This window comes from Ranitomeya variabilis, chromosome 3 (assembly GCF_051348905.1).
Source record: "Ranitomeya variabilis isolate aRanVar5 chromosome 3, aRanVar5.hap1, whole genome shotgun sequence".
Taxonomy (NCBI): domain Eukaryota; kingdom Metazoa; phylum Chordata; class Amphibia; order Anura; family Dendrobatidae; genus Ranitomeya; species Ranitomeya variabilis.
In genome coordinates, this window is record NC_135234.1 from 368,723,794 (window position 1) to 368,795,882 (window position 72,089).

The window sequence follows — 72,089 nt, forward strand, 5'->3', positions numbered from 1 at the left end:
ATGGCAGCATTGTGGCCACTAGAAGTGTTTTTATCCTACCTGTTTTTCTCACATTCAATTTCCCACACCTAAAAATCCAATTAGAAAAAATATATATTTTTAAATTCTAGGGAAAAAAATAACCAAGTCCTACAACTTAAATTAAAATGATCCAATCAAACAGCAAAATTTAGGAAAATGGAGCTAAAAATTAAAAGATGACTGCTAATAAGATTTAAGTGCAACTATCCCTAATGTGCTATGGGTCACATTGGACACAGAGTCCCATCAGCAACATTGCATAGAGCAAGAGAAGCTGAGCAGATTGATATATATAGCTTTGTGGGAAAAGATTCAATATATTGGGTATATGGTTAGGACTCAGTCAAGAGGGCAGTCCTATTCAGTGCTTGAAAAACTTCCCTATATAATAGAGATATAATTGCTAAGTAGGACAACCCACTGGACTCCTAACATGGGAAAAGCAAGGATTTAATTTAACCCCCTTCATGACCTTGGGATTTTCCATTTTTGCATTTTTCATTTTTTGTTCCCCTTCTTCACAGAGCCATAACTTTTCAATTTTTCAGTTAATATATCCGTATGAGGGCTTGTGTTTTGCAGGATGAGCTGTACTTTGCAATGGCTTCATTGATTTTACCATATAGTGTACTGATACTGAAAAGCAGAATTAAAATTGCAAGCGCGGTAAAATTGAAAAAAAAGTGCAATTCCACAATTGATTTATGAGATTTTTTTTTTACCATATTACCATGTTTACCATGTTCACTAAAAGCTAAAACTGACCTTCCATTATGATTCTCAAGGTCATTATGAACTTGCAGATGCCAAACATCTATAGTTTTTTTTTATTTAAGTGATACCATTTTGAAGTAGATATGATGTTTTGAGCCCCTGTACATTTCATTGCAAAGTTGCTGCGACCGTAATTCTGGTATTTTTATTTTTTTTCTTGTTACTGCGTTTAATGATCGGATTAATTCTTTTCATATTTTGATAGATTGGGCATTTATGAATGTGGTGAAACATGTGTACTTTTTTTATTAATATTGTTACATTTTGAATGGGGCAAAAGGGAGTGATTTGAACTTTTACATTTTTTAAAACATTTTAAATATTTTTAAAAACATTTTTCATCTACATTTTACTTGGTTCAATAATCCCCTTAGGAGACTTGGAGCTGCAATCATCTGATCGCTTGTGCTACACATAGCAGGGCTTAGGCTCTGCTATGTGTAGCAGGAATCATCATCTCCTATGAATGCTGGCCACGGAGTGGCGCTCATAAAAAATCTGCAATAACAAGCATGGGGGCCTGCTGCTGACTCCTGGTTGCCAACCCATTGGCACCTCGTGATCAAAATAGCTGTCATGTGCCAGAAAAGAGTGTCATGTGCATCACTCTCAGGTCACAGGTAAAATCTGTATAATCTGCATTCGGTGAAGACAGATATTCCCATTACTGAGATAAGAGATGACAGTTTGTGTTTTTAAAATGCTATGGTGGGAGGAAGAATTAGAGGCAGATCTTCTATCTCCGTAATGGGAAAGTCTATTTTATCTGAGACAGAGTTTACCTGAAATTTGGAGAGCTAATAATTCATTCAGGAGGAAAAAGAAGAGGGTTTCTCTAATAAGACATATTACAAAGTTTTGTATCTTCATGTGTACTATAGATGTATGAAAAAAATTAAACTGATGGAAATATTTTAAGAGGAATTGTGTCTTAAGCATGTTAGCAGTTATTTGATAGTTTTTAGCATTTCTTTCCTGAATAAAGTTCAAAGGAAATGTGGAATTATAGCTCATAGTTTGGTTGGTGCTCCAGTCTTCCCTGAAAAAAAAAAAAATATATATAGTGCCTTAGATGACTATTCCTTGTTATTAGAGATGGGCGGATCTTTTGAAATTCAAATTTGTCGACTTTGACAAATGTTCCCCAAAAATTTGATTTGTAATGAATAAGTTCATGCAAATCTCAATAAGGGAAGCCCTGTAACCGCATGAAAAAAACACATGGATTAAAGGAGAAAAAGAGAACTTCGCTGACTACAAGAGAGACTCCACTGACCAAAACAGCGTACACTCTGTAAGAGATAGAAAGGACCCCGCTGACCATAAGAGCTTACACTCTACAGAAGAGAGAAGACCCCGCTGACCATAAGAGCTTACACTCTACAGGAGAGAGAGAGAACCCCACTGACCATAAGAGCTTACACTTTACAGAAAAAAGAGAGAGAGGACCCTGCTGACAATAGAAGCTTACACTCTACAGGAGAAAGGGGACCCTGCTGACCATAAAAGCTTACACTCTACAGAAGAGAGAGAGGACCCCACTGACCATAAGAGGTTACACTCTACAGGAGAGAGAGAGGACCCCGCTGACCATTAGAGCTTACATTCTACAGGAGATAGAAGACCCTGCTGACCATAAGAGCTTACATTCTACAGGAGAGAGGCAGAGGACCCCACTGACCATAAGAGCTTACACGCTACAGGAAAGAGACTCCGCTGACCATAAGAGCTTACACTCTACAGGAGAGAGACTCCGCTGACCATAAGAGCTTACACTCTACAGTAGAGAGGACTCTGCTGACAATAACAGCATATACACTGCAGATGAGAAATAGAGAGGACCCCTCTGACCATTATAGCTTGCACTCTTCAGGACACACAGAGAACCCTGCTGACCATAAGAACTTACAATCTACACTATAGAAAAGACATAGAGAGGACCCTGCTGGATATAAAAGCTTACTTTCTAAAGGAGAAAGAAAGTGTCCTGCTGACCATAAGAGCTTACACTCCACAGAAGACATACAGAGAGGATCCTGCTGGCTATAAGAGCTTACATTCTACAGAATCAAAACTTATCCAGTAACTTCGGAGAAGGAAAATGACTCTGTCATACAAACTGTGCTCCACTGGGAACTGCTGATCTGTGATGACCCAGGAACTGTCCATTATTATACAAGGTGCAGGGCATTATGGAGAAGCCTGCACAGCAACACAAAATGGCATTAGCGTACTGTGTGATGCTTTAGCAGAGTTGAAAATAACAGGCAAGTTTATCTTTTATAACCACAAATCTCAAAATGTTCAGATTTGCGTAAAACTGCAAATTTCAGGAAAATTGGCTCAAACTGTCATGTCGGACGCTATTCACACTAGTGAAGGAACAGATGATTGGCCTCGGGGAGACCAAAACATCCAACACCGCGGAGACACCATCACGTGTTTCTCAACGCAGTGATCCAGAACACTGCCCGCATCCCTTATGGGAAATATGCAAATGCATGTAGGATAGCTGCGGAGACACCATCACGTGTTTCTCAATGCAAGCAGTGAATAGCCAGACCTTTCCCCGGGAAGGAACAACCACGGGAAGGGCAGCATCCAATAAAGGAAAACATCCAATACAGGAAAACCACCTATGCCAAGCATGGTATCCATCCACAGACAGCTGTTTGGATGTCTTCCTTTATTGGATGCTGCCCTTCCTGTGGTTGTTCCTTCCCGGGGAAAGGTCTGGCTATTCACTGCTTGCGTTGAGAAACACGTGATGGTGTCTCCGCAGCTATCCTACATGCATTTGCATATTTCCCATAAGGGATGGGGGCAGTGTTCTGGATCACTGCATTGAGAAACACGTGATGGTGTCTCCGCGGTGTTGGATGTTTTGGTCTCCCCGAGGCCAATCATCTGTTCCTTCACAGCCTTTTACTAGGCACTGCTCCTAATAGCCAGATTCCTACTCCACACTGATGAGGGGCAAACACCCCGAAACAGCTGTCTGTGGATGGATACCATGCTTGGCATAGGTGGTTTTCCTGTATTGGATGTTTTCCTTTATTGGATGCTGCCCTTCCCGTGGTTGTTCCTTCCCGGGGAAAGGTCTGGCTATTCACTGCTTGCGTTGAGAAACACGTGATGGTGTCTCCGCAGCTATCCTACATGCTATTCACACTAGGGCGTCCGACAGACAGCAGTAATTCCGCATTCGTCCACTATGCACTCAGTGGCGCCGGCTAGATTTTATCTAGGTTGTCCGGGGTTAATCTAGCTGGTACTCAGATTGGAGGCTGGGTCACGCCCACTGCCTTTAAATAGTTCTGCTGAACTTTGGGCGTCGCCGATTATAGCTTGTGGCTTGTGCCTGGTGATCTCGGTCTGGAGTGGTGGTCTAGGAGAAGAAATATCGTATCTGGTGGTGTATTATCCTTTGTCATATTTCTCCTTCCTATATTTGTGTTTGTTTTGCCCTGTGCACATTATAGTATTTTCCTGTGTGTCTGCGGCATGGTGCGTTTTTTAGTTTTCCCAGTCTGTGCTTTCTGTGGAGGTTGGTGACACTGGGTGGCGAGTGGAGGTTTCAGCGTAGGACTGAAACAGGAGTCAGGGTCAGGTCTGGCGGCCCAGACAAGCACACCATCAGTGTAAATTCTGGGAGAGGGACAGACAGGGTTTTCCCTAGTCTGAGGGATATCGCAAGGGCCCGGGTAATCAGCTGTAGTCTACCCAGTACCCCCGTGACACAAACTTGGTCCACCGCGGATCGATCCACTGATCTCTAGTAATTATGAATGATGAAAATCACTATAAAGTGGCCACCTTAACAACTGTCAACATGTCACATGTGACTAATATCGCATATGTTGAATTACAATGATCTAGTCTTCATAGATAAACCAAGCAGGTTGAAGATGTGTCTAGAAAACAGCTGTAAAGATCCTAGATACCCACGTCTAGTGCCAGGAACGTGTTCTGTTTTTAACACATCTACATATATTTTCCAGCTGCAGCAAAACTAAATCAGATTTGCAATTAAGAAATAAAAAGCTACCTCGGCAAGATCAGAAGTCAAACTCTGTCTCGTTCTCAAGCTCACATCGAAATCTCGCTCGAAGTAGAAACATTTACAGTATGTAGCATTAAATCAAATGGCTAATGTGACTGTCAAGATTTCAGGCTCCTAAAATCAGCACTATAATTAGCAATCAGTAATCACTGTTATAGTGGAATAAGGCTTGTAATCTTCAAATTACCTGTTTGCACCAATTACATCTTACTGATGAAACATCCCAATCAAGTGCATGTGTGCCTAGTAAAAAAAATATATATATTCCTCATCAGTCAGCACTGCAAACGCTGAAACAGCAGTGCTCTCCAGTCTGCAGCTTCAAGTATAGAGGGTTTACTGTAGGTTCCCCTCAAATATAAATTCAGTGAATATGTTAAGCTATAGCCATAGAAACAGATATAAGATTTTCCTCTTTGCATTTCACAAAGTTACCCTACGTTTCCACAGATATATTGTCAATTGTCCAGTTTCTCTTGCATGTTGTCCAAAGACAAAAAAGGTCTATATATTGATACTTTCTAGAACCATTAGGGTGGTGTATACAAACCCAGTTTTCAAGTAATCGTATGAGGTCAAATACAGAAATTTCCTAAATGAAGCTCTTCCATCAGTTTTTATCTGCTTTAATATATAACAATCATCATATTATACAGCACTGTGTACTTACAATTGCTAATTTTGCCTTTCTACCCAGCTAATTCTTCTCTTTTCTCTGTTCTCTGCTCTATGTAGAAATAGGAAGTCTCTTGTCCCTGCATTTATCATTCTCCTCTGCAACTCCTGATCCAGCTGATCCACCTTTCCCCCCGTCAGGGACTTTTACAGGGTCTTTTAGTGTGTGACAGCAGCCAAACATAAAAAAAGGATATAAAGCTGGTATCACTGTAATCGCACCAACCCGAGGAATAAAGTTGTCTAATCTATAATACCGCACAAGGAACAGCTTAAAAAATAAATGAAACCAAGTATTCATCTGCTGTTGATTTGTTCATTTTGCCTCCCAAAAATCGCAGTAAGGCTCAGCTCACATTTATACTGCATTCTGAGCTGAGCACTTACATTAGGGTTTCCATGTAAATCTCTGAAATATGTGAACCCCTGTCGGAATATCCCCTATAATGAGACAAATGGAGTTACTGTGGAAGCCATAAGACCTGCGATCCGGCGGTGTCAGTCTTTTTAGGCGAACATATAAGCGTGGTCGACCACAGCTATATGCACTTTTGAAAAGAAGGACAACACTTAACAGAGGCCACATGGTTTCCATAGTAACTCTGATGCCTCATTACAGTGAATGGATTCCTTGGGGGTTTCATTTGTCACGTCACTCAGAGATTTAGACGGAAAGCCCAAAGTAACTGTTCAGTGTTGTGATCCCAAATGTTATGTAAAATGTTCCTACTAAAAGCTTCAACTCAATCCACAAAAAAAGCAAGTCCCCACTCAGGTCCATCATCTGTTTACAGAAATATAGAGGGCTTCCACTTTACTGGTAGCACAAAGGCTCTGGAAAAGTAAAATGACTCCTATTCCCTCAAGAGAAATTCAGCAAATTCTGAGCTCCCAAACCGAACCGCCCCCCTCGCGTCTGAGCCCCAGTGTGTCTAAAAAACATTTAGTGCCTACATGTTTGGCATTTCTGTAGTGAAGAGAACCTTCTTAATTGATACGGTACATGTCTCCAGAAGCATGAGCTGGGTATAATTTTTTCTTCACGGCCCAATGGTATAAAATTCTGTGGCACACTTGTGGTGTTAATATGATCACTGCACCCCTAGAAGAATTCATTGAGAGGTGTAGTTTGTTAAATTGGGTCAATTATTGAGGGTTCTGCTGTTCTGGCACCTCAGGGGATCTGCCGATGTGGCGTGGCACCCTCAAACCAGTGCAAGCAAAATCTGCACTGTAATATGGCGCTCTATCCCTTCTGAGGTTTGCACTGTTCCTCAAAAGTAGTTTTTGGCCACATATGGGGTATCATTGAACTCAGGAGAAATTGCGCAACAAATTTTGGGGTCCATTTGCTCCTGTTTTCTCTTTGTGAAAATGCAAAATTTGGGGCTAAAAAACATTTTTGTGGGAAAATTTGTATTTTTTATTTCCACAGCTCAACTTTATAAACTTCTGTGAAACACCTGGGGTTTCAAGGTGCTAACCATACATCTAAATAAGTTCCCTGAGGGGTCACTTGTGAGGGGTTTCCACTGTTTAGTCACATCAGAGCTCTCCAAGCGCTACATGCTCTTCGCTAATTATTACAGCATATTGTACATTCAAAGTCAAGTGGGGCACCTTCCCTTATGTTCCCTGCCGTGCGCCAAAACAGTGGTTTTACCCCCATATGGGGTATCGACATGCTCAGGAAAAATTGAACAACAAATTGTATGATGCAATTTCTTCTGTTCCACTTCTAAAAATGCAAAGTTTGGAGCTAAAATACATTTTTGTGGGGAAAATGTGATTTTTTTTTCATTTTCCCATTTCAGCATTATAAACTTCTAAAAATCACCTCGGGTTCAAGGTGCTCAATACACATCTGCATAAGTTCCCTGAGGGTTCTAGTTTCCAAAATAGTGTCATTTGTGAGGGGTTGCACTTGCCACTGCTTAGCCAGATCAGGGGCTCTCCAAACGCTTCATGGCGTCTGCTAATAATTCCAGCAAATTTTGCATTCAAAAAGTCAAATGATGTCACTTTTGTTTTTTTTTTTTTCAGTCTTTAGGCACATCAGGGGCTCTCCAAACACAACAGCAAGTTTTACATTCAAAAAGTCCTTCCTTTTCTATCACATATGGGATACCGGCAAGCTCAGGAGAAATTGCACAAAATGTTGTATGATTTATTTTCTCCTGTTACCCTTATGAAAGCAAAAAATGGGTTTAAAGGAAATATTTTGTGAAAAAAAGTTAAATGTGTATCTTTTCCTTCCACATTCCAATAATTCCTGTGAAGCACCTGAATGGTTTATAAACCCTATTGAATGAGTTTTTTTTTTAGATTGGTGTCATTTTTGGTTATTTTTGTCACATAGGCCCCTCAAAGTCCCTTCGAATGTAATGTGGTCCCTAAAAAATATGGTTTTGTAAATTTTGTTGTAAAAATGAGAAATCACAGGTCAAATTTTTAACCTTTATAACTTCCTAACAAAAAGCACTGTGCTTCAAATATCGTGCTGATGTAAAGTAGACATGTGGGAAATGTTATTTATTTAACTATTTTGTGTGACACGACTCTCTGATTTAAGGGCATAAAATTAAAAATTTGGAAATTGCTGAATTTTCGCAAAATTTCTAATTTTTTCACAAATAAATTTAAGTCTTATCAAAGACTTTTTTACCACTATCATGAAACACAATATGTCATGAAAAAACAGTCTCAGAATCAGTGGGATCCATTGAAGCATCCAGAGTTTTGACCTGGATGAATTGACAGTGGTCAGAATTGAAAAAAATTGGCCTGGTTAGGAAGGTGAAAACAGACTTTGGGTGAAGGGGTTAAATAAATTTAAAACATATATTCTATCATATCAGAAAAATAAAATATATACAAATTCCAGTAAAATATTAAAGGGAAACTATCAGCAGGTTTTTGCTACCTCATCTGAGAGCAGCCTGATGTAAGCAAAGAGACCATGAATCCAAAGATGTTATAATAAGTATACGTTATGTAATAAGTTACTGGATGCTTATGTTCTCAGTTTTTAGATTCAGCATGAAGCATAGCTGAGCAAGCTAATCCCGCCCACACTAAGCACTATATATACAGTAGCTATAAACAGTGAGCTGCTTATCATAGAACGGACCAGAGTCAAACCAGGAGTAAGGCCTAGTCAAACTATGATGCTGCTGAGTCCTAGCAATGATAAGCTTCTGGTGCTAAAACAATCATTTCAAGTAAACAAAAACTTGGAGCATGATTAGAGAGGCAAAATCTGTGTTTTAACCCATACAGGATGCTATCTTCAGATTACATAGCAAAAACCTGTGGACAGATTCACTTTGAGAAGTATAAGCAGATATTTAGGATAAGGGTATAGTAAAGATTAGATCATGTAATCAATAGAATAATTGATAAACCCCTAAAGGGGACGTTGTAATATCAAATATAATCAAGGAAGGAATAGATGTATTTGAATTAATTAGTGCATATGTTTGAATATATATTTAAACATGATAATGTAAAAAATGAGACATGATCTAATCTTTCCTATACCCCTGCCCCTAAATATCCGCTTAAAATTTTTCTGGTATTTGTATATATTTTCTTTTTTAATATGATGGAATATGTGTTTTAACCCCTTAGTGACAGAGACAATTTGGTACTTAATGACCGAGCCAATTTTTACAATTCTGACCACTGTCACTTTAAGAGGTTATAACTCTGGAACGCTTTATCGGATCCCGCTGATTCTGAGATTGTTTTTTCGCGACATATTGTACTTCAAGCTAGTGGTAACATTTCTTCGATATTACTTGCTATTATTTATGAAAAAAATGGAAATATGGCGAAAATTTTTAAAATTTTGCAATTTTCAAACTTTGTATTTTTATGCCCTTAAATAAGAGAGATATGTCACAAAAAATAGTTAATAAATAACATTTCCCACATGTCTACTTTACATCAGCACAATTTTGGAAACAAAATTTTTTTTTGTTAGGGAGTTATAAGGGTTAAAAGTTGACCAGCAATTTCTCATTTTTACAACACCATGTTTTTTTTAGGGACCACATCACCTTTGAAGTCATTTTGAGGGGTCTATATGATAGAAAATAACCAAGTGTGACACCATTCTAAAAACTGCACCCCTCAAGCTGCTCAAAACCACATTCAAGAAGTTTATTAACCCTTTATGTGCTTCACAGGAACTGAAACAATGTGGAAAAAAAAATGAACATTTAACTTTTTTTTGCAAACATTTTACTTCAGAACCATTTTTTTTAATTTTCACAAGTGTAAAAACAGAACTTTAACCACAAATTTTCTTGTGCAATTTCTCCTGAGTACGCCGATACCCCATATGTGGAGGTAAACCACTGTTTGGGCGCACCGCAAAGCTTGGAAGTGAAGGAGCACCGTTTGACTTTTTCAATGCAGAATTGGCTGGAATTGAGATCGGATGCCATGTCGCGTTTGGAGAGCCCCTGATGTGCCTAAACAGTGGAAACCCCCCACAAGTGACACCATTTTGGAAACTAGACCCCTTAAGGAACTTATCTAGATGTGTGGTGAGTACTTTGAACCCCAAAGTGCTTCACAGATGTTTATAACGTAGAGCCATGAAAATAAAAAATCAAATTTTTTCTACAAAAATGATCTTTTTGCCCCCAAATTTTTATTTTCACAAGTGTAACAGGAGAAATTAGACCACAAAAGTTGTTGTGCAGTTTCTCCTGAGTACGTCGATACCCCATATGTGGGGATAAACCACTGTTTGGGCGCACCGCAGAGGTTGGAAGAGAAGGAGTGTCGTTTTACTTTTTCAATGTAGAATTGGCTGGAATTGAGATCGGACGCCATGTCACGTTTGGAGAGCCCCTGATGTGCCTAAACAGTGGAAACCCCCCACAAGTGACACCATTTTTTAAACTAGACCCCTTAAGAAACTTATCTAGATGTGTGGTGAGCACTTTAAACCCCCAGGTGATTCACAGAAGTTTATAACGTAGAGCCGTGAAAATAAAAAAATCACATTTTTTCTACAAAAATGATCTTTTTGCCTCCGAATTTTTATTTTACCAAGGGTAAGAGGAGAAAATGGACCCCAGAAGTTGTTGTACAATTTGTCCTGAGTACGCCGACACCCCATATGTGGGGGTAAACCACTGTTTGGGCGCATGGCTGAGCTCGGAAGCAAAGGAGCGCCATTTGACTTTTCAATGCAAAATTGACTGGAATTGAGATCGGACGCCATGTCGTGTTTGAAGAGCCCCTGATGTGCCTAAACAGTAGAAACCCCCCACAAGTGACCCCATTTTTTAAACTAGACCCCCATGGAACTTATCTAGTTGTGTGGTGAGAACTTTGAATGCCCAAGTGCTTCACAGAAGTTTATAATGCAGAGTCATGAAAATAAAAAATATTTTTTTTTCCACAAAAAAGATTTTTTAGCCACCAAGTTTTTATTTTCACAAGGGTAACAAGAGAAATTGGACCCCAAAAGTAATTTTACAATTTGTTCTGAGTATGCTGGTACCCCATATGTGGGGGTAAACCCCTGTTTGTGCGCATGGCTGAGCTCGGAAGGGAAGGAGCGCCGTTTTGGAATGCAGACTTTGATAGAATTGTCTGCGGGCATTATGTTGCGTTTGAAGAGCCCCTGATGTGCCTAAACAGTAGAAACCCCCCACAAGTGACCCCATTTTTTAAACTAGACCCCCATGGAACTTATCTAGTTGTGTGGTGAGAACTTTGAATACCCAAGTGCTTCACAGAAGTTTATAATGCAGAGTAGTGAAAATAAAAAATATATTTTTTTCCCACAAAAAAGATTTTTTAGCCCCCAAATTTTTATTTTTACAAGGGTAGCAAGAGAAATTGGACCCCAAAAGTTGTTGTCCAATTTGTCCTGAGTATGTTGGTACCCCATATGCGGGAGTATACCACTGTTTGGGCGCACGGCAGAGCTCAGAAGGGAAGGAGCGCCATTTTGGAATGCAGACTTTGATAGAATTGTCTGTGGGTGTTATGTTGCGTTTGCAGAGCCCCTGACAGCGTCGGACTGGGGCACCGGGACACCGGAGAATCCTCCGGTGGGCCCCGCCCCCAGCCCTTGCCTCCCTCATTTGTGCCTGCCCTGCATGCTTATAGCTGCCAGCAGCCAGCAGTGCGCACTTTATTATTTAGCCGTCATTGGCTGGCAGACTGCACAGGTGATGGGAAGTGCAGGAGCAGCTCCTTCACATCACCTGCTGCCGCTGCCATTACGCTGCCAGGAAAGCTGTGTGTGCGTGCCCTGCCGTGCTGACCCTCACTTCAGCCAGCACAGTCAGAGAAACAGCTGACTGTGAGGCTGAGTCTGAGAGGAAACACACGCACACACAGCAGCTGACCCGCAGTCACCTGTTTCCTGACTGTGTGTGCTGCATCTCTCTGCTCCTCTTCAACAACGTCCTGGACAGCAGTGTAAACGCTGATTGGCTGCAATTCAGCCAATCAGTGTTAGCTTTCTTTGTGTGAGCTCACAGCACAGCTCAAGCAAGGAGCTGTGCTGTGATTGGTCAGCTGTCCTGCCCAAGCAGCACACAGCACGGCCATATATTGTGCAGAGGAGCATAGGGATGGCTGCAGTCAGTGTTTGCTGTAAGTATATAACTATATGATGCCTCCACTCTGATTAGATCTCCAGCCACAGAGGCAGGAAGGGGAGGGGGTCCCATGCATCCTAAAAGTGACACAAGGGAGGGGGCCCACAGTGATATTCTAATTTTCTTGTGGGTCCCCTCCCCTATTGTATCAACCACCTCTATTTTACTGTGGCTCCCCTTTCCCTCTCTCAGTAAGCCCACAGGAAAATAGAGGTGAAACAGTGGGCGAGGGGGCCCACAGGAAAATAGAGGCGACATAGTGGGGGTGGGGCCTACAAGAAAATAGAGGTGACACAGTGGGGGAGGGGGCCCACAGGAAAATAGAGGTGACACAGTGGGGGAGGGGGCCCACAGGAAAATAGAGGTGAAACAGTGGGCGAGGGGGCCCACAGGAAAATAGAGGCAACATAGTGGGGGAGGGGCCTACAAGAAAATAGAGGTGAAACAGTGGGGGAGGGGGCCCACAGGAAAATAGAGGTGAAACAGTGGGGGATGGGGCCCACAGGAAAATAGAGGTGAAACAGTGGGGGAGGGAGCCCACGGCATATTGGGTGACACAGTAGTGGAGGGGGCCCACAGGAAAATAAAGGTGAAACAGTGGGAGAGGGGACGCACAGCATATTAGGTGACACAGTAGGGGAGGGGGCCCACAGGAAAATAGAGGTGAAACAGTGGGGGAGGGAGCCCACGGCATATTGGGTGACACAGTAGGGGAGGGGGCCCACAGGAAAATAAAGGTGAAACAGTGGGAGAGGGGACGCACAGCATATTAGGTGACACAGTAGGGGAGGGGGCCCACAGGAAAATAGAGGTGAAATAGTGGGGGAGAGGCACATGGGAAAATAGAGGTGAAACAGTGGGGGAGGGGGCCCACAGGAAAATAGAGGTGACATAGTGGGGGAGGGGGCCCACAGGAAAATAGAGGTGAAACAGTGGGGGAGGGGCCCCACAGGAAAATAGAGGTGAAATAGTGGGGGAGGGGCCCCACAGGATATTGGGTAACACAGTGGTGAAGGGGTCCTCGGGTAATTAACACCTTTACGACATCTGCCTTACATGTATGGCTCGTGTTAAATCCCACCATCAATCTCTGACAGCAGCATATAACACATGCCAACATAAGTGCGCATCATTCTCTCACACATTGGCGCCCATGATGTGATCGTGGGTCGCTGATGGGTTGTAATGACAGCCAGGGGTCTTCTTCCTGTGGCCAGGCTTTAAAGGAGACTGTGATTTCTGCTATATGCAGTGATGCTGTGGCATCACTGTATACTGTATAACAGCACATGCGATCGGATGATCGCATTTTCAGGTCCTCTAAGGGGGCTAACTGTACCAGTGAAAGGTAACAAATATATTAAAAAAAATTCCTAAAAGTTCAAATCACCCCTTTTTATCCCATCTACTATATAATTGTCTAAGGGTCACTTCCATCTGTCTGTCACGGATATTCATTGGTCGCAGCCTCTGTCTCTCATGGAATCCAAGTCGCTGATTGGTCTCGCCAGCTGCCTGTCATGGCTGCCACGACCAATCAGCGACGGCCACAGTCCGATTAGTCCCTCCCTACTCCCCTGCAGTCAGTGCATGTCGCCCGCTACATAGTCCCCGCAGTCACCGCTCACACATGGTTAATGCCAGCGGTAACTTTACCAGATTATGCCACGGGTAACTCACTCCGTTACCGCCGCTTTTAATCCTGTGTGACCAAGTTTTTACTATTGATGCTGCCTATGCAGCGTCAATAGTAAAAAGATCTAATGTTAAAAATAATTTTAAAAAAAAAATTAAAAATCATTATATACTCACCTTCCGCCGCCTTTCCCGCTTCTCGCGATGCTCCGGTGACCGCTCCACGCAAGCGGCAGGTTCCGGTGGCAAGGATGGTATGCGAGAAGGACCTGCCATGACGTCACGGTCATGTTTCCGCGACGTCATCATAGGTCCTGCGAGAAGGACCTGCCATGACGTCACGGTCATGTGACTGCGACGTCATCACAGGTCCTGCGCTCATACCAACCCTGGGACCGGAACACCGCACCGCACACAGGGCCAGGACTTCAAAGGGCCTTCGGAAGGTGAGTATATGTTTATTTTTTATTTTAAGTCTGTATACTACGTGGCTCTGTGCTGTATACTACGTCACTGTGCAATATACTATGTGGCTGGGCAATATACTACGTGGCTGGGCAATATACTATGTAGCTGGGCAATATACTATGTTGCTGGGCAATATACTATGTTGCTAGGCAATATACTACGTGGCTGGGCAATATACTACGTGGCTGGGCAATATACTACGTGGCTGGGCAATATACTACGTGGCTGGGCAATATACTATGTGGCTGGGCAATATACTACGTGACTAGGCAATATACTACGTGGCTGGGCAATATACTACGTGGACATGCATATTCTAGAATACCCGATGCATTAAAATCGGGCCACCATTTAGTTGAAAAATATATTTAAAAAATAAAAAACAACACATATTTGGTATTGCTGGGTTCAGAAAAGTCCGATCTATCAAACTATAAAAACAATTAACCCGATCAGTAAACACCGTAAACGGAAACAACTCAAGAACGCCAAATGTCCTTTTTTTTTCTATCATACAGCTTCCCTGTGTGTAATAAAATACGCAGCAGTCGCCGTCTTCTGCCGCTGTGTCGTTGCTTCTGTCTTCTTCATTGCAGTGGAATATGGCCACCGGTAAGTATTTTACTACATATAGTGGACCTACATTACTGTTCTCGTGTTTAATGTAGTTTATAGAGGATCTGTCCCCTGTGGTGCAGTATATAGAGGATCTGTCGGCTCTCCTATGTGGTGTAGTATATAGAGGATCTGTCAGCTCTCCTGTGTGGTGTAGTATATAGAGGATCTGTCAGCTCTCCTGTGTGGTGTAGTATATAGAGGATCTGTCAGCTCTCCTGTGTGGTGTAGTATATACAGGATCTGTCAGCTCTCCTGTGTGGTGTAGTATATAGAGGATCTGTCAGCTCTCCTGTGTGGTGTAGTATATAGAGGATCTGTCCGCTCTCCTGTGTGGTGTAGTATATAGAGGCTCTGTCAGCTCTCCTGTGTGGTGTAGTATATAGAGGATCTGTCAGCTCTCCTGTGTGGTGTAGTATATAGAGGATCTGTCAGCTCTCCTGTGTGGTGTAGTATATACAGGATCTGTCAGCTCTCCTGTGTGGTGTAGTATATAGAGGATCTGTCAGCTCTCCTGTGTGGTGTAGTATATAGAGGATCTGTCAGCTCTCCTGTGTGGTGTAGTATATAGAGGATCTGTCAGCTCTCCTGTATGGTGTAGTATATAGAGGATCTGTCAGCTCTCCTGTGTGGTGTAGTATATAGAGGATCTGTCAGCTCTTCTGTGTGGTGTAGTATATAGAGGATCTGTCAGCTCTTCTGTGTGGTGTAGTATATAGAGGATCTGTCAGCTCTCCTGTGTGGTGTAGTATATAGAGGATCTCTCAGCTCTCCTGTGTGGTGTAGTATATAGAGGATCTGTCAGCTCTCCTGTGTGGTGTAGTATATAGAGGATCTCTCAGCTCTCCTGTGTGGTGTAGTATATAGAGGATCTGTCAGCTCTCCTGTGTGGTGTAGTATATAGAGGATCTGTCAGCTCTCCTGTGTGGTGTAGTATATAGAGGCTCTGTCAGCTCTCCTGTGTGGTGTAGTATATAGAGGATCTGTCAGCTCTCCTGTGTAGTGTAGTATATAGAGGATCTGTCAGCTCTCCTGTGTGGTGTAGTATATAGAGGATCTGTCAGCTCTCCTGTGTGGTGTAGTATATAGAGGCTCTGTCAGCTCTCCTGTGTGGTGTAGTATATAGAGGATCTGTCAGCTCTCCTGTATGGTGTAGTATATAGAGGATCTGTCAGCTCTCCTGTGTGGTGTAGTATATAGAGGATCTGTCAGCTTTTCTGTGTGGTGTAGTATATAGAGGATCTGTCAGCTCTTCTGTGTGGTGTGGTATATAGAGGATCTGTCGGCTCTCCCGTGTGGTGTAGTATATAGAGGATCTGTCAGCTCTCCTGTGTGGTGTAGTATATAGAGGATCTGTCAGCTCTCCTGTGTGATGTAGTATATAGAGGATCTGTCAGCTCTCCTGTGTGGTGTAGTATATAGAGGATCTGTCAGCTCTCCTATGTGGTGTAGTATATAGAGGATCTGTCAGCTCTCCTGTGTGGTGTAGTATATAGAGGATCTGTCAGCTCTCCTATGTGGTGTAGTATATAGAGGATCTGTCAGCTCTCCTGTATGGTGTAGTATATAGAGGATCTGTCAGCTCTCCTGTGTGGTGTAATATATAGAGGATCTGTCAGCTCTCCTATGTGGTGTAGTATATAGAGGATCTGTCAGCTCTCCTGTGTGGTGTAGTATATAGAGGATCTGTCAGCTCTCCTGTGTGGTGTAGTATATAGAGGATCTGTCAGCTGTCCTGTGTGGTGTAGTATATAGAGGATCTATCTGATCTCCTGTGTGGTGTAGTATATAGAGGATCTATCAGCTCTCCTGTGTGGTGTAGTATATAGAGGATCTGACAGCTCTCGTGTGTGGTGCAGTATATAGTGGATCTGTCAGCTGTCCTGTGTGGTGCAGTATATAGTGGATCTGTCAGCTGTCCTGTGTGGTGTAGTATATAGAGGATCTATCTGATCTCCTATGTGGTGTAGTATATAGAGGATCTATCTGATCTCCTATGTGGTGTAGTATATAGAGGATCTGTCAGCTCTCCTGTGTGGTGTAGTATATAGAGGATCTATCTGATCTCCTATGTGGTGTAGTATATAGAGGATCTGTCAGCTCTCTTGTGTTGTGTAGTATATAGAGGATCTGACAGCTCTCGTGTGTGGTGTGGTATATAGCAGGGGTTTCAAACTGCATTCCTCGAGGGCCGCAAACAGGTCATGTTTTCAGGATTTCCTTAGCATTCCACAAGGTGCTGGAATCATTATGTGCAGGTGATTAAATTATCACCTGTGCAATACAAGGAAATCCTGAAAACATGACCTGTTTGCGGCCCTTGAGGAATGCAGTTTGACACCTCTGGTATATAGAATCTATCCTGTGGTATTTTTAAACTGCATGGTGGGCCCCAAGAATGATTTTTCTCTGGTGGGCCCAAGGTACTCCAGTCCGACGCTGGCCCCTGATGTACCTAAACTGTAGAAACCCCCCACAAGTGACCAAATTTTGGAAACTACACCCCCTAAGGAACTTATCTAGATATGTGGTGAGAACTTTGAATGCTCAAGTGCTTCACAGAAGTTTATAATGCAGAGTAGTGAAAATAAAAAATAAAAAAATTTTTCCACAAAAAAGATTTTTTATCCCCCAGGTTTTTATTTTCACAAGGGTAACAAGAGAAATTGGATGCCAATATTTGTTCTCCAATTTATCCTGAGTATGCTGGTACCCCATATGTGGGGGTAAACCACTATTTGGGCGCACGGCAGAGCTCGGAAGAGAAGGAGTGCCATTTTGGAATGCAGACTTTGATAGAATTGTCTGTGGGTGTTATGTTGCGTTTGCAGAGCCCGTGATGTACCTAAACAGTAGAAACCCCCCACAAGTGTCCAAATTTTGGAAACGACACCCCCTAAGGAACTTATCTAGATATGTGGTGAGAACTTTGAATGCTCAAGTGCTTCACAGAAGTTTACAATGCAGAGTAGTGAAAATAAAAAATATTTTTTTTTTCCACAAAAAAGATTTTTAGCCTCCAAGTTTTTATTTTCACAAGGGTAACAGGAGAAATTGGACCCGAAAAGTTGTTGTCCAATTTATCCCGAGTACGCTGATGCCCCATGTGTGGGGGTAAACTACTGTTTGGGCGCACGGCAGAGCTCAGAAGGGAGGGAGCACCATTTGACTTTTTTAGCGCAAAATTGGCTGTCGTGTTTGGAGACCCCCTGATGTACCTAAACAGTGGAAACCCCCCAATTCTAACTCCAACCCTAACCCCAACACACCCCTAAACCTAAGCTCAACCCGATCCATAATCCTAATCACAACCCTAACGATAATCACAACCCTAACCCCAAAACAACCCTAATCTCAACCCTAACCATAACCCTTATCAAAACCCTAAATCCAACACACCCCTAATCCTAATCTCAACCCTAATCTCAAACCTAACCCTAATCCCAATACACCCATAACCCTAATCCCAACCCTAACCTTAACCCTAATCCCAGCCCTAACCCTAATCCCAACCCTGATCCCAAACGTAACCCTAATCCCAACCCTAATCCCAAACGTAACCCTAATACCAACCCTAATCCAAACCCTAACCCTAATCCCAACTCTAACCCTAACTTTAGCCCCAACCCTAACCCTAACTTTAGCCACAACCCTAACCCTAACTTTAGCCCCAACCCTAACCCTAACCTTAATTTTAGCCCCAACCCTAGCCCTAACCCTAACTTTAGCCCTAACCCTAACCCTAAATTTAGCCCCAACCCTAACCCTAAATTTATCCCTAACCCTAGCCCTAACTTTAGCCCCAACCCTAACCCTAGCCCTAAGGCTACTTTCACACTTGCGTCGTGTGGCATCCGTCGCAATCCGTCGTTTTGGACAAAAAACAGATCCTGCAAATGTGCCCACAGGATGCCTTTTTTGCCCATAGACTTGTATTGCCGATGGATGGCCACACGTCTCGTCCATCGTGCACTGGATCCGTTGTGTTTTGGCGGACCGTCATCACAAAAAAAGTTCAATGTAACCTTTTTTTTGTACGTCGCGTCCGCCATTTCCGCGCATTCGTGGCAATAACTCTGCCCCCTCCTCCCCAGGACATAGACTGGGCAGCAGATGCGTTGAAAAACTGCATCCGCTGCCCACGTTGTGCCCAATTTTCACAACGTGCATCGGTACGTTGGGCCGACGCATTGCGACCGCCCCGTACCGACGCAAGTGTGAAAGAAGCCTAAGGCTACTTTCACACTAGCGTCGTACTCGGCCCGTTGCAGTGTGTCGGGCCGACGTACCGACGCTAGCGTTGTAAGCGCCGCACAACGGGTGCAGCGGATGCTGTTTTTCAATGCATCCGCTGCCCCATTGTGAGGTGCGGGGAGGCGGGGGCGGAGTTCCGGCCGCGCATGCGCGGTCGGAAATGGCTGACACGTCGCACGAAAAAACGTTACATGTAGCGTTTTTTTGTGCCGACGGTCCGCCAAAGCACGACGCATCCGTCGCACGACGGATGCGACATGTGGCAATCCGTCGCAATGCGTCGCTAATAGTGTTGAGCATTCCGATACCGCAAGTATCGGGTATCGGCCAATACTTGCGGTATCGGAATTCCGATACCGAGTTCCGATACTTTTGTGGTATCGGGAATCGGTATCGGATCCATATTACTGTGTAAAATAAAGAATTAAAATAAAAAATATTGATATACTCACCTCTCCGGAGGCCCCTGGACATCACCGCTGGTAACCGGCAGCCTTCTGTGCTTAAAATGAGCGCGTTTAGGGCCTTCCATGACATCACGGCTTCTGATTGGTCGCGTGCCGCTCATGTGACCGCCACGCGACCAATCACAAGTCGCGACGTCATTCTCAGGCCCTAAACTCCTCATTCTAGGAATTTAGGACCTGAGAATGACGTCGCGGCTTGTGATTGGTCGCGTGGCGGTCACATGAGCGGCACGCGACCAATCAGAAGCCGTGACGTCATGGAAGGTGCTGAACGCGCTCATTTTAAGCAAAGCAGGCTGCCGGTTACCAGCGGTGATGTCCAGGGGCCTCCGGAGAGGTGAGTATATCAATATTTTTTATTTTAATTCTTTATTTTACACAGTAATATGGATCCCAGGGCCTGAAGGAGAGTTTCCTCTCCTTCAGACCCTGGGAACCATCAGGATACCTTCCGATACTTGGTGTCCCATTGACTTGTATTGGTATCGGTATCGGCGATATCCGATACTTTTCGGGTATCGGACGATACTATCCGATACCGATACTTTCAAGTATCGGACGGTATCGCTCAACACTAGTCGCTAATGCAAGTCAATGGAGATAAAACGCATCCTGCAAGCACTTTTGCAGGATGCGTTTTTTCTCCAAAATGACGCATTGCGACGGAAGCCAAAAAACGCTAGTGTGAAAGTAGCCTAATCCTAGCCCTAACCCTAACCCTAGCCCTAACCCTAAATTTAGCCCCAACCCTAACCCTAACCCTAATTTTAGCCCCAACTCGTCTCTCCTGCCGGCCGGCAGATGGCAGTAGATGGCGGGCGCACTGCGCATGCGCCCGCCATTTTCTTTCCCGAGGAAGAAGCCGGCGGGCAGGAGGAGACGCAGGAGGACCCAGGGACACCGGTAAGTATGATAGGGTCCCCGAATCCCCCTATTTCTCTGTCCTCTGATGTGCGATCACATCAGAGGACAGAGAATTACAGATCGCTTTTTTTTTTGCGGTCGCCGGTAAACAGTTAATTACTGGCGATCGCAAAACAGGGGTCGGTAAAAACCGACCTCGATCATGTTCTTTGGGGTCTCGGCTACCCCCGGCAGCCGAGACCCCAAAGATCTTCCGGGTGCCGGGCGGCGGGCGCACTGCGCATGCGCCCGCCATTTTTTCCCCGGAAAAAGATGACGGCGCCCATCGGGAGCCACGAGGAGCACCGGGGGAGATAGGTGAGTATTGGGGGGCTATCGGGGGCGATCGGGGACCCTATTTCTCTGTCCTCCGATGTGCGATCACATCGGAGGACAGAGAAATTAAATGGCAAATTGCGTTTTTTGTTGTTGTTGCGACCGCCGGTAAACGGTTAATTACCGGCGATCGCAACTCGGGGGTCGGTAAAAACCCCCCGAATCATGTTCTCTGGGGTCTCGGCTACCCTCGGCAACTGAGACCCCAGAGAAAATCCGACTCTGGGGGGCGCTATTCACTTTTTCCACAGGGCCGTTAATTAACGGCGCTGTGGTTTAAGTACCCTTAGCGGCCGCCGTTAAAAGGCGTATCGGCGGTCGTTAAGGGGTTAAACTTATTTAATAGATTACATTTATTGTATCTTTATCTAAGTGAGATACTCTTCTTTGTAGCATTAATGATTGATTTATTTGTACACACATACAATTCTTTTTGTACATGGGTAATCCCCAAAATAACAGTGCCAAAGATAATGTCTTGGCATTGCAGCTCTGATCCATTCACTTTGAAAGTGCTGAGATACAATACCAGATACAAACCCATCAACAGTTGTGCTGTTACTTTTGGAAGAAGCAGCAATGTTTTTAACCTTGGGCAGTAATTTCATTAAGGCCGGCGTCACACTGGCGAGTTTTACGGACGTAAGAGCGCAGAAAATACGTCCGTAAAACTCGCAAAATAAACGGCACAATTATTCTCAATGGGGCTGCTCCTATCAGCCGTATATTACGGTTCAGTATTATACGGCTTTCTACGGCCGTACAAAATCGCAGCATGTTGCGTTTGTCAGCGTATTGCGCAAAAAAAATCGCCAATGAAAGTCTATGGGGGCGAGAAAAATACGGATTCCACACGGACCAGCAGTGTGACTTGTGAGAAATACGCAGCGGTGTTAGTGAAAAGTCGGTAATTCAATTGCCGGCTTTTCATTTCTCCTGCCTAAACCCGACATGATATGAGACATAGTTTACATACAGTAAACCATCTCATATCCCCCTTTTTTTTTGCATATTCCACACTACTAACGTTAGTAGTGTGTATGTGCAAAATTTCAGCGCTGTAGCTGCTAAAATAAAGGGTTAAATGGCGGAAAAAATTGGCGTGGGCTCCCGCGCAATTTTCTCCGCCAGAGTGGTAAAGCCAGTGACTGACGGCAGATATTAATAGCCAGGACAGGGTCCATGGTTATTGGCCCCCCCCGTGGCTAAAAACATCTGCCCCCAGCCACCCCAGAAAAGGCACATCTGGAAGATGCGCCTATTCTGGCACTTGGCCACTCTCTTCCCATTCCCGTGTAGCGGTGGGATATGGGGTAATGAAGGGTTAATGCCACCTTGCTATTGTAAGGTGACATTAAGCCAGATTAATAATGGAGAGGCGTCAATTATGACACCTATCCATTATTAATCCAATTGTTTGAAAGGGTTAAAAAACACACACACACATGATTTAAAAGTATTTTAATGAAATAAACACAGCGGTTGTTTTAATATTTTATTGCTCTCTCAATTCATTTGCAGACCCTCGCTTGGCAAAACAATAAACCCACAATATACATACCTTCTGGTGACCCGTCACGTCCCACGAGGTAATCCATCTGAAGGGGTTAAAATAATTTACAAGCAGGAGCCCTGCAAATGCAGCTGTGCTCGTGCTTGTAATTCCCCGGCAAATGAAGGAAATGTAGGTCATTGACCTACATTTCCTTCAGTCGCGGTGATGCGCCCCCTGGTGGATGTCCTCATATGACCTGGAGCATGGGAAAAAGTTCCCAGGCTGCAGTTCATGAGAACATCCAGCAGGGGCGCATCACCGCGACTAAAGGAAATGTAGGTCAATGACCTGGGACCAAAAATTGACTATTTTCATCCATACAGTTTAACCTGCTTTGTGTGAAATTACAGTGGTTTGAAATAAAAAAAACAAAAAAAAAATGCTTGGCCTGGTACAGGTGACCACATTTTTTAGTTCCAAAAATCTACTATTGTCATTCATACAGTTAAACCTGCTTTGTGTGAAATTTTGATGGTTTGAAATTAAAAAAAAAAAACTGCTTGACCTGCTGCACGTGACCACTTTTTTTTGTTCAAAACATTGACTATTGTTATCCATACAGTTTAACTAGCATTGTGTGAAATTACAGTGGTTTGAAACTTAATAAAAGTGCTTGGTCTGCTACTATTGACCACAATTTTTTGTTCCAAAAACTAACTGTTTTCTTTCCACCAGCTTAATCTGCATTCTGTGGAATTACAGTGCTTTGAAATTATTAAAAAAAAAGCTTGGCCTGCTACAGGTGACCATATTTTTTTGTTCCAAAAATTGACTATTGTTATTCATACAGTTTCACCTGCTTTGAGTAAAATTACAGCTTTTTTAAATAAAAAAAAATTGCTTGGCCTTCTACAGGTATCCATATGTTTTTGTTACAAAAGTTGATGATTGTCATTCATACGTTTAACTTGTCTGTGTGAAATTACTGTGGTATGAAATGTTAAAAAAAAAATGCCTGGCCTGCTACAGGTGACCAACGTTTTTATTTTATGAAAAAATGTAGTTTGAATTAATAAAGGAACCTTGATTTTCGGACACCTAGCAAATAGAAAATGCATAAGGTGTGCGGTAAGGGACGTTAAAGTGTTGATTATGTTGCATGCAAATGGCAAGGATGTGCAGTAGGTGCGACTGTGCCTGTTACTGGAGCACAAGCAACATGCCTATCCACAACACATAACTTTCTGTCCCACTTTTCAGGGACTCATGAGGCATCACTTCTGAAGCCAGACCACTGCAAACAGGTGGCCGGTTGGAAAGCAGATGTTTCCAGCATGCTTGCTAGCACCATCCAGTCTTCCACACGGTCCAGTCTCCTCAGCCAGGAGTCTGGATCGCTTAATAATCACCCTGATCATCCTTCCTCCCACCATGTTGAGTCCCTGGAGACCAGTAATCCCACACTAGGACACTCCGAGGAGCAATTTATATAATCATTTCTTGATTGTGGCCTCTCACCATGCATGTTCTAAGAGGGACAGGAGGAAATGCTATTTAGTGATGCACAAAACTTAGAGCAGCAACAGTCACAAGAAGATAACTGTGGGGATTGGCAATTTTTGTCTAAGGAGGTAGATCATGATGAGGTACTTGTGAATTTATCCATCTTAAACTTAGGTGATCCCCAGTCTGGGACTTTTTCAAAGAGTTTCTGAGACCGAAAAATGGATATGTCCAACCTGTGCCATGACAAGATCAGCAGGGGGCTGACCACAAAAAGCCTAACCATCACCAGCATGGTCAGGCACATGTTGTCTAAGCAGCCAACTCAGTGGGTCAAACGCCTGAGTCCACAATTGATGTCAGCAGGTGACACTGTAAGAATAACAGGAATGTGGGATGCAGTGACGAGCAGGAGGCAGAGGAAGAGTTAGGCTACTTTCACACTAGCGTTAACTGCAAAACGTTAAAATGCGTCGTTTTGCAGAAAAAACGCATCCTGCAAAAGTGTTTGCAGGATGCGTTTTTTCCCCATAGACTTGTATTGGTGACGCATTGCGACGGATTGTCATACGTCGTGTCCATCGTACGACGTATGCGTCGAAATTTGGCAACACGTCGTCGGCAAAAAAAGTTGATTGTAACGTTTTTTGTCTCCGCCTAAAAAACGTGTCGCGACGCATCCTGCGGCATGCGTCATTAGCTACAATGGAAGCCTATGAGCGACGGATGCGTCGGGACACGTCGTACGACGCAATGCAGCGCTGCAATACGTTTTTTTACACTGAGCACGCTCAGAAGCTGGATTTTGTTGCCAATTGGCCAGACACCCCCAAATCTATATAAACCTGGCCTGGGCCTTCAACCCCACATATGCCAGCAAGACACAGAGAAGCAAGGAAGCCTGCCAGCAAGAGCCAGACTGCCACAAGACCCCAGCCTGCCACAGGAGCCTGCCACAAGACTCCAGCAAGCCTGCCACAAGACTCCAGCAAGCCTGCCACAAGACTCCAGCAAGCCTGCCACAAGACTCCAGCAAGCCTGCCACAAGACTCCAGCCACCATAGAGCCAGTGTGAGTATTGCAATTTTTGTGTGCATCTGTGTGCCTGTGCATTTGTGTGTGTATGAGGTACTGACTACAGCAAGAACTTAAAACCTGAAGAGAACCTGAGGCCTGCCATCGTCCTGCAACAGCCAGTGCCATGCTAGAGTCCAGATCCACCCTGATGCCAGCCACTGTGAAGACCTGCAGCTCCAGCCGAAGGATTGTCAGCCTTTGTTACATGTGTGTGTGTGTGTATGTGTGTGCGTATGCGTCTTCTGTTTGGGGCCACCTTTCTGCCTTTGCTGTACATATGTGTATTTGCATAAAGCTTATGTGCTTGTGTGTGTGTTCGTGTGTGTGTGTGTGTGTGTGTGTGTGTATTTTTGTATGGCTGTGTGCTTTTGTATGTATGTCTTCATGTGCCTGCACCTTATTATGCCTTCGCCAATCTTATGCCTGTTCATGTGGGAGGGTATGTGTCCACGTTCAGGATTGCATCAGGATTTGGTCAGGATTTTTCATCAGTATCTGTAAGCCAAAACCAGGAGTGGGTGATAAATGCAGAAGTGGAGCATATGTTTCTATTATACTTTTCCTCTAATTGTTACACTCCTGGTTTTGGATTACAAATACTGATGGAAAATCCTTATCAAATCCTGATGCAATCCTGAACGTGGACACATACCAGGCATGTTTGTGTGCATCTTGTTGATTGCATGTGCATTTGTCCATGCCTAATTGGTTAATTGCCTTTTTCTGATGTATTTACTAAAAGTATAGTGGTCTGTGCAGCATGTGGTTTAAATGTGTGTATTTTTTTTAATCTTATTTATTTATTTATTTTTTAAAATCGGATGTATTTTTGCAAAGTCTAGTCTGCAGATTGTGGTTTGAATGTGTGAGCGTGCGTTTTTTTTTTTCTATTTAAAAGTGTTGATTTTCTGTTGAAACCATTCGCAGTTGATGTACCGTACTTGTATTTAAAATAAAGAGCATTTCAGCTCCGAATTGTGATGTGAAAAAAAAAGAAAAAAAAAAAAAGAATAATAAAATGTTTGTTAAAAAAATGTCCGTAGTATCATTTCAGAAAGATAAATTTAAAACTGGTGTATGTACCAATGGTTACACATGCAATACAGAGTTGGTTGACATCTCATTTTTTAATAAAGGTTATACTTTAAAGGTATTAAAAGGCATTAAAAGGCATTTAAAGGCAGTATTTTCTGCAGTCTGTTATAGGACATTCAATATGAGCAATGACAAAAAAAAAAGCAGTGGAATGGCCGCAAACAAAACAAACATTACATGCTGCAGAAAATAGTGCACAATATGTCAGCGCAGTATTGTCTGCAGCATGTAATATAACATTAAATATGAGCAATGAAATAAAAAAAAGCAGTTGCATGTCAACAAACCCCCCCCCCAAAAAAAAAAAAACATTCTGCAGAAAATGCAACGAAATGTTTCAGCGCAGTATTTTCTGCAGTCTGTTATAGGACATTCAATATGAGCAATGACATTAAAAAAAAAAGCAGTGGAATGGCCGCAAACAAAACAAACATTACATGCTGCAGAAAATAGTGCGCAATATGTCAGCGCAGTATTGTCTGCAGCATGTAATATAACATTAAATATGAGCAATGAAATAAAAAAAAGAGGCTTACCGCAGGGTCACCATCAGCCGCTCCGCCGGTGTGATGGCAAGCCTCATCCTTGTGTCCTGCCTTCGGATGACATCCTCCAGTTTTTCAAGCAAAAAGTCAAAATTTTCCATCCTCATCCGTACGTAATTGTAGAATTTTTGTGGATTGTGCCGCAACTCCAGGTACAGAGTGGACTGGACACCCCGGCTCATCCGTAGTTCATTAATCGGATGTATCCAGAGTCGTCTCCATCTCCGTTGCTGCAGAAGCATCCTCCGTCTTTCCGCTGCCGCCTCCTTCTCCCGCACTATGATATCCAGGCGATTCGTCTCAAATATAACATCAGTAACCAAACTCGCAATCCTCACAAGAACACCTTCCATCGCTGCCACAAAACTAAAACCCTCAAAGATGGGCTGTAAAAACAGTCACTATATAGTTTTCCATATTTTCCAGTAGCCAATCAAATTTGGGAGCCTCCCATTTTAAAAACGGATCCGTCGTAAAAACGGATGCAACGGATGGTAAAAACGGATGCAACGTATGCAACGCATCCAGTATTTCGACGGAAACATTTTGCGGATTTGCGACGGATCCGTCGAAATGCTGTATGTGTTGCATACGTTTTTCACTTTTTTGACGCATCCGTTTTTTCGGCAAAAAAGACGATTTGAGACGGATTGCAGTTAACGCTAGTGTGAAAGTAGCCTTAAAGGTTTTGTTGCAAGGGATACTCCTTGCAGGGAGAGGAAGGGTTAAGAGGGGAGTAAAGCTGGGTATAGTGTCAGGGTGAGAACAAATGGTTTTAAAACTGGTAAACTTATCAGTGTGTTGGTTTCTGGGCGGTTGAAACTTGGAATCCCATGGTGGCACCGTAGGTGACACGTGAAGTCTCTGGCCTGTTCCTGAAGGAAATTGATGCACTGGTTCTTGACGGAAGCAACGTATCCTGGCTCCCAGAAGCAAGGTTCTTGATTACTGGGCTAACGTACATGGTGTGAAGCAGTCTCTTACACTGCCAGAAAGCATCTAAGTTCAGTGGCGGCGGCGGGGACAAGGCCACCCGACTCTGGGTGACTCAACTGGTAAGGTTTGGGCTGGGTTCTTGCAGCAGTAAGCGGAATGATTAGGGTATGATTCTCAGTCTCAGGAGCCTGAGGATGCACGGATTCACGTCCTTCACAGTGAAAATGTGCAAGGGCTGAGGTGCTGCAGTGCAGGACTGTCCTATCGCGTAAAATAAAGAACCGTATGCACTATCTAGTGAGGGTGCTCGGGTAGGGTCCCACACCATTAACAGTAAAAATAAACCCGGCACTCAACTTAGGGTGAATTTCATAGGATTTAATAAAGAAACGTTTCGGCCTATATGGCCTTCTTCAGTCAACGTGTAGCCTAGAAGGCTAGAAGAGAATGGGGCAATAAGTATTGCCACTGGTATAAATCCTGTAATGTCACTACAAGCGAACTTGCTGCATCCGGCTCAATAGTGTGAAGTTTGAGTAACCTTAGAAGGAGAGAGCGGTGTGTGAGCAGGTCCAGGCGACGCGGTATCCACCGCTTGTTGGATACCGCGTCGCCTGGACCTGCTCACACACCGCTCTCTCCTTCTAAGGTTACTCAAACTTCACACTATTGAGCCGGATGCAGCAAGTTCGCTTGTAGTGACATTACAGGATTTATACCAGTGGCAATACTTATTGCCCCATTCTCTTCTAGCCTTCTAGGCTACACGTTGACTGAAGAAGGCCATATAGGCCGAAACGTTTCTTTATTAAATCCTATGAAATTCACCCTAAGTTGAGTGCCGGGTTTATTTTTACTGTCCTATCGCGTAGTCCCTTGGAGAGTGACTCAACCTTCTCCTGCTATGTCTTCCCTCCAAGTCTCCCGCTTTCCCACACACACTGCCTTTTGTCCCTGACATGCCCCCTACAGTCGAATGCAAAGATCTGTCCAGGTCAGAAAGCTTTCCCCTCGGCAACAATGTTGACAGCTCCGATAGTTCCGGAACCAACACGCGAGAAGTTTCACCAGCCCAGTCCATCTTCCTACAACACCACTGCCTCTTCCCCTGTGCTAGGTGTTTGCCAATCCCCTATCCATGACACTTGGCACAGATGCCTCCTACCCTGCACGTATCTTTGCACTTTCTGACTTACCATCATTAAGCACTTCCAAATCTTTGTCTCAGCCCAGCATTCAGCTGTCTCTATTCCAGGCTTTAGAAGAAAAGAAAGTTCCCAACCATCCACCCACAGGCCCAAATGCCAAACAGGCACATTTCCAGGCTAGAAATGTTGCCATTTAGGCTTGTAGACACAGAGGATTTCCGCTGACTCATGGTGACAACCGTACCTCAGTACTCGGTCCAAAGCTGCCAATATTTTTCCTGGTGTGGTGTCCCTGCCTTGTACCAGCACGTATCCAGGAACATCACCTGTGCCCTTATCAATGCACTTACTTTGATTGTTCACTTCACGACCAACTCAGGAGCAATCATTTGTGGCAAGGGACGCTACCTTTCCCTGGCAGCACACTGAGTGAACATTGTGGAGGCTGGGGCCAAGTCCCACCCTGGCACGGCACATGTGCTACCGACGCCGAGGATTGCTGGCTCTACTTCTTTTAGAATTTCCTCCACCTCCTACACCAGTTCCTGCACCTCCTCCTGCTTTTCCTCATTCTCTAAGTGCGTTTTGTTATCTCAGAGCACGTTGTCCACACCAGCCTGAAGCTGGAAGATCTGCAGCACTGCCTCAGCAAAGTGGCAATAGGCTCTGCTAAAGACAATTTGTCTAGGAGACAAATCGCATACTACAACAGAGTTAGTTAAAGGAATAACAGAACAGTCAGATCTGAGGCTTTTACCGCTGAACCTACAACCAGGCATGGTCATGTGTGATAATGGCCATAACCAGGGCAGATTTTAGACAAAGTTTGTCCCTGGGCAAAAGTATAAAGTGGGGCCCTAAATTCTCACATGCACCATCACACCGAAACATTTTGTTTGCATTTACATGCGCTGTGTTCATGTCGCTAAATGCCCGCAATCGTCAATATTGAAGTTGTTCGATGCTTGTTCCCAGGCCTCTTTGCACCGGCTGAGAAACAATGATTGGGACAGAACAATCACAAGTAGATAAATCTGTAGACATGCAATATCATGTTATCAGCAGCATATCTGCAGTTTTAACCGGGTGATGTGTTGCTGAGAACAATGATTTTTGTTCTGGCATAAACAATCCAATCACTCATTGAATAGACAGCATTTTTTTATTTAGTATAATGCACACCATAGTTCTGCACATAATATTATATTATGCATAGTCCTCCATATAGTATAATGTGCATCATAGTCCTCCATATAGTATAATGCATTTCACCTAGTCATCCATATAGTATAATGAACTCCCCATAGTCCGATATATTGTATAATGTGCCCCATAGTCTTCCTTATAGTATGTGTACCACAGCCCTCTGTGTTGCATAATGCACATCCCATATTCCTCCATGTCCTCCATGTATTATAATGTGCCTCATAGCACTCTATATAGTCCTTCATATAGCATGATACAATTCTCTTAGTCCTCCATATTGTATAATGCACCCCCAGAGTCCTCCATGCAGTACAATGCACTCCCCATAGTATAAAGCACCCCACAGTTTTTAAATAGTATAATGCATTCCCCATAGTCCTCAATACAGTATAATACAGGTCCCATATAGTATATACAGTATAATGCACTCCCCCTAGTCATTGATAGAGTATAATGCAGCCCCCCTTATAGAGTATAATGCACCCCCTTATAGAGTAAATGCACCCCCTTTTAGAGTATAATGCAGATCCCCTCATAGAATATAATGTAAGCAACCCCATAGAGAATAATGCAGCCCCCTCATAGAGTATAATGCAGCCCCCTTATAGAGCATTATTCAGCCCCCATAGAGTATAATGCAACCCCTCATAGAGTATAATGCAGCCACCATAAAGTATAATACAGCCCTCTGTAGAATATAATGCAGCCCCCTCATAGATTATAATGCAACCCCCTCATAGAATATAATGCAACCTCCCCAGTCCTGCAGTATTATGGCCACCACATACTCACTGTTACATATATAACTCACCTCTCCTCCTCATTCTCCTACTTCTTTATTCTCTGCAAAGTGTCTCAGCAGCTCCATTGCCCAGAACAGCATGGCACATGATGAAGTGAAGTCATCGCACGCCCACTATGTCAGAGGCAGAGGGGGAATGATATGAGAGGGGGCGTCATCACGCTCTCTCCTCAATCACTGCTTTCAACTGTTGCCGATACATTTAAATGTGAGTAGTGGGTAAGCTGCGCTGGTGCCGTGACTCATGGGCGCTATAGCGGCCACATGGTGTGCCACTTGTACAGCTATTAGCAGCATGTCACTGGCTGGGGGCCACTGGAGGAGTGGGCACCCTGGGAAGATGCCTAGTCACCTGCCCCTAACGCTGACCCTGGCCATAGCCTGTTGCTGGCTGTGAAGCTTGGCAAGCCCACACACTAACAAAACTCTTGGCCTGTGTGCTCAATTTGGTAGTTTAGAAGTTTCTGAAAACCTACCAAGATTTGCCAGAGCCTCTGGTCAAGTTACGCAGCATCAGTGCCCATTTCCACAAGTCAGCTATAGCTGTCACTAGGGATGAGCGAGCATTAAAATGCTTGGGTGCTCATTGCTCAGGTTGAGCAAATTGGAATACTCAGGTACTCGACCCGAGCAACTATCCCAATGTAAGTCTATGGTAAACCCAAGTATTTTTACCGCGATCCCTCGGGGGTCCTTTTAAGATCTGAAAACATCTGAAAATGATGGGAACACTGCTCAAATGACACAGGAACATCATGGGGATCACCCCTGAAAGCATTTCTGACTCCTAGGTCACAGCTGTAAGCAATGTTGTCAGAATTTCAAGCCATTTTTACAAGTGCACCAAAAAACATACAAAAACTAAACCAAAATGGATTTTGCTGGGAAATCTGTTAAAGTACATCCTTTCCAGGGTAATGACGTATATAAGACAAAATAATTAACCCCAGACCAAAATGTTCCTCCACCACTTGGGCTATGTTCACATGCAGCGTTTTTGATGCATTTTTCAACTTTTACATTGCTTTCAACCAATACAAATGCATTCATTGGGAAATATCATTGTAACATTTAACAACCCTAGCTGGCCATGTGGTGTGTGACACATAAGGAGACACATCTTGTTTTATTTATGATAGAGGGACTCAGTCTTTAAGTCTCAAAGCCTATTTTTACAGGGGCATCAGGCGGCATTAATATTCTTAAAGGGCCATTATTAAACAGTGGGTCTCCTATGCTGTTATTGCCTATGAAGTGAGTGGCTGGGCTGCCAACAATTACAACGCACCCCAATACCCCTTTCACGAGAGGTACAGGAAGGCTTCCTGAAAAAATGTTGCATTGAATGCAAGGCCTACCCTGCTATCAAGTCATATGCACCCCAACAAGCCTTTGAACCCAGGTACTGGATGGCTACAGGTAATCCCACTTCACATTCTTCAGTTGGTCCTGCCATACTGTTTACTTATGCATTGAATGTAAGGGCCGCCTTGACCTAAATTTTCACGCACCCCCATCCCCCCTTGGAAGAAATATGGAGGAGGGCTTCATAAAAATAACTGTCCCACTACAAGGGAGAGGGTCTCCTAGACTCGTAATGCCCATACACTAAGTGCATGGGCTGACAAACATTTCCCCATGGGGGTTAAATTTAAAAAAATATACTATGGGCTTCATAGACACCCTTGCCAAAAAATTGACTGCCTGTAGCAGCACGGAACATGTGAACCCTGGTGATCAAGTGGTGAAAAATGATGAGAGGTGGAGGAAGGCCTCATTTAAAACTAGGCCCAATTTAAAGTAGCGGGTCTCCTAGACTTGTAATGCCCATACATAAAGTGTATGGGCTGACAAACATTTCCCCATGGGGGTACATTTTTTAAAAAATATACTATGGCCGACATAGACACCCTTGCAAAAAAATGGACTGCCTGTTGAGGCACAGAAGACATCAAGCCTGGTGATCTAGTGGTGGAAAATGAGGAGACATAAAGATAAATCATAATGAAATCAAAGAAATAAATAAAAAATGTGAATCCACCGATGAAAGTAAATAACAAAAGTGAGGGGCGAACACAAGTTCATAGAAAAATTGACTGCCTGCAGCAGCACGGAACATTTGAACCGTGGTGATCTAGTGGTGAAAAATGATAAGAGGTGGAGGAAGGCCTCATTAAAAACTAGCACCACACCACAAAAAACGATATTAGAGTCAAGATTATATACCAAAATACAAGATAAAATTAAACAGACACTTGTGAACAGGAAGGAAGTATATGAACCATATCCTAGAAAAATGCTATGCAACAAAACGCAGAGGAGCACATACCCTGGACCAATCCCACTCCATACCAGATTGATATATGGCCACCATTATATCAAGGCATATTGCCACTAAAAAAACAGCTATGGGGCCAAGGCTTAGGGAAATTATCCATGCATACCATAGTTCACACAATTATAACATAATAATTACCGGTAGCTGATGCAGTCAGGATGTCCAGGGGATGTGCGCCCACCCCAACGCGCGTTTTGGTGAGGCACCTTCTTCAGGGGGCATGCCCCCTGTTAAGCACATGGGCCAAGCAAGGTACGTGTGTGAGCTCACCTTGCCTCAGAGCCGCCACCAGGTTCCGGCCATTGTCACACACGACCATGCCTGGCTGTAGGTTCAGCAGTGTCATCCAAATATCTGACTGCTCTTTCAGCGCTGTCAACAACTCTTCTGCATTGTGCGGTTTGTCACCTATGCAGATTAGCTTCAGCACATCCTGTTGCTGCTTGGTTGCGGCAGTGCTGCAGAGCTTCCATCTTCTGACTGATGTGTTGATTTCAGAGATAGAGGCTAAAAAGGAGGAGGAGATGCAGAAGCTGTACACTGTGGGGGCAACCCTGATTGAGGTAGGGCCAGAAATCCTCGTCATGGGGAGGATGTGTTCCATTCCAAGGTCCGACTGGGTCCTGGCTTCCACTATGTTAACCCAGTGTGCCATCAGTGAGATGTACTATCCCTGGCCACAAGCACTTTTTCCACGTGTCTGTGGTTAAGTGGACTGTCCCAGTAACAACATTGTTGAGGGCACTGGTAATGTGGGACACATGCTGGTGTAATGCCCATATGGCACTCCAGGAGAAATAGTGACGACTGGGGACCGAGTACCCTGGGATGGCCGCCGCCATCAGGTTGTGGAAAGCTTCCATCTCAACTAGCCTAAATGGCAACAGTTCAAGCGCAAGCAGAAGAGAAATGTTAGAATTTAGGACTGTGGCCTGTTGGGCATTGACTGGGTGTTTCCGCTAGTGTTCCAATGACTGGGGTATAGGCAACTGAAGGCTGTGCTGGGACAAGGACGTGGACGGGCATGATGATGGTGCTCCTTGACTATGAGCAACAACAGGTGAAGGGCTAGAGGCATGTTCACATGCACGGTGGACTGGGGATTGGTTTCTACACAAAACAGGGAAGAAGCAGTGGTGTCACCTGCAGACAGTGTTCCTGGAGCCTGGGGTTCGGTCCACAAAGTCGGGTGCTTTGCTTCCATGTGCCTGATCATGCTGGTGGTGGTCAGGCTGGTAGTTTTGCTACCCCTGCTGATGCGGGCATGGCAGGTACTGCAAAAGACCTGTTTGGGGTTATCAGCACAGTCTTTAAAAAATAACTAGACTCAGGAAGATCTAACAGTTGGAATGGCAACTTCCCTCATATTGGTGTTATGGGGAAGGGATGCGCGCCTTCTGTCTGTGGCCACCGCACTGCTTCTTCCTGCCTGTTGGGGTGATATGCCTCCTTCCCCATGTGTGTCGCTGTCCTCGCTCTGCATGTCCTCCTGTCAGGTTGTGTCACTCACTATGTCATCCACCACCTTGTCTTCAACATCACCCTGCTCCTCCTTCTGACTTTCTGGAAATTGTGTCTCATTATCGCCTTCCTCCTGTGACACTTTCCCACCATCGCATTCGTGTGACCGTGGCTGGTCAAAGCTTTTGGTATCACTACATACGATCTCATATGGCCCCACTTCAAGTTGACTGGCCGAGAATCCGGAATCTTGAAAGGGAAGACTGAACAGCTCTTCAGAGTGTCCAAGTGTGGGATCAGTTGTCTCAGGGCACTCGGCATTGTGTGGGAAGAAGGAGGATCAGGGTGAGTAATATCTGGTCCAAGCTTACAGCTACTCAGACTTGACCATGTAGAAGACATGGTGGTGGTGTTTGTGGCTAAGTGACTGGAAGCATTATCCGCTTTCCAACCAACAACCGTTTCACATTGCTGTGGCTTCAATAGTGGTGTGCTGTTGTCCACTAGAAAATGGGACAGGAAGGTCGAGCGATAAGATGTGAGTCTTGTTGTGGCCCACTTTCAGCTTGGCCACAGCCTCGTTCTCTGCATGCACCATCAGCATCACGTCTACTTCCCCATCCCTTGCCCCTTGCCTTGCCCATTTTAAATGGACTTATGCACTATTTCAAAAGCTCAACACAAATGTATTTATTTGGAGCTAAATTATATCTGATCAGTATGCCTGCAAAGCTACAATTTTTCAGATACAGAAACACCAGTCCTCAGTCTGACATAACAGACTGTATTATATTTTTTTTGCTTTTTGGTGAATTTAAAACAAAACAAAAAAGAGTAGTACAAGGCTAGCACACAGAACTATGCTACATATGCCTGCGGTAATACGATTTCTCCACAGCAGATATACCAGGCCTCAGCCTGACATAACAGACTGTATTAAATACGTTTTTGGTTCTTGGTGAATTTAAAAAAACAAATAAAAAAAATAAAGAGTAGAACAAGGTTAGCACACAGAACTATGCCACGTATGCCTGCGAAACTACAATTTTTCAAACACAGATACACCAGGACTCAGCCTGACAGACTGTATAAATTATTTTTTGTTTTTTGGTGAATTTAAGAAAAAAAAAATTGAACAAGGCTAGCACACAGAACTATGCTACATATGCCTGCGGAAATACGATTGTTCAAATACAGAAACACCAGGCCTCAGCCTGACATAACAGACTGTATTAATTTGTTTTTTGCTTTTTGGTGAATTAAAAAAAAGAAAGAGTAGAACAAGGCTAGCACACAGAACTATGCCACGTATGCCTGCGAAACTACGATTTTTCAAACACAGATACACCAGGACTCAGCCTGACAGACTGTATAAATTAATTTTGGTTTTTTAGTGAATTTAAGAAAAAAAAATGAACAAGGCTAGCACACAGAACTATGCTACGTGTGCCTGCGAAACTATGATTTTGAAACAGATACACCAGGCCTCAGTCTGACATAACAGACTGTATTAATTTGTTTCTTGCTTTTTAGTGAATTTAAAAAAAAAAAGAGTAGAACAAGGTTAGCACACAGAATTATGATATGAATGCCTGCGAAAATATGATTTTTCAAACACAGATACACAAGGACTCAGCCTGACAGACTGTATACATTTTTTTTGGTTTTTGGTGTATTTAAGAAAAAACAAAAAATTGAACAAGGCTAGCACACAGAACAATGCTACGCATGCCTGCGAAACTATGATTTTTAAACAGATACGCCAGGCCTCAGTCTGACATAACAGACTGTATACATTTTTGTTTTGGCTTTTGGTGAAAAGTCCTAAAAAGGACTGTTGGTTTCTCAGGAGTTATGGACTGAACAGTTGCAGACCTACACTAACTATTACAAGGACGATTCTGACCCTATCTCAACAGCAGCTATCCCTACACTCGCTAAGTCCAGAGCAGAATGCGGTGAGCAGGGTGGCACCAGGTCTCTTATAGACCTGATGACGCTGTGCGGTCAGTCAATCACTGTAATACCACAACAAAGATGGCTGCGGCATTACAGTGCATGGCTAACAATCCCTGCACTGTCATCGGTGCTCTAAAGAGCGCTAGAATTGCAGGGCGGTGACCCGAGCTCCCGCTGAATAATCCCTGAAATACTCGGTGCTCGCCAAGTACACCGAGCATGGTGATACTCGGGCGAGTACCGAGTAGTGGCGAGCACATTTGCTCATCACTAGCTGTCACCACTCAGGCAGTGCTGCCGCAGCACATGCAAGTGCCAGCTCACAGAATGCCGTGCAACGTGATCACATACTGGAAGTCCACACTGCACATGCTGGCAAGGCATGTTGATAAATGGCTGTCTGACATATGTGAGGTTCTCCAAGACTATCAGGACTTCACAGAGATGGTGAGTGGTGATGACACCATAATAATCACAACGATCCCACTTCTGTGCTTACTTAAACAGTCACTGCTCACAATAAACATGAAGCTTTGCATGTAGACCAAGTGAAAATGGAGGAAGACATGAGACAGGAAGATACTACCCAGCCCAACCACATCTCATCTGATAAGCATGGACTGGGTAACATTGAGGAGGTGGAAGCTCAGGAGGAGGAGGTGGAACAATACATAGTTGCTAGCTCAACAGAGGTTCATTGTTGTGAATTCCGTTCTCGAACTCCCTCCTGTGGTCATGAATGGTACTTCGGTGAGTTCTGTCCGTGGACTCCCTCTGGTGGCTGTGAGTGGAGCTGCTGGTTCTGAGATTCCTTTTCCAGCTGCCCTTGTTTGGGGCTAGGCTGATTCTCTATTTAACTCCACTCAGATCGTTACTCCATGCCAGCTGTCAATGTTCTAGTACTGGTTCAGATCTCTCCTGGATCTTTCTGAGGACCTGTCTACTCCAGCACAAGCTAAGTTCCTGCTTGTTCATTTGTTACATATGGTTTTTGAAATTCTGAAATTTAGATCTATCCCCAGAAAACAAATCAGGAATTGGAATTCTAGGCTCCAACATAGGATTCTGAACTACATAATCTTGAATGTTTTGTACCCTTGCAGCGAGTTGATCTACACTAGAGGACAAACCTTGAATGTCCATATCCACACCTAAGTTCTGAACCACCCAGAGTTTAAGGGGAAAAGAAAGGCAAAACACACTGCAGAGAAAAAAAAATGGTCTCAGAACTTCTCTTTTCCCTCTATTGAGATGCATTAACACTTTGTGGGCCAGCTGTACTGTTATGGACCTGGTGGTTAGGTGCACCAGGAATGACCTGATAGTTAAACACGGAATCAGGACGAGCTCTGGGGAAATGGGAACTCTGCTGACCGCAAACCCTACTCCTATCAACACAACTAGAAACAGCCGTGGAGCGTGCCTGACTCTGCCTAGACGCCTCTTCACAGCCTAAGAGCTAACTACCCCTAAAGAAAGGAAACAAAGCCTTACTTGCCTCAGAGAAATTTCCCCAAAGGTAAAAGCAGCCCCCCCACAAGTATTGACTGTGAGATAAGAGGAAATCACAAACACAGGATGAAATAGGTTTTAGCAAAGAGAGGCCAGTCTAACTAAACAGATTGAGGATAGAAAAGGGATCTTTGCGGTCAACACAAAAAGCTACAAAAACCACGCAGAGTGTGCAAAAAATACCCCCGCACCGACTCACGATGCGGTGGTGCCACTCTGCACCCCCAGAGCTTCCAGCTAGCCAGGTAGTTTCATGATAGCAAGCTGGACTAGAACTTAGCAAGAAAAACCATATGTAACAAATGAACAAGCAAGAACTTAGCTTGTGCTGGAGTAGACAGGTCCTCAGAAAGATCCAGGAGAGATCTGAACCAGTACTAGAACATTGACAGCTGGCATGGAGTAACGATCTGAGTGGAGTTAAATAGAGAATCAGCCTAGCCCCAAACGAGGGCAGCTGGAGAAGGAATCTCAGAACCAGCAGCTCCACTCACAGCCACCAGAGGGAGTCCACGGACAGAACTCACCGAAGTACCATTCATGACCACAGGAGGGAGTTCGAGAACGGAATTCACAACAGTTCATACCTACACAAGCTTTGGCCCATATCTCCTATGTGGATGAGCTGAGGAGGAGAATGAGGAGGAAGAGTAGGAAGAGGAGGAGGAAATGGAGACTTGTAATCATGCTGGAAACAAGAAAGTAATGGCTGTAGGGAGCTTGGCACATATGGCCTACTTTATGTTCCACTGCCTTTCCTTTGACTATCGCATTATATTCATCTTGGCGAAAAAAGAGCACTGGTTTTTCACCCTGCTAGACCCATGCTATAAGGAGAGCTTTGCATCGCTCCTTCCTGAGGTGGAGAGGTCTACTAAAATGATGCTATACCAGAAGGTCAATGTGGAAAATATGCTGAAAAAATTCCCATCAGACAATGTTAGCGACAAGAGGCAAGCTTTCTTTCCCAACCAAGGAGGAGAGGGAGACAAGCACCCGGTTCAGCAGAGGTACAGGTACACTGTCAAAGTTCTGGACCAATTTCATGACACCCTCCCAGAGTCCATGCCCTGATAGCTCGTATTTTTGACAAGGAGAAAAGTTTATAAAGATGGTGAAGCAATATATTGTCAACCAAATCAGCGTACTACCTAATTCCCCTGCGAACTTCAACTATTGGATCTCAAAGCTGGATGCATGGCATGAGTTGTCCCTCTATGCCTTGAAGGTGTTGTGTTGCCCTGCCGCTAGCATCTTGGCTGGGCAGGTTTTTTGTTCCGCTAAGGCTCTTAGGGGGTCATAATAGACAGGCCTGTTTTGCCTGTCAACAGAAAGTGCTGACAGGCTCACTTGGATAAAAATGAACAAAGCCTGGATTATCCCTGACTTTTCCACAAAACTAGATGACACAAGCACATAAAGTGGTTTTAATCTTCCCTATTTGAATGACACCCTCCAGTTGTTGTCTTCAAGGGTCTATGGATGACCCTCCTTATATTTTTTTCTGGCTTTGCACTGTGTGCAGAGCCTTTTATGAGCCTTTTATGAATGTAGAAGTGCCACAACTATACTTTCTTAATATTTGAATGAGACCCTCCAGTTGTTGCCTTCAAGGGTCTATGGATTACCCTTCCTGTAATTTGTCTTCTGGCTTTGCACTGTGTGCAAAGCCTTTATGAGTGTAGAAGAACCATAACTGCACTTTTTTAATACTTGAATGAGGAACTACAGTTGTTGCCTTCAAGGGTCTATGGATGACCCTTCCTTTAATTTGTTTTCTGGATTTGCACTGTGTCCAGAGACTTTATGAGTGTAGAAGTACCACTTTCTTAATATTTGAATGAGGCCCTACAGTTGTTACCTTAAAGGGTCTATGGATCATGCTCCTTATAATTTGTTTCTGGCCTTTCAATGTGTGCAGAGCCTTTATGAGTGTAGGAGTGCCATAATATTTGAATGAGTAAATAGAGTTGGTGCCTTCAGTGGTGTATGGGTGACCCTACTTGTAATTTGTGGCTGGCTTTGCAGTTAGTGCATAGCCTTTATGAGTCTAGAAGCACCACTACATGACAGTTTGATCAGAACATTTATGAGGCCCTCCTTTATCTCTAATACAGGGTGTATCTGAATCTCTACTCAATCTATTTTTTGGCTGTTCTTGCTTTCCCTAGAAATTACACTGACATTTCTAATGTTTTAATTAAAATTTTAATTTTGGTTTAATTAAATTATTATTTTTTTTTATAAATCCTTTCTAAATTTTGCCTTATTTAGAGGTCATTATAAAGGAAAGAATATTTCTTAACATTTTTTTCTTGTAAATTACAATTTCTCATCTATTTTGAATGTTTTCTTGTCAGTCCTTAAAGTGTAGTAAAAGTATTACACAGCAGTGATCTGGGAGACAAAGATGCTTCCACAGGTCTTCTCCATGCTGCTATCCTTCCATTCAGCACTTTTCCCATCCATTTAAACATTTTCACTGCCCCCCCAGACCTCTTTGTAGGATCTGCAGGAAAAATGCTTGGATTTCCCATTGACTCCCATTACACTCGTAACTCGAAATGATCACCATGGCATTAGGAATTGCTCGGTTTGAATAATGAGCATCCAAGCATTTTAGTGCTCGCTCATCACTAGTAAGTGCATCTTGCTGTCCAATTACTGCTGACAGCATCAGGGTGTTCAGTGGCATGCCTCTAGCGACAAAGGAAATTATAAGACCTAAATGTCCTTTTACTCAGATATATCCATGAGGAGTAACAGAGGAACAGCAGAATGTACAATTCTAAGAAAAGATGCTCCAGAATTGGTATTTCATGTGGAATATTAAAACAGACAGGTCTGGAGATATGACAGGACTTTTTAAAGCAGTTATTCAACTAAATCACGTATCTGCATTCTGCATGTGAACTAGGCATATCATCAATATAGCTTCCCATGGACAGGTGGCCTCGGTCCTGATCTGGTTATAATACTAGAAACAGGTTAGAACTGTCCCGGTGGGTACACCTTATCATGGTGGGATGGCTTTTACACTTTTTTTTAATCAAAATAGTGTTTACTAAGTTCGCCATGTTATTTACATGTACTATTACCGTTGGCTTATTTGTAGGGTATACACTCATTTTGCTTTTTCTTTAGTTTTGCCTGTGAAATGGCCACAGTGTGAATTTGGTCTTATATTGCACATATACTAGTTATCCTCTGGCTCATTTCTTTGTTTTTAAAGTATATAGAATTAGATATGCAAGATAAATGTATCATATATGTAGAAAAAGTGATAAAAGTATGATTGCTGGGGGGGTCTCTCATTAAAGACTGTAGTGGTCAGGTGGATAATTAGTCCATTTTTTTTATAGGATCACCCTTAAGCAGGTACTATAAATTATAAACCTGGTACCTGAAAACCAGATATGCGTTTAAGAGCTAACTATTCTCCTGCTCATAACCAACAAGAGCATGAGCGAAAAAGGAAAATGAGTATGTGACTCTATGACACAATGTCCAGAGCTGTTATAGAGGTATACTTGTTTCCAGAAACAGTCTATCTATCTATCTATCTATCTATCTATCTATCTATCTATCTATCTATCTATCCACTCTATTTATTCAGCAAGAATTTACATGAACATCTCATATAAGTCTGACCTGTTCTCATTTTTGGCATCGCTTAGATGTTATGAGATCAACCTATGCAAATGCTGAAGTCAGGCAGAGGAATTAATCAATGTGATAATTGCGCCAATTATATGGGGGCACTCTCTGAAGTCAGAGGGAAGATGAAGAAGCGTAATAGAACATGTCGAGTGAAGGCAGATCCTAATTTGGTTGTCTGAAATGCATTAGAGGAGAGAAGAGGAAGGTGGGATAATATAGAAATGTTACATTCATTAAACGATTAAACAAAGCATACCTGGTAAAGCATGTTTCAAAGATAGAAAGGAACAAGAGAGAAGAGTTCATGCTCTCAGGCTAATCTGAAGAGTGGTAGGTTAAGTGGAAATCTCTAAAATACAGTGCTGAAGGAGTGACAGACTCATAGAATTGCGCACCATCAGAGAAGGTAAAATGTAACAATGCAACTCAAAGAATAACATATTTGGGAATTGCTCAGCATAAAACATGTGCATTTCACTAATATAATGATTAAAGTTGTCAGTAAGGGAATGTCAGATAAACGAGCAAAGGTTTGGTGACTAGAACTGATTATGAAAAGCCAATTCATGCTAAGACCTCACCAAGACCAGGCACTAACTATGGGTGGGAAAAGGGCTAATTAGGAAAGGATTCTTTACAGTTGGAGCTGTGAGACTGTGGGATATCCAAGAGGTAGTAATGGCAGACATCTTTTAAAAAGGGATGGATGATTTCCACTATACACATAACATTGTGGGTTATGGATAATCTAGTGACAGTGTATGTATAATTGATGGAACAAGCTTGAACTTGATGGGCCTAGGTCTTCAACCTACTGTATGTACTATATAACTAAATGGACTTACAGAAGGCTTCCCCCATCTTTTCTTGTGAAGAAAAGACTGGAACTCCTTTTTTTCCAAATACTGACAGCCACATCCCAACCTCAGAAAGGTCTAATAGACTGTACATCCTATGCACAATTACACCAAAGCAGGTGGAATTATGTATTGTGATGAGCTATTGGACTGAGAAAGGCCCATATATTGTTCTTGCACAGGGGCCGTCTTTCGTCTGTGTCTGCTCTAGGTAGAAAGCCGTCGTTCTCTCTGCTATGACTGAAAGAGCAGGCTGTATACAGTACAACAATCATATGCTGATCAGAGGGTTAGGCTACTGGTGCTAGGGGAGAAAAGCAGCTACTTTTATTGCTCTATAGAATCTGCTGTACTGTACAAAGTCTCTAAATTACACAGTCAGTTACCAGATAATTACTCTATAAAAGAAGCATAAACATTTCTCCACCTCATGACTACATGTAACCTTCACAAAGTGTCGGAACGACATAACCAAATAATAGGTTGATACCATGACCACATACTGCATCATGATGTTATAGTGACCACCAAACTGTTACTGAATACAAACTACTATACAAAAGTACCATGTAAAAATCATAATTACACTCTAACAGTTTCTTGGCCTACAGGGAGAAGAAGTTAAACCTCCTTATGATCCCAGACAAGATTGCCATGTACGACAAGTCTAAGCTTAGCTAGGGTGTATACAGCTGTAGCTGGTGTGCCATTGTGTCTAAGAGGTCACTACAATCTGTGCTAGTAGATTAACTTATTATTAATTTTAACCACAATACAGCGCCATTAATTCCACAGCACTTTACAGACATCATTATCACTGTCCCCACTGGGACTCACAATCTAAATTTCCTATAAGTATGTCTTTGGAGTGTGGGAAGAAACAAGGATACTGGGGGAAATTCATGAAAAACATGGGAAGAACATACAAACTCCTTGTACATGTTGTCCTTGGTGGAAGTTGGACCTGTGACCAATGCTGCATGGGTACACTGAGCCACCATGCTGATATCAAGAATTGTCTTCCAGATTGATACCACCCTTTCATTCCTCACGTAATCATAGAGTGCAGACAAGACTCTGAAGGGTTCATTCAGAATTCTAGATATATAAGGAACACTGTTATGTAACCCAGTCTCTACAGCCATATGTACAGTCGTTTAGCTGACAAGTGTCTGTTTTAGTATGAAAGAAAGAGTACAAATTTTACAGATGAAATGCTTGATTATTAGAGAACTTCCCAGGACATATATTCTACATAAATGATCACTTTCAGAATGAGAGAGTTTATATAAATAGAACTCAAGTTGCAGTTGGCAGCAAAGTTGCCCTTCAGAAGAAACGAGTCAGCATCAAGAAGCCTGCCAGGTAGCGCCTACACACGATACCTGTTGTCATTAGCCTGCAGGGTGTGGGAGTTATCACATAGGCGTGTGCCAGTTGGCAACAGATATCTCAAGAAAAATACTAACATTATATTAAAATAGAGGGTGAAGTTGCTGCCCACAAAATATCCAATACAATAGCATCTGTCACTAGAATGGATTGTTTTCATGAGTTGCACCCTTCAAGATTTTCCATGGTTCTTATGTCCTTTATTCATTGCTAAACTCTGCTTATTAGTCATCTGTTATCACTGACAGTTATGATGCACACTCAGGAAGTTTATATTTTTATATATATTGTTCTTCAGTGTGTCAGTTTTACAATTGTGTGATCTGGTCCATGGCAATAAGAGATATGTAACATTCATTTTTTGTTAACCCCTCTCCACCCACTGAACATATATCAACTTGTACATTTAATAGTTCATATTTTATGAGTGTAATAATTTATGCCTTTGAATGGCAGTTCTTGCTCCCACATATGCTGTGATTAGTAGGACTGTCCTGTCACTGAGACATGGAACTCAGAAGCAATAGTGTAATAAAGGCCATTAGTGTTCCCACACAGTGTGGTACATTGTTCATGGCTAAACACAGTATGATGACCCCACAGCTCCGCTCCTAGTACACTCCCCCACATATCGTGTGACGCATCTACAGTGTATTGCGCTACACACGGTGTTATGCCATTAGAGTATGTCCCTCCACAGATAGTATGATGCCTCCCACAGTAAATACCTTCACAGTACTTCCAAATAGTATGATGCTGCTAGTGTCCTCAATGCAGTATGATGACCTTATAGTGACCCACACACAATATGATCCCCCCGGTGTCACTCACACAGTATAATGGCTCTGTGTAATGCCCAGTGTCACGGTATTATGCCCCCACAGCTACCTACAATTAGTATTATGCCCCTGCAGACACCCACACAGAGTACAATGTTTCCACAGCCACCTATATCCAATATGATGCATCCACAACAACCCAGACACATAGTATGATGCTAACCATAGTGCCTACACACACAAAACATGATATCCCCAGTGTCTCTGACATGCAGTATAATGTCTGTTATTATGACCCACACGCATTCCCCTATTGTTTCCCACACAGAGTAATGCCCCTACAGTACCCATCCTCACAGAATTATGCCCTCACATACACTGCACAAACACACACATAGTATGATACTAAATACAGTTCCCACACATACAAAATATGGTGCCCCCCGGAGTCCCCAACATGCAGTATGATGCCACTATTATCTGCCACACAGTTTTATGTCTCCTTCTATATATTTCACTCAGTGTTAGACTGGGGTGCCAAGGGTCCACAAGCAACATTAATTCAGTGTTCTGCTACATACAAATTTAGCATTATCCTCATCCACAAATTTACTTATGCTTCTATAAAATAATAAACTGGTTAGTTTGTTAAATTAAGGATGAGATGCTGCCATTGTCTCTACATGGTAATTCAAGTGTATTGTGCCAAATAAGACATCATGGCTCCATCATGAGGGACATAGATTTGTCATTCTACAGTGTGCTAGCTTACAAGACCACAGCCCCAGCTAAAAGAATACAGATTTGCTCCATTGACAATCGCAAATCCATGGATATGTTTGGGGAAAACCAGGATTTGGTCCCGCCGGTCACCTGGCTCCATGGAGATGTTTGGAGAGTAGGGTTGAGCGACTTTTATTTTTATAGGATCGGGCCGGGTTTCACGAAACCCGACTTTCTCAAAAGTCGGGTCGAGCGAAATCGGCCGATCCTATAAAAAAGTCGGGGTCGGGGTCGGCCGAAACACGAAACCCAATGCAGTGCAATGGGATACTATGGTTCCCAGGGTCTGAAGGAGAGGAAACTCTCCTTCAGGCCCTGGGATCCATATTAATGTGTAAAATAAAGAATTAAAATAAAAAATATTGATATACTCACCCGTCCGGAGGCCCCTGGACATCACCGCTGGTAACCGGCAGCCTTCTTTGCTTAAAATGAGCATGTTCAGGGCCTTCCATGACGTCACGGCTTCTGATTGGTCACGTGCCGCTCATGTGACCGCCACGCGACCAATCACAAGCCGTGACGTCATGGAAGGCCGTAATCGCGCTCATTTTAATCAAAGAAGGCTGCTGGTTACCAGCGGCGATGTCCAGGGGCCTCCGGAGAGGTGAGTATATCAATATTTTTTATTTTAATTCTTTATTTTACACTTAAATGTGGATTCCGATACCGATTTCCGATATCGCAAACATATCGGAACTCGGTATCGGAATTCCGATACCAGATTCAGAAGATCGCCGACCTCATGGCCGACCCCACACAGGGGTCGGGTCGGGTTTCATGAAACCCGACTTTGCCAAAAGTCAGCGACTTCTGAAAATGGCCGACCCGTTTCGCTCAACCCTATTGGAGAGGCCAGGTTTTGACCCTCCGGTCAACTGGCCTTGTACCAGAATGGAGTGTCATTTTCCTAAGCCTGTAATTACCTTCTCTTTGTGTGTGGCACAGGTGGAGTAGTTGGCCCTGGAAGCTCTGAAGTCACAGCTGTTCTTATCCCGGTGAGTCAGCAGACGGGTGAGACTTTGTCATGTGCATCGTATTGGGTATTTTGCTGGGACTGCTCTATGTGTAATCTGCCTGTTTTGTGGTTCAATAAAGTATTGCCTCACTGTTTTACTCTCACCCTGTTTTGTCTGAGTAGCATTATGCCCACGGTGAAAGGAGAGCGGGCGTTCTGTGGGATGAACCCTGGTTCATGCTGTTTCGGCTAGTGGACCAGGGTGCCCGCTGACCTCCAATGTCTCAACATGACTAAAAGGAGATTCATCTATTCCTCTGTAGGAGAGTCTGTGACTGCCTTCCCCACAGCATTAAGCCCCTCCTCACAGTCTCCCAAAAACATTAAGATGCCACCCACAGTTCCTGCACACAGTATGATGCCCCTCACTTATTCTCCACACACAGTAGGTTTCCCACCTTGGTCTCGCACAAACTTAATGATGCCCACAATAGTCCTCCCCCTACAGTATGATGCCCTCAGTGTCCATCCCACACATTATAATGCTTCCACATAAGCATCCTATTTGCCTGTGTGTCCATCTTGTCTTCTGAGCTGGTATTTGCTGACAGTCACGTGATCTGAGGATGTTATGTGACCTGGAAGCCCTTCAATATCTACTCAGCCTGAATGGAAGAATAGGGATATGATGTTTTTCTGCTCCATTATATTATTCAACTCAATCTGCATGATGAGTACATGGATACAGTTGAAGTTGGAACTTACAACTGACCTTCTGAGACAGTGGGACAGCTACCCAAATTTGAAACTGAATTGAAATGGTGAATAATGAGTTATGGATCTCAACTAACATTTTTGAGTTGAGATCCATGCCGTGATTGATGAAAAAATTACCTCCTGATTACAAGGTAAAAGAGACCTCATAGAAGGCTATGCTCCAAAAAAATGACATTTCAGTTGCTGCTAAATTGATGCTCCAGTATAGGACCATAACAAAGTGCTACATAGCTATCCCTACACCAGTGGAGCTTTGTTACATCTCACCCTTGGAAGTGATGTGTTTCCATGGTAAACAGTGTGTGGTAGTGATCCACTGGATGAGCATCCTGTATCGTTCTCTCATATTTAATGCTGACTGGTAGGACAGGCCTTTTGCTTAAAGAAGGAACGTCTTCGGACTTTTCTCCTTATGAAAGAGGCCTAATGCATTTCTTCTCCAGATCTGTTTTTCTGCAAATTATTCTGTTACGTTATTTACTTTCTGGTTTTATCTTTTGCCATTAATACAATTTTATTATGGCTGCAGCCCTATTTGCATGATCCCATGTTTGATTAAACAACTGGACAGCTTTTTCCCTGGAGTTTTTCCAGTTCATAGTTTAATCTCCGCTCATTTCTTTTCTTTGCTTCTTCTTTCATTAGAGACTTTTGATGACTACCACTTATATAATATGAACTTGCTAATGTTCTCTAAACCTAAATCTAATACAATTAAGATCATTGACCTCATGACTTTACTATCAATCTCTTGCCTTGGACCTAATATAATTGGGCTCCAAATTATCACTTTTCTGTATTAGAGACAGAGGAAATATTCACTTGAATTCAGGTAAACCTACAGAAGGCTATATTAAAAAATGCTGCTCCAAGCTGTGGAAATTTTTTCATTTGCGAAGAAGAAGGCCATGTACAGATTTTAGAGGTCTAAACAAGATAACTGTAAAGGTTATTTTCTTTTCTTTCACTGAGTTTACTGAACTGAAATAGTGATGCTACCATTTTAACTACAGATCAGCGACCTTTTCAAAGTTTGGTTCAGTTCAGTTTGTGAATGACCCAATGTTCACTGAACATACCTAAACCCTATTGAATTCATGGGAGGCAAAACCAAACGCATAGACAACACCTTAAGGGGGGCAAAAAGCTATTCAAACACCTCAAATTAGGGACAGACACCAGGAAATGTGGCATAAATTGACCCAGAGTGTGTAATTGTGCAGCATGGATGCATGGGACAAGGCTTGGACCAGCATTTTTAGCTTAAACATTGATCAGTAACAGGTGGATAAGTGACAGGTGTAGGCAGGGCCAGCTCTAAGTTTTTGAGGGCCCCAGGCAAAAGAGTCTAAGTGCCCCCCCTTTAACACATACCACGATTCATGATGCACAGATACAGCAGAGAAATATAGGTATAGTACAATGCCAGATTTCACTTCTTACATGAGTGATAGCTATTGTAAATTCTACAATACCATACAGCAGAGGGGCTTTATATATGTCAACCCCTTATATGCCAAATTTTGTGACCTACTCCCTCTTCCTCAGTTACCAGTAGGCATTTTATTGTTAGCTAAACTTGCTGCAAATAAAAAACTGCATACATTGAATATGACCATTTTTTAATGGAAAACTTTTTAAAGTAGACATTAGAAAGTATTAACGTAGAACATTTGCAAAAGTTCAAAATGTGTAGCATATAGCACAGCCTACGTAGTATATAACACAGCCCACGTAGCATATAGCACAGCTACGTAGTATATAGCACAGCCATGTAGCATATAACACAGCCCATGTAGTATATAACACAACCACATTGCATATAATACAGCCCACGTAGTATATAACACAGCTCACATAGTATATAACACAGCCATGTAGTATATTGCACAGCCATGTAGCATATAACACAGGCCACATGGTATATAACACAGCCCACGTAGCATATAACACAGCCCACATAGCATGTAACACAGCCCACATAGTATATAGCACAGCCACGTAGTATATAACACAGCCCACGTAGTATATAGCACAGCCATGTAGCATATAGCACAGCCCAAGTAGTTTATAACACAGCCCACATAGCATATAACACAGCCCACGGGCATGTAGTATATAGCACAGCTGAGCCCACCTAGCATATAGCACAGCCCACATAGCATATAACACAGCCACATAGTATATAGCAGCATGGGCACCATAACCCTGTTAAAAAAGAATTAACAGAAAAAAAGAGTTATATACTCACCTTGTGGCGGCCCCCGGATCCAGCCAAGGCCTTAGCGATGCTCCCGGCAGCTAGCGTTACCAGTAATGCCTTGCGAAACAATGACCTGTGATGATGTAGCGGTCTAGCTGCCGGCAGCATCGCGAGCATCGGGAAGGCTGTGGGGGATGCCGGAAGGTGAGCATAGCATGATTTTTTATTTTTTTTTAAATTATTTTTAACATTATATCTTTTTACTATTGATGCTGCATAGGCAGCATCAATAGTAAAAGGTTGGTCACACACTTGCCAAAATGGGCCCCCGTCTCGTTAGGGCCCTGGCACTTGCTCGGGTGTGCCGGGTGCTGACGCCGGCCCTGGGTGTAGGCCTGGTGCTCTGAGAGTCCTGCCAAATTCAGGCAAAACTTGTAGTCCAAACATTTCCAAAAATTAGGGGCAGACAACAAGAAAAGTGGCATCAATTTACCCACAGCAAAAATTTTGAAATGGCACAGCAGCAGTCAGCCATGGGCCATGCATGAAGTATCAAAATCTGCATTTAGAGCTTTGAATTGAAGTTTCAATGAAGACGAGATGGGTGAAGGACTGGTGTAAGTTTTCTTTGCTGGGAGCTGATACTTCACACAACAGCTGAAACTAGATTTTTACTCAGTCATACCCAGGTGGCACAGATATCAGCTTAGTATACCACAAATGTTATAAACATTTAAGGATAGTAAAACAGGTTGTAGACTGATCAATTTACCCACAGTAGAAATTTGATAATGGCACAGCAGCAGTCAGCCATGTGTCACACATGAGATATCTATATATGAGGGTCTGGGCCAGCATTTAGTGCTTTAAATTGAAGTTTCAATGAAGATGAGGTGACTGAGGGACCGGTGTAAGCCTTCTTTGTTGGGAGCCCTGATACCTCATGCAACAGCTTAAATAAAAGTTTTGCCAAGCCACACTGAGGTGGCACAAATATCAGCTTAGGAGACCACAAATGTTATAAAAATTTAAGGATAGTAACAGAGGTAGGTGACTGAAAGTAAGTGCAGGCTTGCTGTTCTGGGAGCCCTACTGATACAGGCAACACACATGAAGGAGACCCAACTTAAAGTTCAAATATTTCCAAAAATTATTGTCACACACCACTAAAGTAGCATTGATTTTCAGAGAGTAGGAAAAGTATAATGAGCATATGACACCCCTTCCATGACGGGCAACTCACCAGATGGAGACCGAACTTTCAGTCTCCACATTTTCAAAAATGATTATCACACACCACTAAAGTGGCATCAATTTCCTCAGAGTAGAAATAGTATAATGGTCCTATGACAACCCTTCCACTACAAGCAATCCAACAGATGAAGGCCTAACTTTTCAGACTCCACATTTCCCAAAATTATTGACACACCCCTAATGTGGCATCAATTTCCCCAATGTAGAATTAGTATATTCAGCCTCTGACACCCCTTCCACAACAGGTAAACCACCAGAGTTAGACCCAAGTTTGAGTCTCCACATTTCCAAAAATTAATGTCACACACCACTAAAGTGGCATCAATTTCCCCAGAGTAGAAATAGCATTATTCACTACAGTCAACCCACCAGATGGAGACCCAACTTTTAGTCTGCACATATAAAACAAATGTTTCCAACATCAGCAGCAGTAGCAAAAGCATTTTCAGAAGCCACAAGAAAGGTGTCACAGACTGTAATAACACAAAATTAATGCATTGCACTAAAAACTACAAAACAGACTAGTCTGCCCAGTCTGCGACTGAGGTGCAAAAATTATTGGAGATCCATGACTTAGATAGGCAGTGCATACGTTCGTGAGACAGCTGGATGCGCTTATCCAACAGGACAACATCAGCAGCGCTGAAGACACGTTCTGAGAGAATGCTGACTGTGTAAAGAGGAAGACGAGGCTGCGGGCATCTGTACAGCGCCAAGTCCGGAACTGTCGAGGCTGCATCCCAGATTGCCCGGGTGAAAGAATAGGGGATTGGACAGAGCTCTTCACCCGGAAGCAGGGGGCATGAAAAACAGAAAAGCGTGCTCAGCGATGGGCAGTTTCCCGCTGGCAGTAACAGAGCAGGTGTGTGCACAGCATGCTCCGCTTGGTGTGCAGCAGCACCGCAACGTACCACGGTCGGCTAAACACGAGCACGCCACGAGCACACTTATTGGGTAGGTGAATCAGTTCAACTAACAGAGTATAAATAATGGAAAGGGTATGGACACAATGTGTTTTTTTATCTACGTGTCAGTAAATTCTACAAGATTTAAAGACATATGACATTTTAAAAAGAAACACTTCATGTGCTTACACTGACGAGCAATTTGGTGAGATAAGGAGCGTGAAAGTCAAATACATTGTTACACTTTTGTTCATCAGTGTACATGGAAATCTTTACAACTTTACTTGTAGAGTACCCAGAACTCAAAGTGATCTCAAAAAATTAATTTTAATTTTTTGAGCCAACATTTTTACACTACTAGCCTTCTACATTCTGCCTAAGGTTCACAAAGGGTTTACTTCACTTAAGTGACATCCAATTGTGTCAGGTGTGGACTTGACATCCCAGAACATTGGAGTCTATGTAGACAAAGTACAGCGTCCATTTGTCGTGATACTATGCTTGTATATCAGGAACACTTCCAATTTGTGGGTCAAGATGGATGACGTAGTCATCAGTGATAACATTTTTTTAGCATCTATAGATGTTGAATCCTTATACAGTAACATCCTGCATTGGGCAAGTATGAGGGGGATGGATCATTTTTTGAATATATGGGCAATACAATTCGAGAAGCATAACTGGTTTGTTTCTAACCTGTTGTCATACATACTTACCCATAACCCATAATTACCTCATCTTCAAAGGTAAGATGTACCATCAGCTCAGGGGGACTGCGATTGGTAGCCCCTGTGCCCCATCTTTATTATTATTATTATTATTTATTTATATAGCACCATTAATTCCATGGTGCTGTATATGAGAAGGGGTTACATCAAAATACAAATATCCCTTACAGTAAACAAAACTAACAATGACAGACTGATACAGAGGGAGGAGGACCCTGCCCTTGCGGGCTTACGTTCTACAGGATTATGGGGAAGGAGACAGAAGGTTGAGGGTTGCAGTAGCTCCGATGGTTTTGAGGTGGCCATGTGGTCATTACAAGTTGTAAGCTTCTTTGAAGAGGTGGGTTTTCAGGTTTCTTTTGAAGTATCCAAATGTGGTGGATAACCGGAGGTATTGGGGCACAGAATTCCAGAGGATGGGGGATATTCGGGAGAAGTGTTGGAGGCGATTGGGTGAGGAGCAAATAAGAGTGGAGGAGAGAAGGAGGCCTTGGGAGGACCGGAGATTACGTGAGGGAAGATATTGAGAGATTAGTTTGGAAATATAAGGAGGAGAAAAGTTATGGATGGCTTTGTAGGTCAGTGTTAGTAGTTTAAACTGGATACGCTGGGAAATTGGGAGACAGTGAAGGGATTTGCAAAGAGGGGAAGCAGAAGTGTAGCGAGGAGAGAGATGAATTAGTTGGGCAGCAGAGTTAAGTACGGACTGCAGGGGTGCAAAGGTGTTAGAAGGTAGGCCACAGAGAAGGATGTTGCAGTAGTCAATGATTAGGGCATGCACAAGCATTTTGGTAGAGTGAGGGTTGATTAAAGGACGGATTCTGGAGATATTTTTGAGCTGGAGGCGACAGGAGGTGGCGAGAGCTTGGATGTGCGGTTTGAAGGACAGGGCAGATCCAGGGTTACTCCGAGGCAGCGGATTTTGGGGACAGGGGAAAGTGTGATTTAATTTATTTTTATAGATAGATCAGGTAGGGAAGATATGGGACATGGAGGAAAGATAATTAGTTCAGATTTGTCCACATTGAGCTTGAGGAAGCGAGAGGAGAAGAAGGAGGTTATGGCTGATAGACACTCTGGGATTCTGGAGAGCAGAGAGGTGACATCTGGGCCAGAGAGGTAGATCTGAATGTCATCATCACATAGATGGTACTGGAAGCCATAGGACCTTATGAGTTGTCCCAGGCCGAGTGTATAGATTGAGAAGAGTAAGGGCCCAAGGACAGAGCCTTGAGGGACACCAACAGAGAGGGGGCGAGATGAAGAGGTAGTATGGGAGTAGAAAACACTAAATGTGCGGTTGGTAAGGTATGAGGAGATCCAAGATAGGGCAAGGTCTTTGACCCCAAAGGAAGAGAGGATCTGTAGTAGGAGGCAGGGGTCAACTGTGTCGAAGGCAGAGCACAGGTCTAGAAAGTGTATAGAGAATTGTCTGTTAGCTTTGGCTGTAAGTCGTTAGTAATTTTGATCAGGGCAGTATCAGTGGAATGGTGGCGACGGAAGCCAGATTGTAGGTTGTTGAAGAGAGAGTTAGATGCAAAGTGAGAGGAAAGTTCAGCATGGACGTGCTGCTCAAGAAGTTTGGATGCAAATGGGAGCAAAGATATGGGGCAGTAGCTGGACTTAGTGCTTCGGTCAAGGGATGGCTTTTTGAGGATAGGTGTGATTGTGGCATGTTTGAAAGCAGTGGGGAAGGTACCAGAAGTTAGTGATCAGTTGAAGAGATGGGTTAGGGATGGGATTAGTGTGGTAGTGAGGTTGGGAAGGAGGTGTGATGGGATGGGGTCAAGTGCACAAGTGGTGAGGTGTGATTTGGAGAGAAGATGAGCAAGCTCCCCTTCAGTGATTTTGGAGAGAGAAGTTATGGGGTTTGGGCATTGGTCTGGTATACAAAGGGGTTGTGGTGGTTTGACGACAAATATTTGCCTTGTTGGGTCGATGTTATTTTTGAAGTGTGTGGTAAAGTCCTCGGCAATTATTAGGGAAGTCGAAGAGGGCAGTGGTGGGCGGAGGAGGGAGTTAAAAGTGTTGAATAACTGTTTGGGGTTGTGGGATAAGGAATATACGAAGGTTGTGAAGTAGGCCTGTTTAGCAGAGGTGAGAGCTGATTTGAATGCGAGTGTTGCTTGTTTGAGTGCAGTGAAATCATCTTGCGAATGTGTTTTCTTCCAACACTGTTCTGCAATTCTGCATACTTGCCAAAGCTTTTTAGTGATGTTATTGTGCCAGGGTTGTCTATTGGTTCGTCGCACTCTGCTATGCATGACAGGGGCGACCATGTCAATAGCTCATGCAAGAGTGGCATTGTAGAAAGCAGTGGCAGTGTCTGTGTCGTGGAGTGAGGATAGGGATGCTAGTGGTAGGATAGAGATAGAGAGTATGTGGGTGTCTAGATGTAAGAGGGTTTTGCATGGGTGCGCATCTTGCTCAACATGGGTGACAGGTGAGGAGGACAGGGATGAGAAAGTGAGTAGATGGTGGTCAGATAGAGGGAGAGGGGAGGTTGTGAAGTTAGGGAGCAGAAACGGGTGAAGACAAGGTCTAATGTGTGTCCGTCTGTGTGGGTGGCTGAGGAGGACCACTGAGTAAGGATGCGGACACATACTGTATATCATGCTTCAAACATAAAGATACCAAATGTAAATTTTTGGTGAAGAATCAACAAGTGGAACACAATTGTGAAGTTGAACGAAATGTATTGGTTATTTAAAATTTTTGTGGAAATTCATAAACTGAAAAGTGGGACGTGTAATATTATTCAGCCCCTTTAACTTAATACTTTGTTGCCCCACCTTTTGCTACAATTACACATCACAGTTGATGTATTCACATCGCATGGGCTCATGTGATATTCATGCATTCTGCCATTCTGCTACCAACAGATGCCTCACCGCCCAATTGGGCATGCATGAAATTTCTCATAGGTGCAAAAATTGTCATTGTCACCATAATAATTTGCATAAATGCCATTTATTAGTAAGCCATTGTATTCACCAGGATTATTCTGATAAGACAAAGTGCATACATATACCATTAACATAAGTGTTACAACTCGGTTGTCGGGTGACCTGGGACCAGAGTCCCTAACATTGTCGGGTGATCTGAAACATTTAAGTGTGACAAACATGCAAAAGAATAGGAAATCAGGAAAGGGGGCAAACACTTTTTCACAAAACTGTATGTCCAATTGATTCATCTGACCTGTTGTTTTGTGATCTGTGTCCCCAATTCTGGAGGCCTGTCCCTGTCTTTATTCATTTTCTATTTTATACATTAATTCAATAAAGATATATTTTTAGGATTTAGCTTGTATCTCTTTATATTTTGTAGCATGTTTACACTCTGTTACGGCTATTGGTTACATATATTTGGGAATCTGAATGTCTGAAAGCAACTCTGTCAGGTAACAACAACTGTTCAAAGCAAGTATAGGCGCTTGGTGCATCAAGGCGGGCCAACCATTTAAATACACATTCTTGGTATCCATCTATCTCCTCCCATCTATGGCTCTATCAAGCCAAAGATGTCAACAAAAAAGGGGGTAGAGACTGAGGGAAAACTTGCAGGTAGGAAACTCACTTCTCACTTTAGTCAGCCCCCTGACTTAGTGCATGAGGATACTGTAGCTGCAGAAGGAAACACTGTCATCTTAATGTACTTAATGTAACCTACTTTTGAGAAGCGCAAAAATTTATCATTCTTGCCAGTGCATTGTCTTGCGTAAACAGGACTCACAGTTCCAAGAACCATGGCAGCCTATGCACACTGAGTAATCTATTACAGCTCCTGCAGTACGCATTGTAGGCTTTAGCCTGCTTGAGTGCCTGTGTAAACAGGCTATTAAATTACCACTAATCGATAAAGGTTAACTCATCGGTTGTTTAGAACCACCAGTCAGTCCTTGTAAAAAGACTCCTAAGACCCCTATATACCTTAGATGGCTGCTGGCTGACAGCCATCTCAGCTTATTCTCCCATACACAGGACTGCTTGTTTTGCCATTTTCTCCTGTATTGTCTAGTAGAAAGCTTCCGGCTAACATGTTGGCCAGTAGATTATTTTTAGAAGAACAATGCAATTGGCTATCCAAAATTGGACATTCCTAATCAACATCTCCCCCAACCATCAGTTGGCCGATGCCCACAAGCACATATGATTGCAGGCAAACCCATCGATATCGGCGGGTTCAACTGACTTTAGTCTAATGTACTGTAAATAGTGTCTACACTATTTGCATAATATGGACATTATAATTAAATGTAAATGAGTGGTTGCCTAACAATATAGCACCGATGCCCTATGATAAAATGTGACATGCTTAGCTTCTTACCTAATTTTGCTACATCGGTAGTACAGTTTGGAAAAAATGTTGGCCATCATTGGTACCACTAGTTCTGGCACTCAGGAAACACAATACTATTTACAGATTTTTTTTTTTTAAAAGGTAAGATTATAACAGCAAGGGATGTGCAGCATGTTCATTTGTGCTTCCATGACTTAGCCTCCTAAGTGGCAGCTAGCGATACGTGTATAAAGTACATTTTAATTTCACGTCCAAGTCAGCCAACTCAAGATGGACCAATATTATATCTCTGGCCTTATCAAATAAACAAAATGGATAAATATAATGCAACAGAATGTTCCCATGCTCCATCGTGATGTATCCCTATTAAAAGTCTTTCAGTAGTAAATATAAGTTCTGGAGAAAATATTGTGTCAAGGTATTCTTTAATTATTCACAATGACGTAATATGTCATACTTGTGAGGAGCCTATACAGGTAATTATTTACATGAAAGCTGGAGTTAAAAGTAACTATTTTTTTACAACTTTATAACATATTGCTAAATAAAAACTTTTATTTATTTATTGTTTTATCATAATGATTAGTATTTGAAAAGCTGATTTTGCACAGAGGCCTGGTAAATAAATGTGAATTAAATGTTTACAATCTTCCCTAGGGCATCAATGTTCCTATTGTTGCCAATCATAGTAAGATTAACTTTTTACGCATTTTACATAGCCATACAAATGTTTTAAAATATTAAAATAGCTAGAACTTGTGAAATAGTTACATCTTATCTGATTGCCATCACAGGAGTTTTTTGTTGTAGGGCATGTTTATTATATCTCAATATATGGCATTAAATCTAGTGTTTATTGCATTGTCAGATGTAGTAAAGACCATGCCTGTTTATCACAGATCTCAAGATGGAGGCTTACAGGTGTAAAAAGCCATTTGGCAACAGTCTCTTTTAGATCCTGATTTCTTAGCTCTATCCCTTTAGAAAGTATACATGCTGATACATAAAGTACAACAGGGCAAACATTTTCATTATTATTTTCTGTTTGCTGAAAAACAAAGATGAATGGTAAATCAATAAGCAATTTCTATACAATATGCATAACCATTAATATCAATATCCTTTTAACATAATTCATATCACATCAGTATCCACCTTTTTTTCTGAGAACATAAATATTATTGCAGATTTTAACAATCCAAGTGAATTTGCTGGATGGCACAATAGCGTTGGTGGTACATTAGTAACAGTGTTCTGGTTTTAGTTGAAACTACTTACAAAGTGAACTGGTGCCACATAACGATTATGTCAGGTATTTCATGCTAGAAAATACTAAGAAAGTTGCCTTCTTATACTGGAACCATCTGATAATAACTAACAGGGAAGGGTATAACATAATTTGGTTACTTACTTGAGCCTGATCCAGGGCTTCACTGGTTCTATGAGTGGGTGGCAATGTGGTCATGACTCATGATAGATGGCATTGGCAAGGATATGGACATAACCCAGGGGGCCTTGTTGTAAGTCCAAATTCCTGTATCAAAATTAATGGGTGAAAGTCAGGGTGCTTCTGGGATATACTAAGTGGAGTGGCTTGCATCAAGTCTGCCCTCCAGATCCTTTGGCCTCAGACAAACCCCTACACAGGGCTTGGAATCTGGTTAATTATTATTTATTTCTAAGGCTACTTTTAGATAGTCACAGTGTAAAGGTACCGTCACACTCAGCAACTTTGCAAAGAGAGCAACAACAATCCGTGACTTTGCAGCGTCCTGGGTAGCAATCTCGTTGTGTTTGACACGCAGCAGCGATCTGGATCCCGCTGTGCCATCGCTGGTCGGAGCTAGAAGTCCAGAACTTTATTTCGTCGCCAGGTCGGCGTGTATCATCATGTTTGACATCAAAAGCAACGACGCCAGCAACGAGCATAGGGGGCGTCGCAGCGTCTCCTTCTAGCCAGTCGGTACACTCCGGCTGTTTGACATGGAGCTAACAACCAGCGAGAACGAGAAGTGAGTCGCCGTTACGTCACTGGATCGCTCCTGCATCGTTCTGGAGTTGCTGTGTTTGACGTCTCTACAGCGACCTAAACAGCGACGCTCCAGCGATCTAGTTTAGGTCGGCTCGTTGTCTATATCGCCGCAGCATCGCTGAGTGTGACGGTACCTTAACTCAATTTCAGTGTCCATATTACAAAAGCAACATCAGGATCAGCAGTGGGTTAATTGAACCAAGCTTGGAACACCAAAGCAATAGGAAAAATCCAGCAATCACAAAGGAAAAAATATTATATTTTAAAAGTTCACATTTAATGAAAATCATATAGTAGGGAAATAGGAAAATGATGAAAACCAGCATGGTTCTTACTCATATCGCACCGTATTAGGTTGAACCATGGAAGTTCTGGATATTTTCTTTATTATACAGGTAATAGAATGCAGCCAATTTACAGCTACCTGAAAGCTGTCTATGTCTGATTGGAATAATATATAAGCTACCTAGTTGATTTTGCCAACAGCTCAGCTTTTCTTTACATTAAGGTTGGGTGCCCACGATCCGGAAGTAGCAGCGTTTTGAATACAGTGCATGTTCACTGCGTCCAAAGCGCTGCCTTCTATTGAACGCAGGTAAATCCGCATGTGATCACTGAACGCGCAGAATCACCACGTCCAGTACATTCTATTGAAGTAATTTCTGTTGCGGAAACTCGCTTTCCTCAAGAGAAATTCACATGCTGTGGTCCTGAAATACGCGCCGCTTGTCAGAGTCCGAAGGTGATCCACAGGCAACTATGGACGCATACTGGACATGTGATTACTAGAAATCCCATCCATTATGCTGTCGCAGCTGGTTTGACTCTGCATAAATGCGCAACATCAAATCCGCAGCAGTTCCTGATCGTGGGCACATACCCTAATTACTGTAACCTTCCTTCTTTCACTATTTATTAAGCCTATGGCAATATCATTTGTATTTCCGCTGGGGTTTTTGGACACATGACAATAAACCAGCTCACCAAGGTCATTAAAAATTGATGACAAATTTTCAAGATGGCAGCATTTGCTGGGGCTCAAAGTGACTTAAGGTATAATTGAAGCAGCATTATATTTAGAACTACATATAACAAATATTTGATCTTACAGAAGTAAAACCTATTTGACTAAAACATACAAAATAACATACACTGTCAAAATCTGAAGAATATCTGATTGATTTTCCATTGGACATTTGATTTAATCTTTCACCATTTGCACCTGCCAAAGTAAAAAAAACCTGTGGAAAAAGCCCCCCTAAAAATGTAGAAATGCAATTAAGGACCAATGGCTTCCTTGAGCCAACTCATTTTATCTTTGTAAAATATCCTTTCCTTCCAGCTGCTTAGAAACAATATTTCAGATAGGTTGTCCAATTTATTCTACACTTACTAACGGTCCGTACCTGCCAGGGGCTTTAATAAATGCTCTCTTATTCAGTGGCATAAAATGATTAAGTTAATTGTGTCCCAGGATTCTGCCACTCTGCATAAATTATCTACGCAAAGCTCACGAGAAGGATTAAGTCTTGAGAGCATGGATAGTTTTGCATATTTTATGGTGGAATCTTCAGAATTTTTTTGTCTGAAAATTAAATGATCATTAAGCCAGTTACATAAAATGGCAAAAATACATGGCTTAAAATGACAGCTGAATCATCTGATATGACATCATGACTAACTGATACAAGGGGACTCCGGGCAATGTGAAGGTGCTTTCAGAATCAAATGCATTCAAAATGAGAATGAGACTTTAGTTACTGACAACCAAAAATAATTTGTAAATGTACCTAAGATATTGCCCATGTAATATTAATTGATTAATGGATCTGAATGGTCTAGGGAACCCATTACGTACAATTTTAGAGAAATTACAGTTGAAATTCCCCTATTTAAGGCCCTCATCTTCTAGTCAGAATGCATGGTGTCTGCAAAGGGGATCTCACACTTTGGAGGACCCAGCAGATCCTTACATTACATGGACAATCCATTGATTTAAATGATAACTGTTTAATGCTTAATTTCCCTTGAGGTGCCTCTGCAGGGAAATTTAACTCTTGCTGTAACATTCTTTCACAAATTATAAAGCAGCTTATTATTCTGGGTTCCATCAGAACTACAATCTAAGAATAATTTATTATTTTTGCACTGTTGCATCAAAAAAGATTGTCCAAAATGGACAACACCAAAGATATACCGTTAAACTTTTATTACCACCTTATTTTAAACAAAGTATGAGCATAAATGTGTTATTTTTAAGGTACATAATAAGACATTTAATGATTATGCAGAACATAACAGATTTTGTTTTACGTTTTGGTATATTATTTACATGGTGATAAATTGGAGAAAAACTCTGACAGTAAGACTTAGCAAGTTAAAGACTAGTGATGAGTGAGTATACTCGTTGCTCAGGTTTTCCCGAGCATGCTCGGGTGGTCTCCGAGTATTTCGGCGTGCTCTGGGATTTAGTTTGTGTCGATGCAGCTGCATGATTTACAGCTGCTAGACAGCTTGAATACATGTGGGAGTTGACTGTTTGTTAGGGAATCCCCACATGTATTCAAGCTGTCTAGCAGCCGCAAATCATGCAGCTGCATCGACACAAGCTAAATCCCCGAGCACGCCGAAATACTTGGAGACCACCCAAGCATGCTAGGGAAAACCCGAGCAACGAATGCACTCGCTCATCACTATTAACGACCTACGAGGTACAATCTCGCCATAGATTGCTACGCAAAGTTTGAGGCCAGCTGTTTTACACAGCTGACATACTGTATGTCTGCAACTATAACTTAAACATTTAAATGCAGCTGCCAATTTCTAAATGCATCATTTAAATGACATGGTCATGGGAATCCATTTGCTTACTATGGAAGCCAAGGGTCTGCTGAAGGTCCCTGTGACTTAACTGCCATGTTATTCCTCCAGTAAAACTAAGCCGCAAGTTAGTCTTCAAAGCAGAACCAAAATCTCACTATATACTGTGGTATTGCAATCTAGAGGATAAGCTACTGCAAATTTAGGTCCCCTAGGGGGTCTAAAACTTAAGTAAAAAACGATTTAAAAAATAGATAAAGTTTAAACCAACAGCTTTTACCCCTTCAAATATAAAGAAATTGAAAAAAAAAAGTATGGTATTATCGTGTAAACAAAATTTTAATTTAGCAAAATCCAAAGTTGTTTAAACCAAACATTAACCCTTTCACGACATGCGCCGTACATGTACTGCACATGCCGTGAATCCCCCTTTGATGTGGGCTCCGGCGCTGAGCCCACATCAAAGTCGCGACATGTCAGCTGTTTTGTACAACTGACATGTGCGCGCAATAGCGGCGGGTGAAATCGCTATTCACCCGCCGCTATTAACCTGTTAAATGCCGCTGTCAAACGCAGACAGCGGCATTTAACTAAAGCATCCGGCCGGGCGGCCGGAAATGACGTCATCGCCGACCCCTGTCACATGATCGGGGGTCGGCGATGTGTCAGGACAGTAACCATAGAGGTCCTTGAAACCTCTATGGTTACTGATGCCGGCCTGCTGTGAGCGCCACCCTGTGGTCGGCGCTCACAGCACACCTGCATTTCAGCTACATAGCAGCGATCTGATGATCGCTGCTATGTAGCTGAGCCAATCGAGTTGTGCCAGCTTCTAGCCTCCCATGGAGGCTATTGAAGCATGGCACAGGTAAAAAAAAAATGTTTTTAAAAATATGAAAAAAACGTAAAAAACATAAAAGTTTAAATCACGCCCCTTTCGCCCCATCCTAAATAAAACAATAAGAAAAAATCAAACCTACATGTATTTGGTATCGCCGTGTTCAGAATCGCCCGATCTATCAATAAAAAAAAGCATTAACCTGATTGCTAAACAGCGTAGCGATAAAAAAATTCAAAACGCCAGAATTACGTTTTTTTTGTCGCCGCGACATTGCATTAAAATGCAATAACGGGCGATCAAAAGAACGTATCTGCACAAAGGTGATATTATTAAAAACGTCAGCTCGGCACGCAAAAAATAAGCCCTCACCCGACCCCAGATCACGAAAAATGGAGACGCTTCGGGTATCGGAAAATGGCACTTTTTTTTTTTTTTTTTTAAAGCAAAGTTTGGAATTTTTTTTCACCAGATGGTTAAAAAATAACTTAGACATATTAGGTGTCTATGAACTCATAATGACCTAGAGAATCACAATGGCAGGTCAGTTTTAGCATTTAGTGAACCTAGCAAAAAAGCCAAGCAAAAAACAAGTGTGGGATTGCACTTTTTTTGCAATTTCACCGCACTTGGAATTTTTTTCCCGTTTTCTAGTAAAAGACATGGTAAAACCAATGGTATCGTTCAAAAGTACAACTCGTCCCGCAAAAAATAAGCCCTCACATGGCCATATTAACAGAAAAATAAAAAAGTTATGGCTCTGGGAATGAGGGGAGTGAAAAACGAAAACGCAAAAACGAAAAAGGGCCGCGACTTGAAGGGGTTAAACCCAGAAAGAAAAAAGGAAAAGACAAATGTATCACTTTTTTTGGCCAACATGTTTCCTGAAAAAAATGCAACAAAAAAAAACATTAAAAAGTCATATTTACAGCAAAATATTATCAATAAAAGAATTGGTGCAAGACGCAAAAAAGCCCTTATACAACTTTAGCGATAGAAAAATAAAACAGTTACAAATTTAAGAATTTTGTTTACAAATTTCAACATATTTTTTTCACCACTAAAATAATAAAAAACTACACAAGTTTGGTATCATCATAATGGAGATAACGCAAAGAATCATGCTGTTAGGCCATTTTACTACACAATGAATGCTGTGAAAGCAAACTCCCCAAAACAATGGCAGAATTGCTCTTCGTTTTGTTTTGTAATTTCATCCCATTTAGAATTGTTTTCACATTTTCCAGTACATTGTATGGTAGAATAAATGTAGTCATTCAAATCTACTCTAGATTGGTGGTTGTAAAACCACTTCCTATATAAGGCCACCATTACCATTGTATTGTATGCTTCAAAAAGATCTTTATGGTTGAAACATTGCACTTGGCACAATAAAGGAAACTTTGATATTTCACCTGGATTGGATGTTGTCCTTCACTTTTTTCTTGGTATGTATTTTTTCCATCGGGTCCAGTGGAACTAGGACTTGTATCCACATGTCTGCTGTGCTGTCGGCTATCTTCTAATATATCAAATCTACAACTCGTCCAGCAAACAATCAAACTATCAATGAAAGAATAAAAATTTTATGGCTCTGGGAACAAGAAGAGAAAAAAAATAAAAAGAAAATGTGAAAAAATCCCTTTCCATTAAAGGGTTAAACTTTAACACTGGCACTCCTTTTCAACACAAATTACAATTCCTAGCATAACTTAACAAACTTACAGAGCATTTGAGGACCATAATACTACAAACATGCTAGCTGGGGATATGGAATGCTTCAAGCCACAAACTAGGCCCCGCAAAAATTCTGACCTTAGAGCAGAGCCCTGAATTCATTAAAATTCTTGACTAAGCCTCTAAAATCAAACAGCAGAAAAGACTGCAAACTTAGTAGCATGCTAAATCTAATCTTAAATACCTAAAAATTAAGTCAGACTCAAGACCAAACCCCTAAATTGACTCAGACCCAAGAAAAGACCCCTAAATCGACTCAAACCCCAGATCATAACCCTAAATTAATTTAGACCGCAGACTAGCAAGAAAAGCAAGTTGAGTTGCCAAACCAGACCCCTAAATTAATTCAGATCCCAGACCAAAAATCATTCTAACTCCAATTTTATTTAGACTCCACATCTCACATTTAATTCAAACACCAAATCAGATCTCAAAATACATGTTTAGCTCCAGATTATAGATGCAATAAGATTAAACCATTCAGATGCCCCTAACTGGTCCTTGCTCAGAGCTAAATATAAATTTTTGCTGCAGCACACAAGCTCCTGATTCCAGCAAACATTAGGACTTTATACATGTTATACGGCTAAGCACAAGCACTATGGTATGCGTACCTCACAACTTTTGAAGAACAGAAAGAGGGGTAAATCATGCAGTATTCATAGTACGCTATGGCTAATTTTGACCACACTCCTAGAAACATCCATGCCACACCCATTTACTATTTCTTTCAACCCTGGCAGGGGGAGATGTCAAAGGGGAGATGGAGGTGAGGAACGTTCAGCAGATACCTGAGACTGCAGGACATAGCCTCTAAACCGGAACTGTCCTGCTGTATCCACAACATTTGAAACTAGAGATGAGCGGATCGATTCACAGGTCTCAGGTCCAGCGTGCAGTGGTACCTGGCGGCTGGACAGGAGGCTCATGAATCTTTCACCTTCCGGCATCCCCAGCTCAGCTTTTGATTAGCCAGGGCTGACACAATGTCATACTCATCTCTAATTGGGACCTATGGATTTATTTTTTGTTCATTCATTTATAGTCATAGCAGCCAGAACGTTCTCATCATCATCTATGATTCACTATATGACATCTGGCTTTTTTGTGTCAGTAAGGTAGTTTTCACATGTTGCAGAAATACAGTGTTTTTTTGTTTTCTGCAGGATCCGCACCAAACTATGCAATAACAATCTTTTATGATAATCACCTTTTTTTCAGGATTTTTTATGCCTTTTCCCCCCTTATTTGAGTTTTTTTGGGTGCAGATTTGAATGTGTTTTGTTATCATACAGAAAAACGTTGATTCTGCACTTAAAAAAGTAATTGCAGTTTTAGGCTATGTTCACACGTTCAGGATTTCCATCCTTTTTTTTTCCTGACTGAAACTGCAGGTCTCTGCAGAAAACGCAGGTGCGTTTTTTGGTGCGTTTTTGTTGCGTTTTTGGTGCGTTTTTTGGTGCGTTTTTTAGTGCGTTTTTTAGTGCGTTTTTTGATGCAGTTTTGTCTGCAGATTGTCTGTGTTTGACAGAAATAAAGTTTACTGCAGTGGGGGAAAAAAAAAAAAAAAAAATGATGTCATTTCCTTGTCCAACCCTTTTCTTCTTCCATCCTCCATTTTGGGACTAAACACCAAAATGAGTGGACGTGTTTTGAATGACAGCGCTCCGCGTTTTGCGCCGCATGCGTCACTGCAGCGCACGCATCCGGGCGCAGAGGACGCAGCAAGTTGCATTTTTGCTGCGTCCAAAATCAATCAAAAAAAGGACGCATGTGGCGCAAAACGCAGCGTTGTGCATGCGTTTTGCTGCGTTTTACTTTGCGTTGTGTGTTGCGGCGCCGACGCTGCGGCGCACAACGCAAATGTGAACATAGCCTAAGTGCCACGTATTTCAGTGCCACGTGCCACGTATTTCAGTGCCACGTATTTAAGTGCCACGTGCCACGTATTTCAGTGCCACGTGCCACGTATTTAAGTGCCACGTGCCACGTATTTCAGTGCCACGTATTTAAGTGCCACGTATTTCAGTGCCACGTGCCACGTATTTAAGTGCCACGTGCCACGTATTTCAGTGCCACGTATTTAAGTGCCACGTGCCACGTATTTCAGTGCCACGTGCCACGTATTTAAGTGCCACGTATTTAAGTGCCACGTGCCACGTATTTAAGTGCCACGTGCCACGTATTTCAGTGCCACGTGCCACGTATTTAAGTGCCACGTGCCACGTATTTCAGTGCCACGTATTTCAGTGCCACGTGCCACGTATTTCAGTGCCACGTGCCACGTATTTAAGTGCCACATATTTAAGTGCCACGTGCCACGTATTTCAGTGCCACGTGCCACGTATTTAAGTGCCACGTGCCACGTATTTCAGTGCCACGTATTTAAGTGCCACGTGCCACGTATTTCAGTGCCACGTGCCACGTATTTAAGTGCCACGTATTTAAGTGCCACGTGCCACGTATTTAAGTGCCACGTGCCACGTATTTCAGTGCCACGTGCCACGTATTTAAGTGCCACGTGCCACGTATTTCAGTGCCACGTATTTCAGTGCCAATGCCACGTATTTAAGTGCCACGTGCCACGTATTTCAGTGCCACGTATTTCAGTGCCACGTGCCACGTATTTCAGTGCCACGTGCCACGTATTTAAGTGCCACGTATTTAAGTGCCACGTGCCACGTATTTAAGTGCCACGTGCCACGTATTTCAGTGCCACGTATTTCAGTGCCACGTGCCACGTATTTCAGTGCCACGTATTTAAGTGCCACGTGCCACGTATTTAAGTGCCACGTGCCACGTATTTCAGTGCCACGTATCACGTATTTAAGTGCCACGTGCCACGTATTTCAGTGCCACGTATCACGTATTTAAGTGCCACGTGCCACGTATTTAAGTGCCACGTGCCACGTATTTAAGTGACACGTATCACGTATTTAAGTGACACGTGTCACGTATTTAAGTATCCACGTATCCCACGAAGATTTTTCATGGAGAACAGACACATCCAGAGATATGTCTGCTCTCCACGGCTGCAGCAACACACTGACAGGAGCCATAGTTCCTGTCGGTGTGTCACTGCGCATGCGCGAGCGAGTTTACCGGCGGTCATTGACCCCGGCACTCTCGCTTAACGGCAGTGCTGCGTGGGAAAGTTCAACGCAGCTGTACTGCTGTTAACCGAGACGCCGGAGCCATTTAACTCCGGAACAGTACGCGATACACTGCTAGGAGCTTCGCTCCTGGCAGTGTATCGCCGGAGAGCAGCCGATCGGCGTGGGACACTCGTTTTATGGATTCTGCGGACAGGGAGTATGGATTTGGTTTATTATTTTTGGATTTTTTCCTGGAGGATCGAGGGCTTCGCCTACCAGTGTGCTGTTGGTGAGTATATACTCTGTGTTATGTGTTGTATGTACTGTGTGTCATGTATGTGTATTGTGTGTAGGTGTTTGGTGTAAACTTTACTATTGTGCTAAGTCGCCGGACACAGGGACAACTCTCCCATCCTAATACCGGATGGGAGTAGTAGTCCCATACGGCGACTTAGCACAATGGAGGCACTAGCGTCGCATGGACACACACACACACACACACACACACACACACACACACACACACACACATACCACATCAATCAAACGGCCGACACGATCCCCATGCGACGCTATGCCTCCATGTCTCTCCGCCCACGCACTTCCGGCCCCGCACTTCCGCCGGCTTCCCCGCACTTCCGGCTGCAGCGGTTCTGCACATCAAGCCGCAGTAAAACACGCAGATATATTTTTGATCTGCGTGTTTTACTGCGATTTTGACCTCACAATGGAGGTCTATGGGTGCAGAACCGCTGCGGTTCAGGAAGAAGAATTGACATGCTCCTTCTTTTTTCCGGGAGCTATTCAGCACGGCTTTTTTTTTAAATTTCCGGACCATGTGCACAGTGTGTCCTGTTTTCCATAGGGTACAGTGTACTGTACCCTGCATGGAAAACAGCTGCGGAACCGCAGCGGCAAAACCGCCGCGGTTCCGCGGTAAAAAACGCACTGTGTGAACATGGCCTTATAAATGCAGTTTTTTCAGGGTCTACATAGAAGACAAGAGAGAAAAAGCACCAAAACCGCACAGTTCATCAGCATCTTTAGATGCACAATTGGAGCAGTTTTCATGAAATTACATCCACTTAGCTTGGATAGTTAGACACAGCAGAATTTCTGTGTGAAAAAAACACAGCGTTTATGCTACATGTGTACACAGTGTAAATGTCCAAGCAAAGTGGATTTCATTTAATTAAACTCCACCCGCGACGCATCTAAAGACGCTGTTGTACTGTGAGGTTTTGGGGGATATATTCTCTATAAGCTTCTATGTGGGGCTCCACTTATCTTCTTTTGCAAGCTTCCTCGGTCTCTTCTCTGCCACTGCCCATACTGTGCCCTCTTCCCCACTCTACTCTAAAGTTCCCCTTCTTGGATGGCTGGGCATCTACTTCAAACAATGCGGGGGTAGTTAAGCAGCTAGGGCCATAGGCCACTCAAGCACACAGGGGTCCACTGGGCCTAATCAGGAAATCTCCCTGCCTTATTCCCCAACTATCCCCTCCTACAATTTAACCCTTATGTGTCTTGCAGCTAAACCTGCTATGCAGTGAGCTCAATGCCACCTGGTGTCCTTTTCCCAAACTGCACTGTCCCTATTAAAATGTAGTGTAACATACATAACAAAACGATACAGCAGCATGAGATATATGTAAACACGTAACAACGGTAAACAGTATATATATATATATATATATATATATATATATATATATGTACATATAAATATCAACAACAGCAGGAGGGGTTAAAGGGGTAAAACGCTCAACCCCTTACATTAACAGAGCTAGGTATTCTGTGTCCTTTTCATACTGTGTGGTGTTAACACAGTGTGTTTTAGGTAACGCTCACTGTTTTGTTCCGTCATTGTTCACTAGCAGCAATTATACAACTCTGCACGATGCACCCTGGGTTGCAATTGCACATTAATTTATATTTTATTTAGTGCCATCCGCCAACCCTAACACTGTGTGCATGAGATTTCTGAAATGTCATAGACTTTGCTAGTATTGTAAAATGCAGCTGAAAATTTGCATAAAAAATGCTGCAAAACTGCCTAGTTTGAACTTAGCCTTACCATCATACTCAGTCACACAGCTGCTTTTAATGTGTAACTACTGAGAAGTGAGATAGGATTCTCATTATATCTTTGTGGAAGTCTAATATTTTTACTGATTGAAGTTTTTATGATTCAAGTAATAAAAGTCTATGTGTTTAGAACTTTAAGATTTAAGTCTTCTTACATAACTTACCTGACAAACCTAAACCCATAATAACATGTTGAAAAATTAAGTAATTCTTATGTATATCACTCAACACTGCTCAACCCGCTCAAAAGTTCATAAAAATGATGATGCAGCTATATGCTTTATCTCCACTTATAACCACCAGTGGGAGACAATGCGAAAAATCTTTAGCAGACACTGGTTGGTCTTGACAACTGAACGAACATGCTCTAAGCACTTTTCCAATACTCCCCCAATGACACATAGGAAGAGTAAAAATATCAGAGATATATTAGTCAAGAGCCACTATGTCAGCAAACCAATAGATTTCTTTGGGGTACAAAAACAAAAATGTTTTTTCTTTCCACTGTGGTGACTGTCTAGCATGCAGGAATTTGATCCAGTCTACAATGTTCACCTCTTCTGATCAGAAGAGGGAATACGGGATCACACACAACATCTCCTATAGTATTGACTATGCCATATACTATTCAACGTATACTTGTGATCTTGTATACATTGGATTAATCTCATGTGAGCTGCAGGATACATGTCAGTGAGCATATGAGAGATATGGCTGCAAGGGACGTGGCAGATATTGCGCTGCTTAAAACAATTCCACACCATTTCAGACTGCACCATAATTGTAACCCGAAGGATCTTAAAGTTAGAGGTATAGATAGGTTACATAGTGGATTCCGGGGTGGAGATCTGAAACGTAGGTTGGCTCAGTAAGAATGCCGCTGGATTGTCACACTCGGGACCCTGACACCACTAGGGCTTAAAGAGCAAATTAGCTTTGCCCCATTATTGTAAAGAGATCCCGTTTATTGGACTTTGTGAGTTCAGTATTTCCTGACTTTGATTTTAACTGTGTGTTTTTTGTTTTTTGTACTTATTTTTATGTTTAGTGTTCTTATTTCCTGTATGATATTCAAGATTTCTATTATGGAGCCCTTTACCTTTTCCACACCCATATTGGATCAGGACAACACTATATTTTATCTAGATATTTCCGTATATGGACTATGTTACATTTTTAATTAGACATTAGAAAGATTTGTATTAAAGAAGAACCCCAAGATCACTGTGGCTGAGCTCCAGAGTTGCAGTAGGGAGATGGAAGAAAGTTCCACAAAGTCAACTATCACTGCAGCCCTCCAGCAGTCGGGCCTTTATGGCAAAGTGGCCCAACGGAAGCCTCTCCTCAATGCAAGACACATGAAAGCCTGCAGAGAGTTTGCTAATAAACACATGTAGTACTCCCAGACTATAAGAAATAAGATTCTCTGGTCTGATGAGACAAAAATAGACCTTTTTGGTGATATTTCTAAGCAGTATGTGTGGAGAAAACCAGGCACTGCTCATAACCAGCCCAATACAATCCCAACAGTGAAACATGGTGGTGGCAGCTGTTATGACCCCAATGGCAGAGGGTCTCAGAAATAAATACCAAGTCTGCAAACACAAAAAAACAGCTCATAGGGCAGTGGTAACTGGGCTGACCGTATATCTAATCCTAGCACCACAAATAGCAGCAGCCGGGGAACGTGCCTACGTTGGTTCTAGACATCTCGCGCCAGCCGGAGAACTAACTAACCCTAGAAGGGAAAAGATAGACCTTTCTTGCCTCCAGAGAAAAGACCCCAAAAGTTGGATACAAGCCCCCAACAAATAATAACGGTGAGGTAAGAAGAAAAGACAAACGTAAGAATGAACTAGGTATTTAGCAAAGAGAGGCCCACTGACTAATAGCAGAATATAGTAAGATGACTTATACGGTCAGCAAAAACCCTATCAAAATTTCCACGCTGGATATTCAAGAACCCCCGAACCGTCTAACGGCCCGGGGGGAGAATACCAGCCCCCTAGAGCTTCCAGCAAAATCAGGAATCACATTTAGTACAAGCTGGACAAAAAATAAGAGCAATGCAAATAACCAAAAGACAAGGAAGCAGGACTTAACTTAATTTTGCAAGAACCCGGACCAGCAGACAGGAGCAAACAGAAAGGACTGATTACAACGATGCCAGGCACCAGACTGAGAATTCAGGAAGTTCATATAGCAACACCCCTGGACTAACGACCCAGGTGGGTGCCAAACTGAGGAAAGACAATCCCAGAGTCATATCACTAGTGACCATAAGAGGGAGCCAAAAAAGTCTAATTCACAACAGGCAGCATCATGCTATGAGGGTGTTTTTCAGCTGCAGGGACAGAACGACTGGTTGACAATGAAGGAAATATGAATGCGGCCAAGTACAGAGATATCCTGGATGACAACATCTTCCAGAGCGCTCTGGACCTAAGACTTGCCTGGATGTTCACCTTCCAGCAAGACAGTGACCCTAAGCACACAGCTAAAATAAGGAAGGAGTGGATTCAGAACAACTCTGTGACCATTCTTGAATGGCCCAGGCAGAGCTCTGACCTAAACCCAATTGAGCATCTCTGGAGAGACCTGAAAATGGATGTCCACCAACGTTCACCATTCAACTTGATGGAACTGGAAAGGATCTGCAAGGAAAAATCGCAGAGGATCCCCAAATCCAGGTGTGAAAAACTTGTTGCATCAGTCCTAGTAATACTCATGGCTGTACTAGCTCAAAAGGGTGCTTCTACTCAATACTGAGCAAAGGGTATGTATACTTATGACCATGTGATATTTCATAATCAGAAAACTTGGCACTCATAGTTTTGCAGAAAGAGTTGAACATTTCTTTTATTGTGCATCCAGATTTATAAACGTTTTCGGTCTATTCACAAGACCTTCATCAGAATAATCTTTAACAAAACTGAAATATATACAAAATCACAATTAGAT